Here is a 72,089-nt window from a genome sequence, read left to right as displayed (position 1 = left end):
AAAGTAGAGATATTTTTATATCTAATAAAACTATTAATTGTGTAGATAATTTATTTATAGTATCTAAGTATAATATTTGTAGTAATATGATTAAGTCAAATATATTACATTTTGGGAATTTTTAGATAACTTTGATGAATTAAAGAATTTAAAGACAAAAAAATTATTTTTTTCTTACACAAAAGGCAAAAGCATTAAATATTTTGTTGTATGGACTAGGTTTTCTAAATAGATTGTGAAAATACCCATCCAGTTAACTATTTTGGGTACTTTTCCATGTGGAAAATGTCAAGCTTGTTCATATATATATAGAACTTTCTTTAAAATTAATAACAAGAATTTTGATTTAGAGGGCTCATACAACTGTAGAACTAATAGGGTAATCTACGCCCTCAAATGTGGTTGTAATAAATTTTACATCGGTCAAACAAAAAGAATGTTTAAGGTTAGACTTCTAGAACATCTGAGGGACATAAGAAATAAAAAAATGGAGAGCCCTTTAGCCTTACATTTTTGTGAATTTCATAATGGCAGTAGTGAGAGTTTAAAAGGTACTATCTTACAACAGGTAGCTAAAATGGAACCTGATGAATTAGTTGTGGGTAGATTACTTTTAAAGAAAGAAACTACTTTTATTTTAAAATATGACACTTTAGTACCTAGAGGCTTGAATACAGAATGTAATTGGAAGAATGTTATTTAGCTTGTAGGTGCATATCAGTTTTATTGATTAATTGTTTAATTATGTAATTGAATGATTTTTGTGACTATATAAAGTGTGTTTTAGTATTGTTAGTTTACTCCTCGAAGGCTTACTGTGGCCGAGGCGCTAGAGAGAGAGACAAGAAAATAAAGCTGCTTTTGGATCCTGTGCTGACTCCTGTTGTTTTGCTGTGCTGCTTTGCTGTGTTCAACGTTGTTGCTGCTGCAGATAGATAACTTGTATTTATTCTTAACCAAAGTTTTCACATTATGTTTAATTTGGTATTATTATTTAAACTGTAGTTGTTTATTGTATTATTTTTAAAGACTGTAAAATTATTGTTCTTAAAATGTTTTCTAATACTTTGGCACTTTTCCCCCTAGACCTCTGCTGAAAATGAACTCCTACCCAGTCAGACTTTCCTGGTAATCGAATGTCAATAAATAAATACATATATATATATATATATATATATATATATATATATATATATATACACACACACACACACACACACACACACACACACACACACACACACACACACACATATACATGACTATATTGCAAAAAAAAAAGATGAAAAACTTTAATCTGGAAGAAAATAATTCTTCCAGTTTATTTATCCATAAATGTTCTTTGTTATTTAATTATTTGTGTAGAAATTGATGACAAGTTTGTTTGTCAAACACTTGATATCCCAGATAATGTAAACATGACAGTAAGGAGCTGTTCAGCATGCTTATATGATGCATTAATCAATTAGCATTAAATGATGCTCCTCGATGCTTAATCTTAGAGATCCAGATGTCTGGTCACCATAGAATGTCTCCCACAGGCAGCACATTCGATAAATTGCCCATTAGGTAGCACAAGTGATGAGTATGCATATTCAAAAATTATTTCTTCACAGATTGGAACTCTTGGACTGAATAATGTATGTACAAACATCACAATTTCAACAGAGGAAAATAATTTGCCTTGCGACGATGTATAAACTATATACTGGAAGTGACGCTGACAGAGTTTATAGTCATTTAGAAGAAAACTCAATCATGGCGATAGCACAGAAGGGTGATACAAGAAAGTCATATGGAACAAAGGATCATTTATTGTTAAATAAAGTCATAATGGAGAATTGTAAAAAGGGGAAGAAACTAAGTATGGCTGGACAGACTGCAAAATGCATTTGACAGCATTCCACATTCATGGATAAAAGAGTGCTTACAAATATACAACATACTCCCTACATTGACTTATTACATTACAGTGACCATGAAACAGTCACAAACCACTTTGCAGCTAAGCCATGATAGAGACAAATTATTACGCCAGGGATAAAAAATCAAAGGGATATTTTCCAGGGTGACTCTTTGTCACCACTGTTCTTTTGTCTTGCCCTTAACCCATTAAACGATCTACTTCACAGATTAGGTCATGGCTACAATTTGGCTCCCAGAAAACAGCTGTGTGAAGACTTCTCATATTCTTTTTGCGGATGACTTTGAACTCTACAGTTTATCAGATAAGAAACTGAAAGCACAACTGAAAGTGGTCAAAACATGCTCAGATGATATAAGAATGTCATTTGGTCTTGATAAATGTGCAAAAGCAACCTTTAAAGCAGGAAAGCTGCAGCACTAAGAAAATATCACTCTAGGACAGGATTGTGAAATGAAGTAACCTACGTAGGAGGGAATCTATAAATACTTAAGAATTGATGAAGGATTGACAATGAAACATGAACAAATGTGAACAAAACACAGCAAGGAATATTTCAGAAGACTAAAATTAATTCTGAAAACAGCCCTGACATCTAGGAAGCTATAAACCAATTTGTTCTTCATGTTCTAACTTACAGTTTTGGGGTGATTGACTGGTCCCAAAAGGCATTGCATCAACTGAACAGGAAAACAAGAAAAATGCTTTACACTTATCAAATCATTTATAAAAATCATTGTATAACAAGATTACATATTCCCCATTCTGAAGAAGGTATGGGCCTCCTCAAAATTGATTACATGTATAGATCTGCAATCGTAGGACTGCATACATTATCTGTTAACCTCACAAGATCTAAACATAGTGAAAGTTTCAAAACATGAGGAGAACAGGTCTAAGATGACTTCCCTGCTTAGTTTAGCAGAACCATATTGGTGTCAAGTGGGAATGGAAATCAAACCAAAAGTAGACAAAAATCAGGCAGCAACTGAATGTGCCAAAAAAAAAAGAATACAAGGAGAAGGATCAGATGAAAACTCAAGAAATATGGAAACAACATAAATATAGTTTCATGTTCAGAAAACTCCTGGAATAACATCATATCGATGAGGATCTAATGCAGTAATGGTTAAGGAGAGGTGAATTTAAGCCAAAAAAGGTTAATATTGGCAGCCCAGGATAATGGACTACATGCACATTGGTTTACAAAGTCCATTGAACATGTGCATAGCTGGCTTTAAGCACCAGCGAACCCTGCGGTCGCTGGGAGCCCCTTGTTCCTGGGGGGCCCCAGCCTCAGCAAGTTATTTTACCTTGATATTTTGTAACATGTCTATCAAACCAACAAAAGCTAGTACATCAATCTTGTATACTTTATAAACCAGGAGGGTAATAATGCTTATTTATATCTCCTTTAAAATTCAAAAATGCATTTGGTTGCAGTAACAATGTTTTATCAATTAAGAGCCTTCACAGTTCCATTAAATATTTTACCACTAACATAGTGCCCATGGCTTAGTTAAACCCTGCTGATGGACATTATCCACACTAAAACTAACAGCATAGCCATCTTTCAGTATCTCCAATAACTGTGGCTACAAGGGGGACCCATTAATCATCCTTCACTGTGTGGGGGCCCCACAAAAGCTGCTGCCAGTTGGGGAAAATGAGTAGAAAAAAATGCATTAATTCCCTGATTATTCTCTTTAATCCTAATAGGTCTGTTAGGATGAAGGTGATAATGAACATGAGCAGGGTAAGCTCTAGAGAGATCAGCAGCCCAGTGACCAGTGTCTGTGCCTACCTTGGATTTTAAGAACAGCTGATACTTCTGATCTTCAGGGATGGTTTTGTCTTTTAAGGAGTTTTATAAATACTCGCAGAATACCAGATACTGTAAATCTCAACTTCTTCACTGAAGAATTCAGAGCAATACCAATAATAGCAAAATAAAGGCTCAAAATCAGGAACACATTTTAAATATTATTCTGATTCAGTGAAAAAGTTAACAGAATAACACCTTTTGTAAGAACATCATGTCTCTGTCTGGATTTATTGACTGTCTGTAATCCCTAATGATTTACAAGCAAATCAAATGTGTTACAAAGGACAGAACAAAATTATGTGCAAAACCAGGGAAGGTCTGTGAAATCAGGGACAGTGAGAGGTTTGCACTATTCTTCACTGAGGTAAATAAAAGTGACCCATCCCTGCTTCTGTTTGAAGACTATTTAACAGCAGTCACGTATCTGGTGTTCTGGTACCAGTGTTGTACAATGTATTGCTGAAATAAGAACAAAATTAGTATTGCTATGGATTATGCTTGAGTTTGTGTGTGTGTGTGTGTGTGTGTGTGTGTGTGTGTGTGTGTGTGTGTGTGTGTGTGTGTGTGTGTGTGTGTGTGTGTGTGTGTGTGTGTGTGTGTGTGTGTGTGTGCGTGTGCGTGTGTGTGTGTGTGTGTAAAATTGTCAGTGGGTTTTATCTATGCACACACACAATAATGCCACGACACATGCATTATTCTTCTGAGTGTCAGTAAAACAACTGTAACCAACAAGAAATTATATTTCAAAAATAAGGCATAACATATAACCCAGAGCATTCAGACACTTAGATCTTCTAAGACTCTGGGGATCCCTACTCCCCAGACTGTATAAATGGATACAAAGGGCTCCCTTAATCATCCTTGACTGTGTGGGGGCCCCCAAATGCTGTTGTTTGAGGAAAATGAGGAGAAAAAATATGTATTAATTTTCTGATTATGCTCTTTAACCTGAACACGACTGTGATATGACTCTGTTAGGATAAAGCTGATAATGGTCTCTGGTCTCAACTGCACCCATCCTAAAACCAGCCCTGTTCAGATGGATGTGTACAGAAAGCTGTTGTAGGTTATATGGGGGGGGGGGGTTATTCCTCACAGTCAAATCTTAGAGGTGTGCACATGAGGTCATTAAAACTTGCATTTGGGCTGAGGACAGTGTGGTTATTGTTTCTTTTACTTTTCTTACATACCTCAGAGGTGTACAAAGAAGGTTACTACAACTTGTGTAGGAGCAACAAAGTAGAATTTGTTACTGTAATAATTTTTTTCACTTTCCTCAGTCACACTTAGGATGCATATACAGGTAGCTGCCTTTGACAGTTTGGAGTGAAGAGGCATACTATGTGTGCATGGGTTCCCTTCAGAAGCTTGAAATACTGAAATCTCAAATTTCAGTATCTTGAGCCCAAGAAGCTGAATCCACAGAACAGCAAAAGTTTAGAAGCGTGAAATTCAAAACCTTGAATACCAAAGGTTTTGAATTTTGCGCTTCTAAACTTCCGCTGTGGTCATGTATTCAGGTAAGTGTGTGTGTGTGTGTGTGTGTGTGTGTGTGTGTGTGTGTGTGTGTGTGTGTGTGTGTGTGTGTGTGTGTGTTAAGGGGTTTGGGTAGGGGCTGTGGTGTGTGTCAGTGTGTTTTGTTGCTGTGATGTGTGTGCGCGAGGAGAATGTAGCTTGTGTGGTAGTATTTTGTGTGTGTTTGTATGTAGTGCAACCTCAGAGTGATAATATTTAAGTAGGGGGTGTGTGCAGTAGACAGATTGTGCATGTTTGTGTGGAGGATGGTGTGTGTGTGTGTGTGTAGTAGTACCATGAAATTCAAAACCTCCGGTATTCGAGGTTTTGAATTTCACGATTTTCAGTTTTCATTGTCGTGTGGATTTAGTTTCTTGGGCTCGAGATACTGAAATTCAAGATTTCAGTATTTCAAGCTTCTGAAGTGAATCCATTTGTGTGTGTATATATACACACACACACACACACATATATATATATATATATATATATATATATATATATATGTGTGTGTGTGTGTGTGTGTGTGTGTGTGTGTGTGTGTGTGTTTATATATATATATATATATATATATATATATATATATATATATATATATATATATATATTTATATATATATATGTATATCAGCAGTCCCTTGAACTACATGACTGTGGTAATTTGAAACTCTGCCTTCATCCCAGTCTTAACACCAGAGGAATGCAAAAGCTGTCTTTTTGGGTGTATTGGGAGGAAGGCAGTTCCCAGATAGGACCTGTGTATCCAGACAACAAAGTGCTGTTAGTTTATTGTGAACTACTATTTTGTCATCTTTGAACCTGAACCTTGGGTACAACTTATGTCTTCCTTGAAAGAAAAAAAAATAAACTGAAATTCTTTTCTTATTTCCTAAATGGTTATTACTGTACTGCTTTGGTCAGGAAATGTGTGTTGAAAGGATGCAATGAAAACTAAAGCTGAACAGCAACACAGTTTCTTTACTTAATCATAATTTTTGTTCAAGCCATTACTGGATGAAAAAGTGTGTAAAAAGAAAAAAACTTTAAAATGCGCTTTAAAGCATATAGAAAGCTATAGCTTCTTGAAAAAGCTGAATAAGGCAAAATGTGAGAAAGGGAAGAAAAAAGTAATGTGCATGGTATGGGGAGCCCAAGATGGCGAGGGGGAACAGGGGAAGAGTAGAGGCTATTGTGTGTATGGGGGTGGGTCTGAAACAGTAGGTCTAGGGTGCCATTTCACCTATGTTCAGACCTTTACATAGAGTTGCTACAATATATCATTGCTGCAACTAAATGGCAGTAACTCTAAATGTCCCTTTGTGAGACAGGCCAACACAGTGTAGTACACAAGTCTTGTAATATAAGAATATTGTAGCAAAGGGTCAGTCTGTGCATACTACTCCTAAAAGTTTGCATGAACTAAAAGGTTGCTTAGGAAGCGTGGCAGTGACGAGTGATACAGTCTGGAATTCCCTAGGAGGCCCCCAGCTTGACATCTGCTGGGGGCCCCCAAAATGCTAACAAAGGCCCTGAACATGTGGGAAAAACAGACAAATGCAGGTTTTGTAAAACAGATTTGGAAACAGTCACACATCTTGTTGCTGGGTGTGATACACTAATGATAGAGGGCCTGCATGCCAAGAGGCATAATGATGTGCCAAGACTGTTGCACTGGGGATTATCCAAACATTACAATACTGAAGTAGGTAAGAAGCATTGGAAGCATGATTCATAAAGCATTATAGAGAATGATGAAGTTTGTATCTCATGGGATCATCCATTACCAACAGTTCAAAAAATAGATGCGAGAAAAACAGATGTAGTAGTCCGTGAAAAGAAGACAAAAGTAACATTGAACATTGAAATTGCTACACCCACTGATTACAGTGTCTTGCACACACAGAGACGCAAAGTCATAAAATACTAGGACCTGCAGGCAGAAACAAGGGCAATGTGGAATAAGGATACCCAGACAGTTCTAATAGTAGTAGTAGGAGAAATGGGTCTTACAAAAACAAATTTACAGTCATTAGATATGCTGCTGATGCATATAACTCCATATGAACTGCAGAAGGAGTCAGTTCTGGGCACATTATGGGTGCTGTGAAGAGCACTTTTGGCTAACATCAAGATTAAAACAATATTAATTTCATGAACTTTAATTATACTTTGATTTAGGAACGCGATCATTGCTGTCATAGTATTAAAAACCCAAAAGTCTTGGAGAAATTAAACTGAAAATATCCAGTTTGGTGTATTTGATGTCAAATTGCATGATATTGAGGGGTTACGATATTTATGTGCACCCAATAACTGATTCAGATTTTTTCCCCTATGAAAGGTAAACTTAACTATCTGTGACAAAACAGATCAAAAAATTGTCACTATGAAGTATATGTTAAAAAGATTGTATTACAGACCTAAACTGAGGGGCATTGCTCACATAGGCCATTATAAATCTAGGTATACATAAAGAATTTGTGCGGTATTGTTTAGATTTGTACTGTAAAAGGCTATGTCTGGGCATCAAGTCCACATTCATTTTGGCCATTTCTAAAATCTTCCTGTTGTGACCCCTATGACAAAATCTGTCATACTGATCTCTATATAACATCATTGGAAGAGAATGTTAGTTCTGGTGCTGCGGTGTTGGTCTGCTTTTTTTTTTCAGATGTTTGGTTTCATTTCAACCATGCACTGTGTCCAATGTTGACCACTTGCATGAGCCTGTTATTTATTACTTCTTTTTTGGTGCTAGACTGGTTATTTCTGAACAGTAGCATATATGGATTGGATTTATGGAATAGTCAACATGCAGGCTTTGGGAGTTCTTGGTAATTTTATCATGTTGGCTACACATGATCTGGATGATATTTCCTTGTAGATACTCATGGGAGTTCAACAAAAAAATCACATTCCACACCAAGTTCTTGGTTTTCAGTACAATTAGAAGAATTGATTCCATGTTTCATCATATTTCATTGTACTCCACTGTACAATAAAACCAAAAATGTATGTGCAGCTATTTACATTTAAATATCTCAAGGCATCTAATGACATGGTGCCAGGTGGTTTATTCATTTAACCGGAACCTGGCTTGAGACATGAGGATGTACTGGTTCTTAGAAAATGGACTGATATACAGCAAACAACTTATATTCTTTTTGTTGAATGCCTAAATGAGCACCAAAAATACTTGATTGATAAAACAAACAGGAAAGTAAATGAGTTACACATGGAATTTTTGTCCTTTTCTTCACATCCATCATACAAGGTCAACAACAATGAGCTCTCTAAAACATTGGATAACAGGGACGTTGAGCTACAAAATAAAAAAAAAAAATCAAACATGACCTTAATGACTACACTAACAACAGAGATTATTTATTATAGATGCCAGCAACGTTAGAAATATGAAGTCTCAAACTAAGAAAAATGATGTTTTTCCTGGGTAAATTCTAAGGTCTTTTTAACCATCATTTAACAGATACTAATCTTACTGATGATGCATCATCTACTGTTTGGCCCTGACTTTGATTCACATGATGAATCATGTTCCAATAAGAGTTCAAATATGCCTTTCTTAATTTCGATACTGATTTAGATTCACATGATGAATTACATTCTAATAAGAGTTCAAACAATGTGGTGTTTAATTTGCAAGTACACTATTTGGTACCAGATAACATAGGGGAGGATGTAAACTTTGGAAACACAAGGAAGGCTTCTCAGTCACTCATGGATGAAAAGATTTAAGTTGTTACAAATAAACATTGTGATTTGATTTGCAATATATTTGGTTTATCAATCATTGATGCACAAAGACATTTTATTATAGAAAGGTTTATCTTTTGTTTCTGCATGCATTACTTCAGTAATTCAATTGTAAAGGATTTAAAATGTTCATGTATGTTACTAAATCTTAAACTGTAGTTTGAGATAAACAAAGTGGTTGCTGGGATATATTTGATACTGCGCTGTTTAGATTTCTTGATTCAGTATTTATTCTAATTTGTCACCCTGTTGCATGGACTTCTGAAACTAGGGTAATGAAAGCAATTCATGCCAATTCCTCTTTTCTGTGAAGACCCTACAGACAGAATACTAACAAAGCATGTAGATTGGCTTTGCATCAGCTGAGGTCCAATAAAAATACTTATTTGTCAAGCAGACAAAGGTTGATGGTAACAGTTTGGTTGCTAATTTGTATAAGCAATAAATATTGGACCAACTATTAGATATCACTTAGTGTTTTAAGTTGAACTTTGACCCTAGTCCCTTATTTTCAAAGACAGATTAACAATCTTATCATATTGGGTTGATCAGGGAGTAATATCAAAGGCTCTTAGTCTTGAACTGCAAACTGTGCACCCTAAACCACAATTTTGTACATCCTTCTAAAAATATACAAATACATGGGAAGGCCTTCTGGATATACCATAGTCTCTGGTATTGGTTCATTGATGGAATCCACTGAATTGGGATGTTGTTTAAAAGCATATTCCCCTAGATTTATGAAGCTCTTTATAGCATTCAGGATTAGTTTAAGAGCAATTCTCGGCAATATGGCCAACGTGTGATCCAGGAACGAGCTCCTGGGAAATGCACATGAGCTCTTAGGCTAATCCTGCACAGACAGAGCTCCTGTATCCAAATTGCCCTCATTTGTAGGTGAAAACCATGCAAATGAGGGTAATATGTGATCCAGGAAGCCGGCAGCTGTCAGTGCAGGACGAATGCAGTCTGCAGAAATGTACTCGGTTAGTAACTGAGTACATTTCTGCAAACCACAAAACGGAGCTATGAGAGCTCCAAATAAAGGCTGCATATTACTTGAGGAAGCATGCCAATGGCCAAGTAGATGGCCATTGGCATTGCAAAATGTTTAATAAATAAAAAAAAAAACTTTTAATTTTTTTACGCTGATCTCGCCTGGTTAAGTATAGGGCAGTGACGCACAAAAGGGATCGGGAAAATCAATAAAATTAACCTAAAATAAGCATTCTAACTAAAATCAGTATTCTGCCATGCAAGTCAGTGGCAGGCAAAAGACAACCTGGCCAGTGAGTAGTGGTTGCTAAGGAGGGAGGCTCAGTGTGGGACATGTAACTATGCATTAGTAGGCAATCCTATGCAAATGAGGGAAAGGTTAGTGAATCCCAGATTTTCCCAGGGTGTGAGGCAGGTCCCAAGAGTGTCAGAGTATAAATAGCTGGGTACAAGACTAGGATATAGGTGATATCATGGGGGGGTGTCAGGCATACTGTAAGCGGATTGGAGACCTGTGGCTCGAGATTGCTCCTAGGTTAGCACAGCTAAGCCAGGGGTGTGTCTAAACCTGCCTAGCACACTTTACAAAATGTAAGCAGGTGTGCGCGCTGCACACCAGATCCTACAGGAAGAAAAAGGAAGTTAAACCAGGAAAAAGCAGCTCTGTGCACATATGAGCACTCTGTTTGCGTGGCGAGCACACGGGCTTAAAAAGGGAGGCAATGGGAAGGGAAAACAGCACTAGGAAGGTAATCAAGGAGAACTAGCTTAGTTGACAGGTGAAATGTATCAGAATCAGCCCATCCCAGCACACCATTATAAACTACGCAAACACCTTTCCCCCTTTTTTTCCCAAAAACCCTGCACTTCCGGTGTATACAGACAGGGAAATTTTACAAAACGAAAGCAAGACAAAAAATGTTAGGGGCTGCATTTGCTATCATAAACTAGCATGTGCAAGAGGCTGAGGATGGTGAGGATGTTAATGCTGCTGAGCAACCCATAGTGAGGAGATGGAGAAGAGTGTACAGACCCAGAGTAACCTACCAAGGGCTACATGAGCTGGAGATAGTGGAGCGCTATAGGGTGGACAGGGACCTCCTACAGCAAATTGTTGAGCTGTGCCATCCCAGTGGATACCAAGGTATGTGTAGGTCTAAGAATACTAGCTACAGGTACCTTCCAAAGGCCAACTGGGGATATGATGGGAATTTCACAGGCATCAGCATCCAAGGTACTCCATCAGTTCCTGGATGCCATGTCAGCACATGTTGGTGAGCATATATATTTCCCCATCACCCGTGAGGCATTGGCCAGCAATATGCGTCTCTTCCACCAGATAGCAGAATACCCTGAGGTAGTGGGTGCAATAGACTGCACACAAATATACATTAAAGTACCACCAGGTGAGCGAGGTAGGGTCTACATCAACCACAAGGGCTTCCCCTCCATCAACTGCCAGGTCATGTGCAATGCCCAGGGCATAATAATGAATGTGTGTGCTGGCTGCTCTGGAAGCTACCATGATTCCCACATCTGGCATCTGACGCAACTGTACCAGACATTTGCCAGTGGGGACATCCCACACGGTCACCTAGTGGGGGATGCTGGATATGCACTGGAGCCATGGCTGATGACACCCATCAGAAATGCACACACACCTGAACATGAACTCCATAATGACAGGCACACATAAACAAGAATCATAATAGAGCATGTGTTTGGGATGCTCAAGTCACAGTTCCACTACCTGAACACATCCGATGGAGCCTTGCAGTACTCACCACCTACATGTACCCAAATTGTCCTTGTATGTGCCATGCTACACAATATGATCCTGCAGAAACAGCTGCAGCAGAAACAGCACGGGGCAGGGCCACACAGCCCCCCACCATTGCCAAGGCCTGCACAGGTTCAGAGTGACTCAGAGGAGGAACAACCTGAGCCTGCTCCAGTAGGCAGAAGGAGGCATGCCCAGTATGCCCTGGCCTTGGCCAAGAGGCAACGCATAGCACATGCACTGACACAGTAGGGACCCAGGGAATGACATTTCTCTCTGACTCCCACATACAGTAAAAGAGATGCCAAACATGACACTACCTGTGCTCAACCATGTATAGGGAGTGTACTATGTTCATCCAACATAGGCAGCCCTGCATCACCACCCTCAGCACTGGGACACCCACAAGGTAAGTGACTCACACATGCCAGTCGGGGGGGGGCACATACCCAACAACAGTCACAGCCAGCAGGATAGGTGTAGACAAACACAAAAAAATGCTGTACTATGGCCTCTGAATGAGCCCCATGGGTAACCCCTACCCCAGCCCTACACAGACAGACTACAGCAGGCCAGCCAGTTGGATGTCATTTGTGAAGGCTAGGAAGTCAAAAACTAATATGTAGGGAGTGAAAGCTATGATCTGTAGTACACTGGTATGCCTCTAGCCAGCACGATAGGTAAGACTACAGACTGAAATGGTGTACCCGACATACCAGTACAGTCCTAGCAACTGTGTAAAAGTGTAGGGTGTGCCCCACCATCCCATGTACACTTATGGTAACAGTCAGGTGTGCCCCCCACCCCTGTGTAAAAATGTAGAAATGGTTTGGTGTCCCCCCCCACTAAGCAGAAATGTAGCAGCAGTCAATGCCAAATGACTGATGTATACCCTTCAGACACAACATGCTACTTGGTGTACAGCACAAAGGTCAGCACCACAGTACAAACCACCTGGACTTGACACACACATGCAATATAGATGGCCATACTGGGCATGCTCACGCACTTAGAGGAATGAAGGCAATGTCAGTCAACAACATACTGAAAGCCCATACTGGACATGCTCACACACTTAAACACAAGAAGGCCATGTTAGCAAACAACAGTGGACCAGACTTATCTGGCAGTTGCAGTTCTCAGTGCAGACACATGTCAGTATGCACCACTCCTGCCTTGCATACACAGTGGATAGGAATACAGACATATATGTAAGGACAACACACTATAAGCCAAAGGTAGGCTCACATAGATGTGTTGAAGAGGGTGACTGTGACAAGGAGACATCTGGGCCTATCCCACCCAGCACACAGCCAAAGGGTCCCAAACATGTGAGGTGCAGGTGTCACTCACTGCAGATACTAGCCACCAGTACCTGTCAGCATGACAGCATGTTGCTCGTGCCAGCTGCAACATGACTGTACAAGGAAGATGTCACCTAGTAGCTGTATACACGTACCTGTGGCATATGACCCTGTGTGTCCGCATGTGGCATGTCAACCCCAACATGAATGTGTTATGGCCTATGCACACAGTGCCCTCCCCATAGCAGTATCATGACAAGCCTGCTGAGGTCATCCAATGTGAAATACACCTTTGGTGGAGTTGTATCTCAGTAATCCCCATGGTGTGTCCCATAACTGTATACCGCTGTACTGATAAACTAATTAGGTAGTAGTCCTAACCCCAGACTTGCCAACTGTGTGAGCGTGTGTATGTGTGCATGTCTCGGTCTCTGGCTGTGTAGAGAGAAATGCTTTCTAGGCTGCTCACACTCAGTACAGTTCATATACACAACATTGGCAAGGCTGCAGATGTCACGCACCTAGAAATACACCTCTGGGGAAATCATAGCCCAGTAATTTCCATAGCGCATCTTGTAACTGTGTACTGCCATAATGTGATAAAATAGTTAGTTAGGTATTCTAAACCCAGACTTAGCGACTGTGTGAATGTGTGTGTATGTATTTGTGTGTGTGTGTGTGTGTGTGTGTGTGTGTGTGTGTGTGTGTGTGTGTGTGTGTGTGTGTGTGTGTGTGCCTGACTGCATAGAGAGCAATGTTTTTAGGCCACTCGCACCTTGTACAATACTTGACTTTGTCAAGGCTGCTCATGTCACTCACCTAGAAATACACCTCTGGGGAAATCATGGCCCAGTGATCTCCATAGTGCGCCTTGTAACTACGTACTGCTGTAGTGAGGTAGGTGTTCTAACCCCAGACCTGGAAAGTGTGTGTATGTGTGTGTGCGTGTGTGCGTGTGTGTGTGTGTGTGTGTGTGTGTGTGTGTGTGTGTGTGTGTGTGTGTGTGTGTGTGTGTGTGTGTGTGAGTGATGGTGTGTGAATGTGTGTGTCTGACTGAGTAGGGAGCAATGTTTTTAGGCCACTCGCACCCCGGACAATACACATACTTGACTTTGTCAAGGCTGTTGATGTCACTCACCTAGAAATATACCTCTGGGGAAATCATGACCCAGTGATCTCTGCAGCGTGCCTTGTAACTGCGTACTGCTGTAGTGAGGTAGGTGTTGTAACCCCAGACCTGGCAACTGTGTGTGTGTTTGTGTGTGATGGTGTATGAATCTGTGTGTGTCTGAGTAGGGAGCAATGTTTTTAGGCCACTCACACCCCGTACAATGCACATACTTGACTTTGTCAAGGCTGCTGATGTCACTCACCTAGAAATACACCTCTGGGGAAATCATAGCCCAGTAATCTCTGTAGAGTGCCTTGTAACTGCATACTGCTGTAGTTTGATAAAGTAGTGAGGTAGGTGTTTTAACCCCAGACCTGGCAAGTGTGTGTGTGTGTGTGTGTGTGTGTGTGTGTGTGTGTGTGTGTGTGTGTGTGTGTGTGTGTGTGTGTGTGTGTGTGTGTGAGAAATGGTGTGTGAATCTGTGTGAATCTGTGTGTGTCTGACTGAGTAGGGAGCAATGTTTTTAGGCCACTCACACCCTGTACAATACACATACTTGACTTTGTCAAGGCTGCTGATGTCACTCACCTAGAAATACACCTCTGGGGAAATCATAGCCCAGTAATCTCCATAGCGTGCCTTGTAACTGTATACTGCTATAGTGTGATAAAGTAGTGAGGAAGGTGTTCTAACCCCAGATCTGGCAACTGTGTTGGTGTGCAAATCTGTGTGTGTGTCTGACTGAGTAGAGAACAATGCTTTTTATGCCACTCACACCCCATACAATACACATAGTCGACTTTGGGCAAGGCTGCTGATGTCACACACCTAGAAATACACTTGTGGGAAAGTCATAGCCCAGTAATCTCTGTAGGGCATCCTGTAAATGCGTACTGCTGTAGTGTGGTGTAGGACTGTGGTAGGGTTCCATCTCCACCCATGGCAGTTCTGGATGTTTTGTGTGTGTTGCAATGTCTATCTATGGAGCAATGCATCATAGGCTACTCACTCGCAGTACATTTCAAATGCCCTAAATTGCCAATCCTGCTGATGTCATTCATTGTGAAGCAGCACTTTGGGGAGAAAGTTCTTTAGTAATGCCTGGGGTGCGGCCTATAACAGCTCTATGATGTGGTGTGATATAGAACTCGATCAGGGGTTCTATACCCACACATGTCAGTTGTGGATGTTATGTGTGTGTCTCACTGCCTGTGCAGGGAGCAATGCATTTTAGGCTACTTACTTGCAGTACAGTTGAAATGCCCTACTTTAGTAAACCTGCTGATGTCATTCACTGTGAAATACACCTGTAGGGAAATAGTGCTCCAGTCATGTCTGTGGCATGTACTATAACTGTGTAGTGCTGTAGTGTAATAAAATAGGTAGGTAAGGGTTCTTCTCCCAGACATGACAGGTGTGTGTGTGTGTGTGTGTGTGTGTGTGTGTGTGTGTGTGTGTGTGTGTGTGTGTGTGTGTGTGTGTGTGTGTGAACTGTGGGCATTGTGGAGGGGGGTTTGCTAGTTTATTTTATGGTGGCCCTACTATATATCACAATGTCAACCATACAGGGATAACAGATGTAAATTAGCTTGGAGGCTGGGGTGCAAAGCCATACCCATTCATGTGACATCAAGGCCAGACAATTCAAGTTAGTAACCCCACTATTACCCAGAGCACACACTCAACCCCTGTGTCATATGAACACACATGCCTAGGCAGCATGCAATACATGCATAGTACACTGCATATTGGCCACTGATAGTAGCTATGCAGTGATAGCAGTGGGCTACAGAGGGCAAGTCACCCTGCCCATCTGTCCAATATGCACGTGCATGCAGACAGTGCACCTCTACCATGTTCCCCAATGAACACCTGCACCACCTGTGGTGCCTTCACATGTGACTCACAATGGACATACCATGCCTGACAACATGTCCTTTATGGACAGATGACACTGACATCAGGGAACGCTGTTGGCATGCCATCAGTGTAGATGAAGGGTAAACCTGCTGCCCAGTACTAGTTCCTGCCACAGGTGGGCAAGACTGGCACATCTGATGATAATCTGTGTTCACAACATGGGCCAGACACCCCAGGTACAGTTCCACATGTCACTGTACATGCATGTGAGAGGTGTGCACATCCCAAACACCATCCATGTCATAGACTAATGAACACATACATGGCATGTGGTGTACAGCATTGGCCACACACATTAGTCACCCAGGTGACTGGATGGGGGGATGCAATACCCACCTGTGCAGGCAAATGCAGTAACTGCAGGCCTGAGCCACAATGCAGACAATTGTCATGTGGCCTGATGCCAAGGTATATCCATCGTCTACCCTTGTACAGCCTGCTGGCACAGTTGACCACCACACACCCATGTAGACATACACCCATGCATGTCAGAACTGGCACCCTGTGTGTTTGTGTGTATGTGTGTGTGTTGTATGGTGTATATGTCCACATCCACACTTACTACAACCCCCCAGGGTATACTGAAGCATGCTGTCTGATGTGTGACATCTCCTCTTACCCTTGGCCCATACGGCCTCCATATGATCCATGCGATGCATGTGATACCTGCACACTGATGTGTTGTGGCAATCCCACTAGTGACGAGTTGCACTCCTGGCCCTGCCAAGTGTGTCAATGTGTTTGCGTCCCTGTGTGAGTGTGCCTGTGTTGACACTGGCACCGGTACATGCAGACAGGCACGTATACGACACCTACTGTATATCTACTGTATCCCTATTGCAGATGTCACTCAACCTCACATATATGTTCTGAGTGCTCCACATCAGGTAACCCATGTGGTGCATCCAATAACTGCATTGCACTGTGATAGCACTACATAGTTGTTGGGGGGTTGATACCCTGTGCTGGCAGGTGTGTGTCATGAACATGCTTCAGTTTTACAATCCCATCCCTCCCCTGACATGTATTTGCCTCTGTCTGCCCCCCCACTCCCTCTCTGGTGGATGTGGGGACCCACACCTGCCTTGCTTAGGCAGTGGCATGTGTATTTTATGTGATGCTAATGATCAGCTGATGGTCTCTGCATGAATTGCAGCCCTCCCCTAGCTGATTGCACGTGGAACAGCTGTGGTAACAATCCCATAGCCAATTGCATGGAAACACATTCCAATACCTATGAACCTCATGTTGGTGTTGGGCCTTTTCAGCCACTGTGAGCAGGAACTAGATATGTTGTTTGGCAAATGGCATCCCAGATGGATTGTGAATTCACCTCCAACAACATACACTGTGGAAACAGGCCAACAAACAGGAGGGAGATGTACCTGATCTGACTACAGACTAAGTGCTGCTATACTGCATTTGGAGTAATGTTGGTTTAATAGTGTTTGTCTGGATATGCCTGTCGTACATGTAGTAATATCTGCCATGTCAGTTCCATGTATATGAGGAATCCCCATCGGCAGGGACATCTGCAGACTGGACAGTGTTGTGCCTATGGTTTCATGTGTTATCCACAGTGCATCCCTCTGTGGAATGCAGACAGTAGTGTGAGGATTGCAGTCTGTAGATGATGAAGGCCATGACCGTTACTGACTTCATATCCCTCATAGGACATATGTTGCAACAGACACCATTACAATGGAAAATATGCAAGGTTATCACAGTGACATGTCTATACTGGCCCTGTGTATGAGTTGTCAGCCACACCACTGTCAACGTTTGTACATATGGCATGCATGAAGTGGTGCATATGTGCTGTATGCCATAAATAGTGTCATCATATCTGATAACAAGCCAGTGATATATCAGAATGCTACACATGTCATGTACAGTAGGGGTTATATCTCATGACATAAGCTGGACATTCTGTGGATGTTTGTAGAGTACTGAGGTCTGTGTAGTGATGGTGAATGTCGCCAGTGTGTGTATTGTTAATATGTACTTTAGCCTGTGTACAGACTGTGGTAGATGTCATTGTCCTACCTCTCCATGTATCAGATGTTACATGCTGCCCCACTGTATGGTACTGTTTAGCCATACACATTTGTAGAGCCATGCACACAGATGTCCCAAACCACAGACAGCCATCAGACCAAACTGTGTAGCAGCCCATTATATGTAGGGAAATTCAGTGACTGGCACATATGAGGATGGTGTAGAACAGATAGTACATATACTGAAGTATTATGCTAGCCTACCATTTGTGGCTGTGGCTGTGTTCACATTGGTTGTGGTAATGCACTGTCACACAGGTGTATCTTACCCTGTGCTGTGACATGGCTGTTGAGCCTGCTATATATGCAAGTACATGTGCATTCCCCCATACAAGATGTAGGCCAGTGTTGAGCCAGTCTGCCTATAGCCTGCACAGTGCATTGTTACATGCCTAGCAGCATAGTGTACTCAACCAGTGGGATGTCATGTGCATATACTTGCCAGATGTACTGCTGCCGGGCCTCTCTTAAACATCAGGTATGTCAGACAGACCAGTGGGATGCTGGACAGATGTATGTCAATATCTAGTGGGTAGTATGTGTCCATGGCACCCCTGTACCAGCAGTCATTATGTGTCAGGCCAGACAGGAGTGTGTGACACCAACACCTATGGTGCCAAATGTGTACCAGTTGTTATGTGTTATACCCATCTACATGGCTGTCTACATCCATATTGTCAGGCCCGGTACACATGTGGTGCACTAAGGGAATATGTGCATACCTCCGGACTGTACAGTGTATGTCGTAAGTTCCATATAAAGTGGCCAATATCTCTACTGCACTCCAAAGGGGCATTACATGCTAGCTGCAGTACTTTACAATGATGTCCATAGGATGTCTGTCAGTAGCCAATGGCACACATGTTATAAATAGATGTCAGCATCCACACACACCATGTCTGTGAAGACAATACCAATGACAGTAGCAACAGGCTAGTAATATACCTGCTATACATACCTGACATCCCCTTGCACTACGACATTGTGCCTGTAGGGGCTGGGGAACCTCTACACTCCATGTCCAGGACATATGGTGGAAATATATTTACATATATCCATCCAGATAGCCATATATATATAATGACACATGTACTACATTGAATTACCACTGTCATGGCAAGCAACCACTATAAATCCCTACAGCGTGTGGCTGTGGTCCCTTCACATTTCCTGTGTGATGGACATTCATCCTGTGTGTGGGCATCAGTGATACAGGCAGCAGGTAGCAATACCTCTCACAGGAGAACATGCACACTCAGAGCGGACACATTTGTAGAAGGTTCAGGAACTACAGGCAGACTGTGAGTAGAGTTGTGTAATGCTTTGCATAGTACTGGTGTTACAGTGTGTGTGTGTGTGTGTGTGTGTGTGTGTGTGTACATACTAGTGTACCTTGGAATGCAGTCTGTCTGCATAGGTCACTACTGTGGGCCTACCTCTTCCTGGGCAGAGGTATGCATATCATGTGATGTCCATCCAACACACAAGCCCTGTGTCAGATATGCCACTGGCAGTGTGTGTTGTGTGCTACCGGTACATGGCTACATCCATGTCTATATCTAACCTCAATTCCCTGAATAAGGGTATGTTGCAGATTATCCTATAACACCAGCACCTTGCTTAGTGTGTGGAAATAGTGTTCCACATACATGCCTGTGTTCCAGCCTCTGTCCCCCATCTACATACCAAGCCCTGCACATTTGTCATGCTGTCTGGGGTTGTGCTGTAGTGGGCTGTGAGTATATCACACTGCCATTGCAGCCATTAGTACACTGCCGTTGTATCCCCTGCACATACATTGGGGCTGGGGGCCATATATGTGTGGGCATTACCTACATAAGACATGTGTGCCCTTGTGCACTGCAGAGGCCAGGGTATGGTCTTGTATTATTGAGTCCAGATGGGGAGCACCATAAACGACCTAGGCTGTTACAAATATGGGGGTATCAGGGGTGAGCTGCCACAATGTATGTGGATGTACAGTATCATATACTCCACCTATATTGCAACTACTAACATGACTTGGGGTACTGCAAGCCTACTGCTCCCTGCAATACAAACTGTTTTGTGCATTATGCCTTGATATGTTCCGGGTTCAACCCATTGGATCACACAACATTTTTACCTCCTACGGAGATTGTACAGAGTGTAGTTAGAGGCTGCTGAACTACACACCTGCAGTACATACTGTTGATTGCATGGTACCCTGTGGCCCAGTCTGTCAGCACTGTTGTACATTCTGAGGGGCTTGGCTTGGACTGCAACAATTGTGAACCTTTCCAGACTACTGTATAAGTGTAACTGTTTCACAGTTGCAGTACTCCGTTTATATGGCTGTCAGTATTGGAACAGCTATATGATATGGCATATAGGACCATTATGGTACACAATTAAAGAAGTCCAGTTTCTGAAAACCTGTGGGTGGTGTCTGTACTATGACCTTTCTATGGGTATATGTTGCAGGCAATGATTGACATCTGTATGTTTAGCCCATACAGTGTCCAGTTGTTCAGGTGTTAACTGAAGGCATACTGGCTGTTCTATATTGTGTGCACCTCCTATATACTTATCTGCCTGTACATATATCGGCGTGTGTATGTGTAGTCACATTTTATATATATATATATATATATATATATATATATATATATATATACACATATACAAATATATATATATATATATATATATATGTGTGTGTGTGTATACCTGTATCAGCATATATATGTATGTGTATCTGTACCCTAGGGACATCGATGGTTTTCACATATTACATGTCTTGTGGGAGGCAGACTGTACTTGGTAGTGCATTGCAGGGCGCAGGTGTTTGGCTGTTGGTGGATGCCTATCCCTACAAGACGTATAGTGTGTGGGGAATCTCAACCCCATTAACGGTGCATGTGGACATTGGTGTATTTGTTAATCTGCAATTGCTATCTACAGATGTAGAGCCATATATATACCTATATAGCTGTATTACCTTGCTAACAGATATATAGGTATATGTGCATAGATAGCGATATATAAGTATATAGAGGTAGTAAAACAACATATATATTTGAATACGTGTATCTATACATATATAGGTATGTTATATCTGTAAAGGTTGCACTATAGTTGCACACACAGACATCTAGATGTTGGTAAACATTCTCTGTACTCTTGCATGACAGGACTGGCTGATATGTTTCTGAAAGATTGAATATCTGTGTACCTGTCATGGCTTAGTGGTACATTGGTTTGCCTAGGGTGTGCAGGGTCCTTGGTTTGAGCCTTTCCAGAGTTGTTTAATTTGTTGCTGGCCAGAACACATCCTATTGGATAGAGAGTGATTAAGGCACCATAAGGCAGTTGTAAGAAGGTTTGTGTGATCTGCCCAGCAACAAAATAAATAAGTCCTGCAAGGCTCGTAACCAGGACCCTGCACATCATACACAAAGTAATTTACCACTAAGCCATGGCAGATATGCATAATCATGATGTGTCCACATACATATCATCCAGGGCAGGTATACAACACTACAGGGAATGAATGTATTCCAGCATGTAGCTGCATTTGTGTGTGTGTGTGTGCATATATATATATATATATATATATATATATATATATATATATATATATATATGTATATGTATATATATATATATATATATATATATATATATATATTCATCATTGAATGGATATAACATATCTATATATGTAGATATAGGTATAGACATATCTATATACATGTACAGACACACACACACACACACACACACACACACACACACACACACACACACACATATATATATATATATATATATATATATATATATATATATATATATATATATGCCAATGCATACCGATATACATAGATATTGAATGAAAACCAAAACAACAGCTTAAATAACGAACTGTTTAGACGGCACCCACCATCTAAATGATGCTCTAATAATGCAGTGAGTGAACCTGACTCGAACCTAATAAAACTTTTAATAACAAAGCTTTCACAATATAGTAAAACCAAAACGTAAAACTTAACATGTTAAGCGCTTTCATCTGTAATACAGACTTCATCAGAACAAGTTTAACATATAATACTCTTCCTTTTAAAACCTTTTTGGCACCAAAAATTCAATTATTTACATTTAAAGTGCCAATGCATCAATATTTCATTATATTGTTACATGTATAAATACTAATATATCCTAATATATAATTCATCTCATAACAATCTAACTCTTATACACATAATTGTTAATAAATTCTATTAACAATAAATAAATAATTCATTCTAAATAAAAAATAATTCTGAATAAAAAAATCTGACAGCTTATTTTCTTTATACTGTTAAATAAAATGTTTTTATAAAGACTGCAAAAAAGTTTTAATAGTAATATGATCATTGATCCCGGGTTTTCTAGTGGCGTTTGTTAAAATCTGTCACATACTCTCTCTTTTAGTTAAAAGTGCTTTGTAATCACCACCCGTGGGATCTGTTTCTACTTGATCTAAAACAGCAAATTTAAACTCATGTGTTACTCCCCTATTACTAATGTGTCTACACAATGCATTGTTCATATCTTTTACTCTAATTTTATATAAATGGTGATGTATACGTTTCCTGCATTGTCTCTCAGTCTTGCCTATATAAAAGGCAGTACATGACATACACTTGGCCAAATATATAATATTTTTACTATTGCAGTTCCCAGCTTTAAATTTAACATATGTCTTGTTTATATCATTCAGTCTACAACCTGTTTTTCATTAATAGCAAAACACTGCTTGCAATATCCACATTTTCTTGTATTTTTAGTATTTTTAGTAATAATCTGGTTTACATTAATTTTCATTTCTCTCTCCAAGTGTCTCTTAATGTTCATACCCATTTTGATGACAAACCTAGGTCTTCCACCTATGACTTTCCTAACCTCTTCATCGACTACTAACATACTCCAATGATTATTAATAATATTTTTAATTTCATTTATATAAGGTGAATATGTTAGAACACACACTCTAGTCTGAGCTAATTCCTCAGATTTTTCTTTAAGTACCTTGTCATTCAATTCAGTTCCCAATATGGGTAGATATATTTTACCCCATTGATTAATGACATATGTAGAAATATCATTTAATACTGGCAAAAGATACCCTCTGTTAGAAAACATAGTTCTAATAAAATTAATTTATTTTTCCATTATTTCAAAATAAGAGGACATCCTGGCAGCTCTTATGCACTGTCCTTTAAATATATTTTTTAACATTTGCTTGGGGTGGTTGCTCATATATTCCAGATACCCATTGGAGAAGGTATCTTTCCTGTATATCTCAGACTGAAACTCCATATTGGTATGTCTAATACAGGTATCTAAATATGCTATCCCTTCAGTACTAACATTGTAAGTAAATTTCAGGAAATTACTAGTATGATTTAAATATTCGATAAATTCATTAATGATTTTGATCAGTCCATTCCATAAAACAAACATATCATCTAAAAATCTAGTGTAATATGATATGTATTTGAAATAGACACTGTTGAATAAAAATTGATGTTCCCATTCAAGCATAACCAGGTTTGCAAATATCGGGGCAGAAGATGCCACCATAGCTACTCCCTTGGTTTGTTTGAAATATTCCCCCTCGAAATAAATGTAGTTATGATCCAATACTAAGCCCATCATATCAGTGATAAGATTAATTTGCTCCCAGCTCATGTTGGAATGTTTTCTCATGCTTGTACAAAAGTCTTCCAGTCCCTGTTGTTTTGGGGTACATGAGAAAAGATCAATAACATCTATAGTAATGTAAATCAAATTGCTTTTCCAAACACTAGGGGTTAAATGGGCTAAAAATCTCCAAGAGTCCTTTATAAGATGAGAAGTATTAGCATATATGGGTTTAACCCATCTATCCTTCACTACCCCTATATTAAACATCTTTGATTTACTTCCTGAAATGAATGGCCAAAACGAGGGGGGTTTCTGATGTCCTTATGTACTTTGGGGATACCTACTATCATTGCCATTAATGGATAATCACCCTTCGAATAATTATACATTTCTTCTGTAATCCTATTATCTAGTAAATATTCCTCTAAGGTTAAATCGATCTTCCGATATCCTATATTTATTTCATTTAGGGAAATAGTTTCATAATTTCCAGATTCGATTAATATGTTTTGTATCTCATTTATATAGTCCATGGTGTTATATAAGACTATTCCTCCCCCTTTATCCGGTTTCATAACACAGATGTCTTTATTCTTAGTCAGTTCCACTAGACATTTCCTTTCTTCCTTGTTTAAATTATCTGTTGTAATCTGTTTTCTATTTAGCTTATTAAATCTATATACATCATCACAGACTATTTTTTCATAATTATTAACCATATTATTTGATGGTGGTATGAATGTACTTCTTTTTTTAAAAATGTGTTTGTTACTTACTGTATGATGCGTGTTGTTTTTGAAAAAAACATGCCAAATCCAACCTTCTACAAAATAACTTGATTTCTGTAATGTTGTCAACTAAATTGAATCTAACTGTGGGTATATACTTCATTCCTTTAGCAAATAATGTGAAATGCGCATCTTGAATATTAACATCTGTATAGTTGTATACTTTTAAATCTTTAAAACTACTAACTATCTCACCATTTTCATTGCCTTCTATATTTTTGGCAGACTGTGTACTGTTTTCTATAAATATTGACTTACTGTCATCTAATACCCTGTTTTCCTTTAATAAAATGATACAATCTACTACCACTCTTGTCTGTTCCACTTGCCATAATTCCTTTTCAGTGCTGGAAAAAATCTGCCTCCTTGAAAATTCTTCCCTCTATCTCTATGTGTCTCCTCACCATGTCTTAAAACATTTCTATTATCTTCTTTCCATTCATTATACCATATGTAGGCTTTTTTATTCCTATATTGTTCCATATCCCGTTGTATCTTTTTGCATTTTCTATCAAATACCCCTTTGGCCTTACTATCGGCCATTTTATATTGCTTATCATATAGTTCTTGCCACTGTGGAAACAATAAATCATTCAAAATGTCATTATTCAATTGTTCTACTTCTCCGACCAGTTTACTTAATTCCTCATCATTCTTTTTAAACAACAAATTCATATAACTAATCCCAAAATTATTAAATAAGGTGTTAAATTCCACCATTGTATTGTCGTCTAAATGAAGGCCCATGGGCATTTAAAAAAATCTTAACCCCATTGGTACAATGCCTGATGTTATACATTTTAGTAAATATGCATTGTCTATTTTAATACTCTTAACAGCTAACAATAATTTCCCCAAATAATATATCATGTCTCTTAAAGTTTCCATGTTGCCTTCAAACTAATGCATTTATTGTCTGTTCCTTTCATATCAAACTCAAAATTACTCATAAGAAAATTATCTAATGTATGTGCTTCTCATTCATCATTCATTGCACATTGATTCTTGCTTCTAGGACTGGATGAATTAATAACAGAATCTTTTTGAATGTTAATATTTCCTTTTGTAGTTAAAGCATAAGTTTTTTGCTGGTAATTGCCGCTTGGGACGAGCTCCCATGCGTTCGATGTCATCATCCACTTGAGAAAGTGAAAAGTCAAAGGTAAACTCATTGTCTGATGCATTACTATTGTTACAATTAAGATTCCACAACTGCGGTAATTCATTCAAGGAAACCTCCACACAATTACGTTGTTCACCTTGTCCATTAGGTATTTCCACTTGAGTTGAAGCATTACTGACCAGTGTAGTGGTATTATTCTCTTCAATACCACTTTTAGAGCTCCCGATGGTATTTTGGAGCTGACCAACCACACTAATAAGCCTGGAAACTTCATCTTTTAGTGTGTTCATTTCAGATCTTAGCTGTTGAAAATCATCGCTGTTCAATGAAGTCACCGTCACTTTGCTAGCACTATCCATCATATCTGACCAACGTATTGAATGAAAACCAAAACAACACCTTAAATAACGAACTGTTTAGATGGCACCCATCGTCTAAATGATGCTCTAATAATGCAGCGAGTGAACCTGACTCAAACCTAATAAAACTTTTAATAACAAAGCTTTCACAATATAGTAAAACCAAAACGTAAAACTTAACACGTTAAGTGCTTTCATCTGTAAATACAGACTTCATCAGAACAAGTTTAACATATATAAAACCTTTTTGGCACCAAAAATTCAATTACTTACATTTAAAGTGCCAATGCATCAATATTTCATTATGTTGTTACATGTATAAATACTAATATATCCTAATATATAATTCATCTCATAACAATCTAACTCTTATACACATAATTGTTAATAAAATCTATTAACAATAAATAATTAATTCTAAATAAAAAATAATACTGAATAAAAAAATCTGACAGCTTATTTTCTTTTTACTGTTAAATAAAATGTTTTTATAACAACTGCAAAAAAGGTTTAATAGTAATATGATCATTGATCCCGGGTTTTCTAGTGGTGTTTATTAAAATCTGCCACATACTCTCTCTTTTAGTTAAAAGTGCTTTGTAATCACCACCCCTGGGATCTGTTTTTACTTGATCTAAAATAGCAAATTTAAACTCATGTGTTACTCCCCTATTACTAATGTGTCTACACAATGCATTGTTCATATCTTTCACTCTAATTTTATATAAATGGTCATATATACGTTTCCATAATTGTCTCTCAGTCTTGCCTATATAAAAGGCAGTACATGACATACACTTGGCCAAATATATAATATTTTTACTATTGCAGTTCCCAGCTTTAAATTTAACATATGTCTCGTTTATATCATTCAGTCTACAACCTGTTTTTTCATTAATAGCAAAACACTGCTAGCAACATCCACATGTTCTTGTATTTTTAGTATGAAATATTGATGCATTGGTACTTTAAATGTAAGTAAATTAATTTTTGGCACCAAAAAGGTTTTAAAAGGAAGTGTATTATATGTTAAACTTGTTCTGACAAAGTCTGTATTTACAGATGAAAGCGCTTAATGTGTTAAGTTTTACATTTTGGTTTTACTATATTGTGAAAGCTTTGTTATTAAAAGATTTATTAGGTTCAAGTCAGGTTCACTCACTGCATTATTAGAGCATCATTTAGACGGTGGGTGCCGTCTAAACAGATCGATATACATAGATACGCATACAGCCAGCGATATATCTGCATATATCCACATGTCCACAGATAGACAGCACTAGGAATGCATACATGTTAGCATATATATATTGCTCACCTTTCAAAGGGAGACGTCCATGTGTCCGGAGGCTGGTAGGCCTATAGTATGTTCCCAGCATTGCACAATCCTGCAATACATGCATAGAATGTGCAATATGCAAATGTCAGTATGCATTCGCTCATTGCAAATTAGGTAATTTGATTGCAGATGCCACTATAGTGGAGATGGGGAATAATTGCCTACCCCCACTGCAGTGCACACTAGAGGTTCATATATCAGAGTAGGGTGGTTGTGGAGGGCTCAAACCCCCAGAGGGGGGTGCAGGGAGTCATGCACTCTGTCAGTACGTTATGTATTCCAACTTGCAGTTCCAGTGTCAGTGAAGGTGCCTGTAGAACTGCAGTTTTCTCCGCTGTGGTGCAGTAAGAAATGACGGGTTAGTTCTTTCTGTTTGCAGAAAGGGCCATTCAAAGGAATGATTGTCCCCCTGTCAAAGGTGGACACATATATATCAATATAGGCATATATGGACATACATCTGTAGATGGAACTGGGAATGTAACCACAACATATATGTCTACATGCACCATTGATGAGTTTGAGAGACCCAAACAACATACATCTGGCATAGATAGGTATTCCTCCCCCAGCCAAATACGTCTGGCCTGCAATACAATACCAGCCTTAGCAGATCCCATAAGCAGGACCCTACATGACAAGGACAGTACACGTTAACAGTACTTCATCCCACCTGTAGGATGTAAAGCTGGCATTACTAGCATATCATGCAGTACAGTCAAGTGACATGTCATGGTTGGGGGAACCCCCTGGGCAGGTGGAGTAAGTAGCTGGGATCCCTAATCAAATCTAGTAGCCCTACACCTGACAATAGTTTCACCAATGTTGGAAAAGACATCCACAAACTCACCATGTCAGCTGGGAACTACCACCCGGTAGCCAGATGACCGTGGTCTGCAGGGACATGTAACATACCATCAATGAACCCATGGCCAATGTCACTGGTTATCTCAACACATGGGACCCTGCCAATTTTGGACTTGTCAAAGGCAGAGAATACAACCTGAACCCTGTACACCTCCTCAACCCAATCATGACAGGTGTAGATGAGAGTTAGGAGGTGCACAATGCCCATGTACATCATAGCAGGCTTTTGTACACCATCCCGCTTGTAGGAATATGTGTAGTTGTTACAGGATCTACCTCTGTTCACAGGATATGTTTCCACCAGGACTGCTTGGCATATGCCATCATACCACAGGCATCATCCCATGGGCATACAGTCCTTCACAGGTCATAGATGTGTCAATGCCCTCCTCCACACTGTTGAGGTGTGCAGCACTACTGGGATTGTTATAACTCACTGGGTGTGGCTGTTGTGGACACGACTGCCATAATTGCAGTTACTGTTGCATCTATCCCCCCACATAGCTGTCTATAATACTGTACAGTGTATGTAATCAGGTTGTTAGTTGTTGTCTACACCATTCACAGTAGTTGAGTGCCTCACACCCTCCTAAGGGTAGGGATATGCCACCAACATTGGCACACACATGTTACTTAGGTGAGGATCACAGTGGAGTGGGGAGAGGGACATACACCCTGCTGTTAGCATGTTCAATGCCATCCACATTGCAGACCACATATATACCACTGTGTGGTTGTGCCTATGCTGTCTTGGTGGGATTACATGTGCAAAAGATGTGCTACCTGCATGGGGACATACCTCCATGTGTACAGTCCTGTACCTGTACTGCATCCTAACCGAAGACACTGTGTGTTGTACCCAGCCATGGCATGTGTACCACCCACTACACTCACTGGTGTCCACTGTAGAAGGCCTGCTGACACCACTTCACCCATCAGCCATGTGGCACATGGACAAACAAAACACAATCCGAACAGATACTGGTGACAACACAACATTGTTGATTAAAGTTAGGATGCATCATGGCTGCACAGCTACACCTTCCAAGATATTAGCATTTCACTTTACTGTTGACAACATGCTACACATCATTCCATTGCTAGACTGTTGTGCAGTCACCCTGTGCATCAGAACCATATTAGCCTGTCCCTGCATCGATGTTATGGATGTCAGGCAGTGGCACAGGTATCATCATATGCACAGGGTGTGTTGTTGGTTTGCCAGTGGCCTAGGCTGAACCATACAATTGACAACGTGTGTGAGGGGGCTAAGTATTTTTATGGGCCACTGGTGATGTTGTGTGTGCAGGTATGTGTTTGCCCTAGGCTTGTTGTTTATGTGTGTGTGTCTGCATGTACACAGTTCCTCCATGTAGCTGCCCTATACAGGGAATTGTGGGACAGCTGCAGACTGTACCTGGCAGGGTTTGCAGTTCACCATCTCTGGCCATGGACATGGGACCTGTGCCTGGCAGGGGTGCTTCAGGCAGTATCAGGTGTAGAGCCAGACCGAGTACTATCCCCCGAGTTTGACAGACATCCACTGGATCCACGTCCCTCTTGGGACTGGCCAGGGCCACATGCACATGGTCTACTCTGACGGGTTGTGGACAGCCCCCCCCCCACAGTGCTGGGGCTGGTACTGCCACTACGGGAGTGGCTGTGACTGTTTAGATGTCCACGGTGACCTCCAGCTGCTGGTGTTGCTGGCATATGTCCACGTGGCCATCGCAACCATCCCGCCCTGTCCTGACACATGGACATTAAATATTGGATGAGTTCCAATGTCTCACCCTGCCATCTAACCATGACCTCGGTGCAATTATGGATGGCACCCACTAGGTTACGGTTGCTGTCAGTTACAGAGGTGTGATGAGCCCTCTGCGCCCTTAGACACTGCCTGGTGTACCATTCCATTCATGCCTGTGCCTCAATGACAGTCTGGAACATGCATGTGGTTGAAATAGGGGTTGCACATTTACCAGGTGCATGATGTCCAGCAGTGCCCCTACAAGCACCCCTGCACATCTGCCTATGTGATACCCCACCAGATATCTGGCTATGGCTGCTGTGTCCTGACACACATGCTATAGATACCACACTGACCTGGCACATGCCAACCTTAGGCTGTCCCTCAGCTAGGGCCAATGGTGATGAGATGTGTAGAGGCAGTGTGACTGTGTGTGTGGATGGTGTGGATACTTGTGGGTTGTGAATTGGTGGCCCAGCTGCAGCCCCTGATGACCCTTCCTGTGCCTCAACACACCTATCTCCATAGTCACTGTCTGTATCATTGACATCAGAATCCCTGCGGGGGGCCCAGCCCTACCTCACCACCTGTGAGGGGAAAACAGGGAACAGACTGTAAGACCTGTACAACACTGCTAAACAGTAAATACACACACACACACACACACACACACATACACACACACACATACACACACACACACACACACACACACACACACACACACACACACACACACACACACACACACACACACATGTGTGTGCAGACATGGCCACACAAACATGCACACATGCAGTCGACATACATGGCAACCCATACACTACACCAGACAGCATCTAAAGACAGTTCCCACAACCCCATAACACACACAATAGGAGGCGATGGTACAGTACAGTGTCAGATGCATACTTGTGAATACACACATGTCAGCATGCAAGACATGTGGGGCTGAACAGCATGCAGTGCAACTGTAGTCAATCCCTGTTACTAACATTATACATGGCTGTGATGCATGGCTTCTGTCTGTAGGTGATGGCATTCCCCCTGGAACCCAGTGCACCCATGTCCACAGCATTGCTGTGCATCCGTTCAGCACCCTGGCATGTACTGTGCACCATACCTCATGGATGTGCACACCATTGCAAGATGTATCTCTGTGTGTCAAGTGTGTTTCCATTGCTGCTCACAGCCTCTGTGTGTTCCTGGATCATGTGTGGACACGTGTTTAGTGACTGCTTGATGTGTATTCACATAAGCCATCATCAGTGGTGCATGTATGAGTAGTAGATTACCATTAGACCAACCACACAGCTATTGTACTGTACCTATGGTGAGTGTAGAGACCATTATTGACCATGATTGGGCCCTGGCTGATGTTCATAGGTTCATAGGTTCATAGGTTTATACTAGGCTATCTGCCCTAAGGCATTTATAAGCCTAGCCCAAATTTTTGTGGATTACGCCACCCCTTATATGAAAAAATACTGTGCCCATTAGTTTGTTGTGCCTCTGTCCAGCAGTGACACAGATATGATTCCCGGGGTAAACCTACGATCTCCCATCCACAGGTCTAGATTTCTCTTGAACAGAGTCAGCGAGGTGCTCTGCCTCACATGGACTGGGATTTTATTCCACAGCATAGGGAGTCTCTGAGTGATAAATCTATCCCTCCAGCACATCCTATTTATAGCCGTGCTAAGGTTTAAGTCGCTTGCTCTAGTGGTTTTGGTGGATTTGGATTTTTTGAGGTGGAGCATGTCCATTAATTCCGGGTTGGACATGGCCTTGTATGTCAGGCACATGTCACCTCTGAGCAGACGGTATGCGACTGAATAGAGCTGGAGTTTCTTCAATCTGGCAGGATATGACAGATTTTGGAGTCCCTTTATCCTTTTGGTGAGGAACTTTTGGGGTATCTCCAATTGCTGCAGATGTCGGGTGAGATACATCCCGAATGGGGCATTGTACTCGATCATTGGTCTGATAAGTGAAGAGTACAGTAGAACAATGACCTCACTAGATCTGGATGTGAATCCCTTCATGATCAGGTGGGCAATGTAGAAGGTCTTTCTAACCACTTTAGCAATGTGAGTGTCAAAAGAAAGGCCACTGTCAACCTGGGTCCCCAGATCCCTGATAACCTCTTCTGTGCTTAGTGGATTGCCACCTATATGGTAGCTTGGGGTTACCTTGTTTTTCCCGAAGGGTATGACTATACATTTTTTGGCGTTTAACTTCAGGCCATGGCTCTGGCACCAGCTATCTGTTTCCGTGAGTCCCTTCTGAAGGATATCCATGTCCGATGCACTTTCCACTATGTTGCCCAGTTTGCAGTCGTCTGCAAACTTGGTCAGCCAAAGTCCTCCCATGTTGGCCTGTACTTCTGAGAAGTAGATGCCAAACAATAGGGGCCAAGGACCGAGCCCTGTGGGACACCACTTGTGACCGGCTTGGAGTCTGACACAGCGCCAGCAACTCTAACCCTGTGGGTTCTGTCCTTAAGCCAGTTTGCAACCCATCTTGTGACATATGGGTTTACATTTAAGCTGGTAAGTTTTCTACAATACCCGAGTGGGGTATTGTGTCGAAAGCCTTTGCAAGGTCAAGGTAGGCTGTATTGACTGCCTTTCCCTCATCAATGGCCTTGGTGACTGTTTCAAGAAGTCACCAAGTTCAAAAGGCATGATCTTCCCTTGACAAAGCCAAACTGGGTCGGGTCCAATGTCTGCAAGTCCCCTATATCTTTGTTTATGAGCTCCATTATGATCCTCTCCATAGCTTTGCAGACTAGACTTGTTAAGCTTATGGGGCGGTAATTACCAGGGTCCGTGGGCGCCTTTGTGGAGTGGGACCACAGTTGCCGTACGCCACTCCTTGGGCACGTATCCTGTGGTAAGGCTGAGATTAAACAGCTGCCTTATGTGCGGGTTTAATTCCTCATTTAGCTCATGTAGCACACAGCCGGGGACACCATCCGGTCCCATTGATCCTGTGGTACACAGAGGTTTATAGGAGAGTACTGTTCTATTGGTCCTGGGGCCTACATATGCCTAGTCACAGGGGTTCCCTCCATGCACCACCCACTAATGTTATTTCCCCTGTGCCCCTGTCAGGCCGTGGCACACACATGCTACCCAGGGTGTATTCCCCATTCCCCCTCGAATTGGCAAGTGTTCCTGTCAAGATGGCCAATGAGTAGCATTGCCTGACATGTATGGGTAGTCCATTACAGAGTGTGGTGATTCCTCAGGGTAGGGCCCTATCCCTCCAGCATGTTCCGTGTAATGTGTTGATTAGGTTTAGGACCCCGGAGCGTGTGTAAGCAGAGGGAGTGGGATGTCGTTATATGTAGCATGTTCAACTGCTCTGTGTATGACATAGCTGTGTATGTTGGGCAGATATCAGCTGTGCCTGGGCAATGTGCACTGGAGTTTAGCCACAGTTGTCTGAGAGGCACTGTGTATTGCATGTGTTTGAGGCTGGTAATCCCATTAGTGAGGTGTGTGCTGTGTCAGTGCACATGTACAGCATGCATTATGGGGAGGTGTGTTAGATGTGTACATGGCCTACACCTTAGCTATGACATGCACAGTGAATTGCCAAGCATAACCTTAAACCATACTCACTGACATCCAGACGCTGCCTTGCTGGAATCCAAGAGGTACCTACAATGACATGGGATAGAGTTGATGTCAGTGGCCACAGCTGTGGCGTTGCTACAGGGTGGCTGCAATATTAAAGTACAACAACACCTGAAGGCTACAGTACTACAGTTTATGCATTACTGCTTATCAGTACTACACAGCAACATACCCCACATCTCACACATGCATGGTCTACCTGTACAGATGCATACAATACAGTAATCTACTGATATGCCCTGGAACCTTACCTGCATGCTCAATGTGTGGTGTGTGAGTTGCACCCACCTCCATGACCATATAGATTTGGAGCTCTTGTGGGTGGGCAGGTGCTACCAGGCTGATGAGCAGCTACTCCACTCTGGTGAGGGGGGCATGGATGTTATGGCCCCCCCAATGCATAGTGGTCACACCGCATGGTAGCGACACAACATCATACTTGCCAGAGCAGGTCACTACAATGGTGGCAGACCTGCTCATAGGTTCGGCTGTGCAACCCTGCAAACCACATCAGTCCACAATGGCTGTTCTCTCCTGCTGGTCCATGCTTATCCATGAGAAGAGCAGATCATAGTTGTGGAACATGCTGGTGATGATGATCTCCTCCTCAGCAGCACTGTATGCAGGGTTTCTTGGATGTGCCATACTCCCTGAAAGACATAATGATGGAAATATGTCTGAGCAACTCATATGTCAAGTTTAGCATAATACAATACACATATCAGTCTCCCGCCACCATATCAGATCCAACATAATGTTCACACTACATTACTGGTATGTGTCCGGTATGTGTACCATTGTGCCATATATTGTATTGTACAACACCTTCTGCTGTGTGGTTATAAACATGCTCCCTGTGGGGACACTAGAATTGCAGGGCTGTTACAGGGTATTTCACCTGCAAGCCATTGCCACTGCCACTATGTTTCCACATATGCATGTGGTAGGCCTGCTACATATCTGCCATTCTGTATTATTGGGGATATCTATGCATGCTGTTGGACATGTTCTGGGATTATGTGGACTCTTACAGCCCACATATGTTCCATGCCAGTTACACACCAGTATGTGTAGGGGTTATTTGCCAGCAGGAACACCACTCCAACCAAATGTGCACATATTACCAGTCCACATCACATCCATGGCCCACCATGGCACCTCATTTTCTACGGCTCCATCACTACCTTCATGTGGAACCACCTCAGAGGATTGTGTCTCCCCCCATGTATGTGTCTGTCACCCAGGTAGGTCATGGGTACTGGGCATAGGGAGGTCCACAGTGACATGGGGTATGTGATACATCACCTGGGGGCATGCAGTGCACATACACAAAGTTTGACATTCATGTCCCTCCTGCCCAGCACACAGCCCAGGCACCTTTATGTCCATGTAGTTGCTGTTGTGATTGCCCATGGGTGGCCACCATGTTCCCTTTGTTCTCATGTGGGGGCTCAATGACCTCCACATTCCAAATGCAACTACCTGTCCACAGTGTTTAACCTCCACATGTGCCATATACCAGCCCTGTATGCTGTCTTGTTTGTCACCCAACCAGACCTACATACCAATATGTGCCTAATACCCTTCACCAACATATATACCCCTCCATCCCATACAATTGCAATGTGTTCCCACCATGGATTACACACCTCACTCCACACTCCAACCTGCAGCCATGTACTGGTGTGTAGGTATGTTGTGTATTAATGTGTGATGTTCTCTCACACATATCATGGCAGGGAAATGTATTGCAATGTATATATATTTTTATATCTACACACATTATATATATATATATATATATATATATATATATATATATATATATATATATATATACATATATATATATATATATATATATATATATATATACATATATATATATATATATACATATATATATATATATATATATATATATATATGCACACACACACACACACACACACACACACACACACACACACACACACACACACACACACACACACACACACACATATATCTGTCTGTATATACACACACACACATATATATACACACACACACATATAAATATATATATATATATATATATATATATATATGCACACACACAAACACACACACACACACACACACACACACACACACACACACACATATATATATATATATATATATATACATATGTGCATATACGTGCAGATATCATAGGTTCATAGGTTCGTACTAGGCTATCTGCCCTAGGGCATTTATAAGCCTAGCCAGAGTGTGTGTGTGGCTTTCACCACCCCTTAAGATGAGAATACTATGCCCATTTAGGGTTTAGTTTACTGTGCCTCTGTCTAGTAGTGACACAGAGATGACCCCCTGGGTAAACCTACGATCTCCCATCCACTCGTCAAGATTTCTCTTGAATAGAGTTAGTGAGGGGCTCTGTCTAACATGGATTGGGATTCTGTTCAAGAGTGTAGGGAGCCTCTGGGTTATGAATCTGTCCCTCCAGCACGTCCTATTTATTTCTGTGTTGAGGTTCAAGTCTCTTGCTCTTGTGGCTCTGATGGATTTGGATTTTCTGAGGTGGAGCATGTCCATTAATTCCGGATTGGACATGGCCTTGTACGTCAGGCACAGATCACCTCTGAGTAGGCGATATGCGACTGAATAGAGCTGGAGTTTTTTCAGTCGGGCAGCATATGACATATGTTTGAGACCCTTTATCCTCTTGGTGAGGAACTTTTGGGGTCTTTCCAACTGCTGCAGGTGTCGGGTAAGATACATCCCAAATGGGGCATTGTATTCAATCATAGGCCTGATAAGAGAAGAGTATAGGGGCACAATGGCCTCTCTTGATCTAGACGTGAATCCCTTCATGATAAGGTGGGCAATATAGAAGGTCTTCCTAACCACTTTGGCAATGTGAGTGTCAAATGAGAGGTTACTGTCAACCTGGGTCCCTAGGTCCCTGATTACCTCTTCCATACTTAATGGATTACCACCTATGTGGTAATTTGTGGGTACCTTGTTTTTCCCAAAGGGCATACTTTGTCAGCCACATTCCTCCTATGTTTGCCTGCACCTCGGAAAAATAAATGCCGAACAAGAGGGGTCCCAGGACTGAGCCCTGTGGGACACCGCTTGTAACCGGCTTAGAGTCTGACATAGCTCCAGCAACTCTGACCCTGTTGGTTCTGTCATTGAGTCAGTTTGCAACCCATCTTGTGACATATGGGTTTACATTTAAGCTGGTGAGTTTGTCTATGATGCCCGAGTGGGGTATTGTGTTGAAGACTTTTCCAAGGTCAAGGTAGGCTGTGTGAACTGCCTTGCCCTCATCAATGGCCTTAGTGACTGTTTCAAAAAAGTCGACCAAGTTCAAAAGGCAGGATCTGCCCTTGACAAAGCCAAACTGGGTAGGATCCATTGTCTGTAGGTCCCCAATGTCTTTGTTTATGAGTTCCATAATGATCCTCTCCATAGCTTTGCAGACCAGGCTCGTCAAGCTTATGGGATGGTAATTTCCAGGGTCCATAGAAGCACCGCCTTTGTGGAGTGGGACCACTGATGCCGTACACCACTCTTTGGGTATGTATCCTGTAGTAAGGCTAAGATTAAACAGCAGCCTTATGTGTGGGTTTAGTTCCTCTTGGAGTTCATGTAGCACACAGCCCGGGACACCGTCCGGTCCCATTGATGCTGTGTTTTTAGCTTTAGAGAGGGCGGCTCTCACCTGGGCATCTGAGATGTTAGGGAGGCTACACTCTGCTGGGATAGATATTTCTCCTTTTAGGGGGTAGGGGGAGGAGAAATTTGCACTGAACCTGTCTGCCAGGATGTTGGCAATGTCTGTGGGTTCAGTGTATTTTGTGTCATTTTGGACTAACTCTGAGCATATCTGTGAGTTTCCACCCAGGTTTCTAACATAGCTAAAGAAGGCCTTGTGATTGTCTTTTGTGTCTTTTGTGATTTTTCTCTCAAAGTTGGCCTTGGATGATTTTATGAGTGATCGTAGTTTTTTGCTAGTACTGATCAGAGATGCCTTCCCTTTTAGGGATTTTGCTCTGTCATGTAGTAGCTTCCTCCTCCTGTTGTAAATTTTGTTTATGGCTGGGGTCCACCAGACCGGGTGCCTGCCTTTGGGGGAATGGGTCTTGGTTTTATTTGGGATTGCATGATCCATGCATTCTTGAAGATGCCCGTAGAAGGCATTTGTAAAGGATTCAGCAGTGTGGGTTGTGGTTTCCACTGGCCCAGGGGCCTTGAAGGATACCACTTCAGTCTTAAGAAGTGTGAAGTTGGCTTTTGAGAAATTCTTCACTGTGGTCTTTTGTGCAGGGGGTGGGGGCGGGATGTGGATTTCCAGTGAGATTAATTTATGGTCTGATCTCACCAATGAGGGGTATACTTCCGGTGTGGAACATTTTGTCCCCATGTTTGTGATGATCAGGTCTAGTATATTATCTCCTCTTGTGGGAATGGTGACTAGTTGTTCAATCGCATTTGAGTTTATGAATTCTAGGAACCTTTGGGCTAGGGTGTTGGGGCTTGAGTAATGTTCCCAGTCTATGTTTGCGTAGTTGAAGTCTCCCAATATGATGGTATTTGGAGAGACATTCATACTCTCCAGTGTCTTCAGGAAGGCTGTGTGGGGTTCCTGAGTTTGAGAGGGTGGTCTGTAGCATGTTACAAACTGTAGGGCAGTTTTGTCTGTGTTTAGTTGCACCTGGATGGTCTCCGATGCTTTGTGCATTGCCACTAACCTGGAGGTGTGTGTATCTTTGATGAATATGGATACTCCCCCTCCTTTTGTGGTTCGGTCCAAGTTTTGGGGCCGGAAAGCATGATATGAGGTAAAACCTGATAGTGCTGTGGTGCTCTCAGGAGCCTTGAACCAGGTTTCAGCCACTGCACAGACATCAATGTTCTCCATACTGAGGAGGGCTTCGAGAGCATGCATCTTGAGGTTTAGACTTCTGGCATTGAGCAGCATTACCCTTAGTTTTTTTCCACTTGTGTTTTCTAGAGAGGTAGGTTTGTCATTTGAGCCTTGCCTAAAAAAGGCACTACGGGGGTGGCAAGAGCCTTAGCCAATATCCGGAAGCCCAGGGGTGACAGATGCAAGCCATCCCTTGCAAAGCAGCATGGCTTGTCAAGCATGTCATCCCAAGCAGACAGACATTGGATCCCCTTAGAATTACACCAGTAATTAAGCCAATTGTTAAAACTGATCATTTTGTCTTTGTACTGTGGCATCATTCTTGGTGAGGGTAAGATGCTGCTCAGGGTCAGGGTCATACCAGCCTGGGCTACCTAATCAGAGAGCTCCTCTATGTCTCTTTTCATGTAGTCCAGGGAGGTACATCTCAGGTCGTTCACACCGGCATGGACAATGACTGAGTCATATTTGTACTTGCTGTGGAGTGACCTGAGTGCTTGTGTTATGTGGCGGATTCTAGCGCCCGACAGGCAGCTTACTGTCACCTTTTCCTTGTTCAGTCTGGTGAGCAGGACGTCAGTGTGTCTGGCTATGGAGTCACCTATTATAAGTGTGTCTGGCATGTTGTTTGGCCTTAAGGGCTGTGACTGTTTAGCACACTGACTTTGTGAACTATATGTTGCATGTGCTATGTCTTGAGGTGGCGGTTGCTTGGGTGTCTGCTTTGGAGGCCTCTGTTGTTTTGGTAGATTTTTAATCAGCACCTCCGAGTATGTTTTTGTGTGTTTATGTGTTTGGTTTGCAGTTTTGATAGTTCTATGTGAGACTGGGTTTGCGGTGTGCGTGGTTACCTTCTCCTCCTGACTGGTCTTGCCAGTACTGAGTTGAGAGAGCTCAGCCTCCAGTTTGGCTATATAGTTGCATCTCTCGCATATATTTGTATTTGTTGGGAGGAGGAGAGGGTTATCTGTGTACATGAGGCAATTGTAACATTGCCTCAAGATTCCCAGATTCACCAGCTGAACAGGAGAGGACGCCAGCAACTGACCCTTCGACATGCTAGAATAGTGAAAAAGATTGCTGTGTAACTGAGTCAGAAAGGACCTATAGGGAAATGAGTACTGAAGGGAATTTAGGTGAATGAAGTACTTTCTTTTGTTTAAGAGTGCTTTACCTGTATACAAAATGCTTTAGGAGCAATTGCTGAGCTTTTCAGATAGAGAATAGGTTGTTTAGATTGCAAGTAGATCAGTTCTAAGGGAAAAATTGAAGAGCAGACTTTACGAAGCCAGAAATAGTTTAAACTTGATTAACCGGCGCTGCCCGATGCTGCTCTATGAGCAACTTCGCGCAAAATCGCGCAAATGCACGCAAAAGCGCGCGAAAACGGGCTTTATAGCAGGGGGTTGAAAAGAGCCAGGAATTGACCCAAAATGGCCAATAAACTACAAGTTGCTGGGCTGGAACCACTACTCTAGGGATAAAAAGGTTGCTCAGTGCTCCCTACTCCCACTGGTGAACAAAGAAGCTTCCTCTTATCCAAATAAAGATATGCATAGCACAGGAACTAAGACAAAGCCCAGAGATCAGCAAAATCTGAAGACTGAACTATTCTAGTTCAGTAAAGCGGGAAAACAAGGATATTTTTTTGTTTTCTTCTTTTTTTTTACAGATTTACAGAGACAGAAGAAAAAGATACAGTAGCAAACAGTAAATGCTATAAAATGGCTAGCGCACTTGAGTGTGTTAGCCTAACAGTTAAATTAAACAAAAATAACTTTTTAAAGTGCAAACAGTTTAGAATCAACACAGGTACAGTAAAAACAATATGCAGAGCTGTTTTTTAGGTGAAATGCAGTTGTGATACAGTAATTAAAGCGAAAGCCAGAAAAAAAAATACTTAAAAATAATGGAAAGTCACTCTTTCACTCTCTGCTGCTTGTAGAACTCTGCAGGACACCACAAGGAGCTGTGATGAGTCGTATACAAGCAAAAAAGTGCGCAAAAATGGGCTTTATAGCAGGGGGTTGAAAAGAACCAGGAATTGACCCAAAATGGCCAATAAACTACAAGTTGCTGGGCTAGAACCACTCCTCTAGGGACAAAAAGGTTGCTCAGTGCTCCCCACTCCCACTGTTGAACAAAGACCCTTCCTCTTATCCAAATAAGGATATGGATAGCACAGGAACTAAGACAAAGCCCAGAGATCAGCAAAATCTGAAGACTGAACTATTCTAGTTCAGTAAAGCGGGAAAACAAGGATATTTTTTTGTTTTCTTCTTTTTTTTTACAGATTTACAGAGACAGAAGAAAAAGATACAGTAGCAAACAGTAAATGCTATAAAATGGCTAGCGCACTTGAGTGTGTTAGCCTAACAGTTAAATTAAACAAAAATAACTTTTTAAAGTGCAAACAGTTTAGAATCAACACAGGTACAGTAAAAACAATATGCAGAGCTGTTTTTTAGGTGAAATGCAGTTGTGATACAGTAATTAAAGCGAAAGCCAGAAAAAATACTTAAAAATCAAGGAAAGTCACTTTTTCACTCTCTGCTGCTTGTAGAACTCTGCAGGACACCACAAGGAGCTGTGCTGAATCGTATACAAGTGAAAAAGCACGCAAAAATGGGCTTTATAACAGGGGGTTGAAAAGAGCCAGGAATTGGCCCAAAATGGCCAATAAACTACAAGTTGCTGGGCTGGAACCACTCCTCTAGGGACAAAAAGGTTGCTCAGTGCACCCCACTCCTACTGGTGAACAAAGAAGCTTCCTCTTATCCAAATAAGGATATGGATAGCACAGGAACTAAGACAAAGCCCAGAGATCAGCAAAATCTGAAGACTGGACTATTCTAGTTCAGTAAAGCGGGAAAACAAGGATATTTTTTTTTTTCTTTTTTTTACAGAGACAGAAGAAAAAGATACAGTAGCAAACAGTAAATGCTATAAAACGGCTAGCGCACTTGAGTGTGTTAGCCTAACAGTTAAATTAAACAAAAATAACTTTTTAAAGTGCAAACAGTTTAGAATCAACATAGGTACAGTAAAAACAATATGCAGAGCTGTTTTTAGGCGAAATGCAGTCGAGATACAGTCATTAAAGTGAAAGCCAGAAAAAATACTTACAAATCAAAGGAAAGTCACTGGGCAGGATTCACGAAGCCTCTGTGTAAGAGTTATAACTCTTACACGGAGGCTGCAGTTAAACGGAGTGATGTCAGCATGCTCTGCATATTCATGAGAGCATGCTGAATCACACCTAAGTCTAACACGGTCCATGTAAGACAGTAGGGGGCGTGTCCGTAGGCTGAGCCCTGCAAGCGGACACGCCCCCAGAAGAGTAAAAGTGCCCAAAGTAAACACCCACGACAGAGTCCACGGAAATGTGAATAAACACAACACAACACATGCCCCCACATACTATGAACAGAAAATATATAAATAAACATGTTATATATTTTTTTTAAATTGTAAAGATGTTTAACCATGAGTGCGCTTGTTTGCGCTGGCGTGCCTGTAGCGCAGCTATAGTTAGCAGTCAGTGGGAAAGCATATAAGAATTAAATATGCAAAGTAAGCCAAGAAGCAATAGCGTAGCGGTAGAGATGTCAGCTGAAGAGCAGGCATTCATGGCTCGAACCCCCACACCTCCAACTTTTATTTTTAGCAAAATAAGCATGAAACAAGTCCCTGACAAACATGTACACATATAAAATCACATTTTATGTAAAATGTAGTGAAATAGTCCATTTATTTTGAAGAAATGTGAGGTAACAAAACAATAAAAAAATGCCAGATGTGCCTATAGCTGAGCTACAGTTTAACAAGGTGAGTGCATCTGCCCGTAAATGAGCAGTGGTTTAACAGGTGCAAAATGAGTGTCCGTAGCTGAGCAGTGATTTAACATGCTCAAATTGTGTGCCCCTTGCTGAGCTGAGCGTACTATGCATGCTGACAGCCAAATGAGGTGTAAGCCAGCGCACCCTGTTTGCGCGGAGCTGCGCACCGCACAAACAAGCTAACTGGTGGGCAATCTTGAGCAAGCTGTAACAAAACTGCCTTTACACAGACACACCCCCTAGCCTGTCTAGACAGTCATAAAATATAAAAATCAGTGGCTAGGTTCGAACCCAGGATACCATGCACCATAGTCAAGGTACTGAACCACTAAGCTACGACAGCTGTACTCAGAAATGCAGTAATAGCAAATATATAGGAATGAATAGAAAGTGGAGCATGACAAAGCAGGTTTTGTGTAGTGGATACAATTCCAAAATGGTCAATGACAGATAAGTGCGGGAAAAACGGCATATATAAGCCCCATAGGCGGGAATACACAGCATAAATGATTGTAGAACTGACTAGCAGCCAGAATGTCAGGTGTAGGTGAGGGTAGTTGCTTTCAAGCACAGAGGTGGGGCGTTGAGGAGTCCAGATACATGGTCTGGCGCCTAGTCCACAATCATGAGGCCCAACTCATGCAGGGCCAGGTCCTGTGGGGAGCATATAGGGCTGAGGCGTGGGACCGGTTTGCTCATGATCTCACCAGTGCCACAGGGATTCCAAGGACTGGTGAGCAGGTTCGTCACCACCATGCGGACCTGAAGAGATGCAAGCAGGACCAATTGAACTTTTGGATCCAGGAGGCCCGGCAAATGCCCAACGCCCCACTACTGAGTAAGTTACATTTAATTATGTATGTAAGAAATTAAATTAGCTGATATTATGGAGATGTGTATTCCAATATTACTTCATTTATATTACAGCTGCAGGTGTCCATTCTGCGAACCGACAAACCTATGGCGATAGACTGGTGCGGTTACGCCACCAGGCAGGTCAGTAATCCAATCCCAGTAACTGTAAAGAAATATAAAAGTATGACAGTTAGCAAAAGAGTGCAGTGTAGTCACTAAGTAATAAAATGTGCAAGTATTGCTTGATTACAAAAGTGTGTTGCAGTCTGAAATCCAAACAGAAAAATGAAAATGTCTGAAATAAATTCTGAAATAAAGATGCCCCACCTATAATATCATAGTGCACAACCTGCAGCAGGCTGAAAAGTACAGCTGCAGAAGATGAGCAACTCACATGTGTGAAATACATCCCTGTTGAAATATTGAAACATGACAGAAGTGAGACTGCTGGAAAGGATTGTAATAACTACAGGTAAAACATGTCAATAAAGCCTAGAAGTAAGTACCATCCTGAATAGTAAAATGAAAACAAGTGAGAGGGTGTGAGAAAGAGTTATGAATCCACCGATAAAGTAGTAATAACCCCTGTATAAAGTATACTGCAGTCAGTACAGAATGAAATGAATGTGACAAGTAGAACCAAACTGTGAAATGTGTCCAAAGTGTTGCTACAGCTGGAATGTGTACCCCAAAATCTGGATATATTGCTCTCAGTCTGCAATATGCAGATAGTATGATTGTCTGAAATATCAAACATCCACAGTTGTCTATAGCTATATAAAGCAAATGTAGCAGGATGATGTAGCTGAACAAAGCCAGATATGAACGTGTATGAATAACAATAAAATGTATATTGATGTAGCAGTAACAGTCCTATCACCAAGTTGAAGTAGTTATCATATAGGAAACTGTAGTTAGAACAGTAGTGTGTATATATATCTGTAGCTATTAGAAATGTACAGCATATGTATTGGTATTCAAAGGTGTTAATAATATTTTCTTCACCCCACCCTATAACCACATATAATCTAGTCCACGTGAAAATGGTATGTGCAATCACAATTAACACCCCTGGACATTTGTCCTCATGGGTCATAAATATTTGCATGTCCGTTGATGCATCTGCCCTGTTCATACATCCAGACCTGATGGCCTGTTGCCATCAATCAACCCTGCATGTTGTTGGACTGTGTATTGCTGTTCAAATTATGCATGTGTTATGCTCGCTGTTCAATGGTGTGAATATTTGGGTGTTTGGTTAATGGGAATACTAATGCATGCTTTTACAACTAATTGCGAATGGTATTATATGTTACTAACCCAAACTGTCATGACATAATGCAAAACATAGGACGACAGGGAAGGCGGGTTCCAGCAGACCCACCTCTCCCACCTCAGCTGGCGAGTGCACCTGGCACTAATGCCCAGTCTGGACCCTCCTCCGGTGGCCCTGTGCCACCTGCAGGTGGAAGCGCTGCAGGGGATGGGGCCCTTCCCCCCTCTGCAAGCGTGGCCGGAGGAGAACCACCACTCACCATCCGTAGCGTCCGGACTGTGGTGCGTAGGGAGATCCGGGACTCTGTTCTCGAGCCCCTATGCCAGCTTGAGGCACAGGTGGCACAACTTACGGGCATGCCTGTTGCCCGGCCTACACAGACCCCAGCACAGCCCCGTCCTGGGCAGTGAAGGAACAGTGGCAACTGCCCATGGGTGGGGATATCAGTTCCACTGTTGCCATCTGTGGGCTCATGGGCTCTGGATATCCAAACCTCCATCCCTGTCAATTGTGTAACCCCACCACACGTGTCATACACCGCCCCTGTATGCGTCTTGTTTGTCTTGTCTGTTGACCTACCCAACCTACCTCCCCAGCTATACCGACTTCCCTCACCTGACATACCACTCTCACCTGAAAAAAAAAAAAGGGCACTCTGTACCCACAAAAAAATTACGCCCCATACATAGCTGCCCATTCTGCACATATGTCTACCAGACATGGAAACTATCAATTACAATTGGCTGTACAACAATTATTACTGTTGTCTTTACACCTCTCTCAGGGGTGGAAGGTATCAAATGTCACACCAAATTACAAACATATGCACAGCTGTTGCTGATGAAGGAATGGGCAGCTATGGGCCTTACCTACATCCCTCCTGCAAAACCCAAGCTTGTTTCCCTACTGTCTTACCCTCTTTGTGACCCCTTTTTCACCACTTTCCTGTCTCCCCATTTTCATTTCTTTCAAAGAAAATAGCGCGGGTGTGCACCAGAGTAAGCACGTTTAAGCGGTTGTAAGCAGGTGTTCGCTTGTGTATGCAGATCTAAACGCTAGTGCGCATGCGTGAGCTCCACGCAAACCATCGCTAACCCGGTTACAACTGCTTAAACGTGCCTTAGTCACTTTGATTGACAGGTCCTGTAGTCAGTTCAGAAGCAAAATAAAATTCCACTGGCAGTCCCGAACCCAGGACCTTGGAAACAGTAGTCTGCATGACTTATCACTAAGCCATAACTCTTATACAAGAGCATTGTGCTAAAATAAATATATCATGTAATAGTAGGGATGAATGTAAAGGGAATATAGGATGTGTAGTACAGAAAGCATGTTATTTAGAATTACTGTCAAAACTAGTGGATTTCCATAATAGTAGTGTGTGAACAGAAACAGCCATGCTAGTTGGTAGCTAGTAGGTAATAATGTCACTGTAGCACCTTGCAAGCCACACACATACTCACAGCAGGATAATCACTGCCCATACCCCACAACCTCTTACAGGAACACATCCAGACCAAGTAATAAAATATGTGGAGCAAAGGCCCAAAACCAGGGACACATTACAAGTAATGTTACAACAAATGCAGACAGTTCAGAGAGTAACAGGGTCTGCATTTTGTGGGATGTTTGGAAGGGTATGAAGTCTGAAACTTGAATGTTTGTCACTATATTCTGACTTGAGCCCAGAGTGATTTGCCAGAAAAAGCTGTGCATGAGATATTGACCAAAATATGAGGCAGAAATGTGGACAACCTGCAAATATTTGTACACATGAGAGGTCTGACACCACCATATTTGAATAGTTAAGAGCCTAGACATAGCAACAGTGAATGACTTACAGGGATGCCCCACAGACTCGATGTGAAATGTATAAACAGTAGGCAGAAAGGTATAACAACACATGCAATGGTAACTATGAAGTCCTGAAAGTATTCACCACTTGCATGGCAGAATAAGTGTAGTAATACATATGCTCATGCTAACCCACAGTCACAACTGCAGCATACCAGACAATTTAATGGGTGTACCCCACTGATATGTATCATTCCATGAGGCAGATAACAGATGAACCTGAGAGTCTCTGGGGCCTGCTCAGCAGCATACTCAAATACCCTAATAGATGTCAAGGCCCACACCATGGCCAGACCACACTGCATGCTGTAACACCCTAGCAGATATAGCAAGCATTCCAAGGTGTGAATGTACATGGAAAATAGGAAAGCTACAGCAGCACACTACAGTCAGGACACCTAGCAGGCATACAAGTAGTGACTGTAAAGGGCAAATATTGAAGCCTTAGCAACAAAGTGCAAGCAAAATTGAAAGGAAAGCACAGACACACACATTAACAGTAGTAGTAGTTGTAGGTGTCAGTGTACATACACAGTTAGTACAGGAAACTGGAGAAATTAATGGAGGAATGTTAATCTACAACACAGCTGGAAATATGAGAGAGATACCAACCTTTACACTCACAGAACATTGTCCACAGCATACCAGCATGGTCCCTGTCCTTAAAATCTGAAAGGGCTACGCCTATCTCACATACCTTTTTATAGTACTGTTCTAAAATCACAGTGAGAACTGCAATCAGTACACAACTGGCTGCATGGAATTAGCAAATGCTGGCTAACAATTGGTGCAGAAGCCATCACATGGGCATATGCAGATACCTACAAAAGTATGCAGTACTCCCAGTCCACACATGCAATACTTTCATTGCACCCTGAGGAGGACGTGAGAGACAGACAGACAGACAGACAGACAGACAGAGAGAGACAGAGACAGAGACAGAGAAAATTGAAATTAGGCAGACACAAACAAAACTGTTCAGCAACAGCCACCTGAAAGCTGACAACTGGGAAGTGGAGCAGCAGGACAGAAAACCAGATGGCAACACAAGCAGCTGTGACAAACACAGGTAATGTAAAGTAATACTATAAAGGTCTACATACTGTGAACCCTCCATATGTGTCATTGGTCTGTATCCATATGTATATGAAGATGTGTAAAGGGCAGGGGACATACAGCAACTATCAGTGAAGGCTGTACATACATTTGTATGTGAGAGCATCTATATGCACATATCAATGTAGGTTGACTGTAGGTTGTAGTGCAATGTACAAAGTAGGTTTCACAGTTATGTATGTTTAGCAGTATGTTAGTGTGTGTATACAGTATGGTAGACAAACATGTTGATATACCTGTCTATCATATGGATACGTATGTATGTCAAAATATGTATGTATGTATATATATATATATATATATATATATATATATATATATATATATATATATATATATATATATATATATATATATATATATGATATGCATATATGTATACATACATAGAGAGAGATGTAGGAATACATAGACAGATGTAGATAGATAGAATATGTGCAAACATATATATGTAATGCACACATACAGATATACATATATGTAGATACATATACATAGACAGACTGATCTGACTATCTACAGGTATGACTGTATATGACGACCTCAACACCCCTGTCCCACCCCTCTGTCACTCTCACCCCCTCTGTGTCCCCCCTCTCCACATCTATAGCAATATATGTACATCAATATATATATATGTGTATATGTATACAGACATATATATATATATATATATATATATATATATATATACATATAGATATATCTATATACATATATATATATATATATATATATATATATATATATATATATATATATATGGAGAGAGGGAGAGATAGAGAGAGAGATGTATATAAATTCTGAGTGAGGCACATGTGTACAGATGTATTGCAACAGGTGCCTGGTGACAAAGGCATGGAGTGAACAGCAGTGTCAAAACCGGAGTACCATACCCCATTTCAAAACACCTACACCAGTAACCACCAGATATGTGATTGGCTTCCCACCACTGCATGTGTCAGGGGTGAACAGGGTCATAAATGTGTACAATAGTGGCCCCAATGATATTCACAGTGGCACACTATTCCTGGAATACCTGCACATGGTATGTGTCAGCAGACATGGTGTGTCAGCTATGGACATGTAGGTCCGTGTACCCCTCCACACCACATAATGGATGCCATGGTATGGACCTCACATGACAGCTACAGATATGGAGAAGGACACAGTGACATGTACAACACTGTGACAATGCACTCAAACACATTACCAATGCACAGTGACTGACAACACCACAGAGTACACACATACTACCCACATAGAGGTTTCCACTCCCGGATTTACATACGTAAGTCACACCCATGACAGATGTCCAACAACCATAGTAACACCTCACACCATCCACAACCTAAATGACTGCTGTGGGTCGTCCATGCCACTGCAATAGAGAGCACATGTGGAGGTAAAAGTTCCTACCCACAGATAAGACATACCCTGCAATAAACCACACAGTGTTAAGAAGCAAGACTCCCCATGAGTACATGTCACACATACCCCTGCTGAATGTAAGTCAGATAGGTAATATGCCATATGAGTCACCCTGTGTAACTGTGTGACAGCAGCAGGTACCATCACACCACATGTGTCACAATGGTCAGGGTAGCAGAACAGTATGCTGCTGTAGTCCCAGGGGCAATAGCATATTGTATAGTATTGCATTGTAATGTAATGTATTGTGTTGTATTGTATTGGTATGTTGAGGTGCCTCCTTCATGGAGTGGAACCACTGCTGCTGTGCGCCAGTGTACAGGTACATATCCTGTAGTCAGGCTAGTGTTACATAGCACTTCTATGTGTGTGTTTAGCTCCTGTCAGAGTTTATGTAGCATGCAACTGGGGATACCATCAGGTCCCAGTCATGTTGTGTATTCTGCTTTCATGAGGTCGGCTCTCACCTGGACATCTGTGATGACAGGGAGGTTACAGTCAGCTGGGATAACTATGTCTTATTTTGGGGGAGAGGGCGGGGTGACACCTGCACTGAACCTGTCTGCCACAGTGTTGTCAATATCTGTGGTGTCAGTGAAATATTTGTTGTTGTGTACTAATTATGGGCATAGAGGATGGATTCTGACCAGGTTGCTAACATAACTGAAGAAGGCCTTCTGGTTATCTGTAGTGTCCCTCTTGATTTCTCTTTCAAAGTTGCCCATGGATATTTGTATGATGGAAAATAGATCCTTACTAGTGCTGCTCAGACATGCCCTCCCTTTATGGAATTATGCTCTGTCTTGCAGTAGCTTCCATCTTCTGTAATACAATCTGTCTATGGCTGGGGTCCACCAGACAGGATGCTGTCCCTTTGTGGAGAGTATCTTGGTCATATATGGGATTGCATGATCCATGCATTCTCGAAGATGTCTGTAGAAAGCATTTGTGTAGGGGTCAGCATTGTGGGTTGTATCTGCCACTGGCCCAGTGGGCTGAAAGGATACCATGTCACTGTTACAAAGTGTAAAGTTTGCATCTGCAATGTTATTCACTATAGTCGTTTGTGCTGGTGGTGGAGGTGGGATATGTATATCCAGGGCAATTAGTGTGTGGTCAGCTCACAGTAGTTGATGATGTAGGCCATACAGTACCTAGATACAAACCCCAGAGTGAGGAGGTGCTCTTGACCTGAATCAGTGTTCTGACTGCTGAGGTTTGGTAGTATGTCGTATGGAGTGTGCCAGGTACTGTTGCACAGTTGCTGGCTGAGCAGTGATACCTGGCCATTTACATGTGTATCCACCAATAGACAGACAGATGCTATATATGTGAGATATGTTGTATCATAACAGTCGAGTAGCATGTGTAGTATGTGTGCCAAATTCTGCTGACATATATTGCTGATATCAGGTTATTTTCTTTTTCAGGTACATGGCTCATCCGCGGAATCCCACTTACTCCACAGCTGAGGATGAGGAGATACACCAGAGCCTGGTGCAGGATTATGCAATACTCTTTTCCCGCACCAGCCAGAATCAGCAGGAGAGGGCTGCAATGTGGCAAGACCTGGTCCGTCGGGTAAATGACATAGGCACGCATAATAGGACATATGAGCAGGTACGACATCACTGCAGTGATTTAATCAGAAATGTCCATCAGCGTGCGTTGGATATCCACAGGCAACAGGTCCCCACAGGTGGTGGGGTGGCTACACATCCCCTACTCACCAGACTGGAGGGACTACTCATGACTATAGTGGCTCCAGTCCGCCAGCAACAACAGCAGCAGACATGCATTATGATGGAGGCTGGAGCCACGCAGCAGCAAGACAGTGAACATGCAGGTAATATGCCATATGTATAGTTGACTGTTGTGTACACTGGTAGTTAATGCATGTGTGAGGTGTGTCCTTGGTTTGTAGCTGTCACCATAGTATTTAATGTGCAAGTGTGATATCCTCAATATTAGCAGCTGACCTGTGAAAGGCAACTGTTGTACTACTGACCTGTATCATACTCAGTAACAATGGCACAGTTGTGCCCACTAACATTAGTTTCTTCACGTCTGCAGGTCCCTCCGGTGTAACCGCAATGCAGCCTATCCATGCTGGTGAGTGTGTATTAACAATACCTGTAATAGTAATATTAGGCTCACTTAGTAGTGATCTTTGTATGCATGTAGGTGTGTGTGTGTCTCTGTCTGTGTGTTGATATCACGCATACTGAGTACTGTATAATTGTGTGAAACTGTGTGCATGTGTACGTGTGCATGTGTGCACCTGTGCATGTGTGCATGTGTGCATGTGCGCATGTGTGCATGTGTGCATGTGTGCATGTGTGCATGTGTGCATGTGTGCATGTGTGCATGGGTGCATGTGTGCATGTGTGCACCTGTGCATGTGTGCATGTGCACATGTGTGCATGTGTGCACCTGTGCATGTGTGCATGTGTGCATGTGTGCATGTGTGCATGTGTGCACCTGTGCATGTGTGCATGTGTGCATGTGCGCATGTGTGCATGTGTGCATGTGCGCATGTGTGCACCTGTGCATGTGTGCATGTGTGCACCTGTGCATGTGTGCATGGGTGCATGTGTGCATGTGTGCACCTGTGCATGTGTGCATGTGCGCATGTGTGCACCTGTGCATGTGTGCACCTGTGCATGTGTGCATGTGTGCATGTGCGCATGTGTGCATGTGCGCATGTGTGCACCTGTGCATGTGTGCATGTGTGCACCTGTGCATGTGTGCATGTGTGCATGTGTGCATGTGCGCATGTGTGCACCAGTGCATGTGTGCACCTGTGCATGTGTGCATGTGTGCATCACTGTAATGTGTAGACATTGTAAACTGTGTTTCCTGTTTCCCTCCCACAGGTTCTGGTGCTGCTCTGGTGACATGTAGCAGGGAACCTGAATCAGGTGCCATGGGTACTGATAATGATGACATCTGTGTAATGGCACAGGAAGGTATGCCAGGGTCCGCCATTGGTCAGCTGATTGACAGTACACAGCTGTCGACCCCATCAATGCACACAGTTATCCTGCCAATACACCCTTTGTCACCAATGTCCCTAGGTGATGGACAGCATACAGTGGGCATTGACCAGGGTAATGGGGTATCTGTGGCACATGCCTCCCCACACAGCAGCCATGGGCATGGCCCAGAGATGGTACCACACAGATAGATGTCCAGGGGTTCTCATGGGAGCATCCGTGGGTGTACTGCCCCTGTCAGACGTGCCCACAGAGGTCTTACAACCTCAGCTATGTTTCGGGTTGTCATGCAGGCACAGTCACGTATGGAACGGTACACCAGACAGGGTCTGAGGGAGCTGACAGCATGTCGCACAGCCATGACTGACAGTATGCGTGACATTGCGGCTGCCATCCGTGATTTCACCGATGTCATAGACATATTAGACTGGTTCCACAACTACATGTCCATGAGCCAGGGCGATGGTGGACGGTTGAGGCGTCAACGTGGCCATATGCCAGCAACAGCAGCAGCTGGCAGTCATTGCGGATGACAACAGGGCTGCGGCCGCCGCCGCCATAGTGCCAGCAGTAGCCCCAGCAATGCTGGGTCTGTGCTGTCATCAGACCGCCCCAGGAGACCACGTGCACGTGGCTCTGGCCAGCCCGACAGGGATCTGTGTCCAGTCAAGGAACACCTGCTTCTGATGACAGTACCCAGTCTGGGTTGGTACCGGATATGGTCCGTAGCAGCCCTGCAAGGCACAGGCACCGTGTCCTTGGCCAGAGACACTGATCTGTATGACCTGGCAGGTACAGTCTGTGGCAGTCCACAAACACCAGTATATGGCAGCCATGAGGTGGAACTGTGTGTATACATACACACATGCAAATTGACAACACCTAGGGCTACCGCATACACGCAAACACTACATCAACATTGCCTCACCTTCTACTGCTGTCCCTCACCAACACACATACACATACATGGCAATCGGTGGAATCGGTGGCCAACTCAGGCATACCAAGTTCACACCCTGTGCATATGATGAAACTGTGCCACCTCCTGCAATCTGTAACAACTGTGAAGGTACAGGTTAACATGTTGCTGATGCACAGGGTGACCACATAGACGTGTAGTAATAGTATTATGCTGTTAACAGTACTGTGTGCTGAATTAATTGTGGGTATATCACAGCATGCCTGATGCAGTAAGGGTGTGATTGTCATGTACTGTTGTCTACACCCATGGTAAGTACCATAGTGTATCATCTGCACATGTTGGCATACTGGTGGTAATGATGTCAACAGAAGGCTATATACATAGGTAGCACAGGGGATAAGGTAATGAATGTAGTAATACGCAATGATGGACATGTAAACTGCAAGTGGCATGTTGCCCACACTGGACTCTGCAATGCGGATGTTTGAGGATGTTGATATGTGTGCAGTACTACACGACTGGTACAGGACACACAGGAGCACCCTAGCACTGCAAGCTCACATCTCATACCATGCTAGACAGCCCCAAAACACAAAACTAACTGTCACAGGAGGGAGAGTCCACATATATGTCAGGGATACTGTGGTGGCAGGCCAGGTAGCATACATCCTACTAAGTATGGAACCACTGAGTGAAGGCTCAGCGTCTGTTATTTGACATGTGTATTACTGCAGGTATGAGCACATGGGTTTCCATCCAGTTATTGTACATCCTGACAGTACATGGTCTTTACACTTGTGTGCGCTGAGACTGGACCCTAGCCATCTGACCCATGTATTTCCATGTACATGTGCTTAGTGCCTGCATATTTGCAGTGTTACCTACTGGAAGTGGTACAGCTTGTTTGTTGTACAATGGACTACATGCAGCCCTGTTTACTGTAGCTTTGTTTGCATGCATATTTGCTTGCAATTACCCTGGAATACTCATCCCACCTGCAATGCATAGTTATAGAGCTTCTGTGGACTCCTAGTGCCAACTGCATAGCTTACTATATGTATGTCCATGTCTCACTTGACAGAATGTCACTGTTTGTCCTGTTCACATGTACGTTGCCTGTGACACATTGCATATGACTTACCTGGCATGTGTCCACGTGAGCAGTCATATATGCTACTGCTAACTAATCACAGGCACTACACCCTCACATATTCATCTTCTGTTGAACCACCTGCTTCGCTAGGGACGGCCTGCACCTGTCACCCCTGGGCTTTCAGATATTGGCAAAGGCTCTTGCTACCCTCATAGTGCCTATGTTAGGCAAGGCTCAAATGACAAACCCACCTTCATAGGTATCACAAGGGATAAGAAACTAAGAGTAATGCTACCCAATGCCAGAAGACTAAACCTCAAGATGCATGCACCCGAAACTCTCCTTGGCATGGAGAGCATCGATATCTGTGCAGTAGCAGATGCCTGGTTCAGGGCTACTGAGAGCACACCAGCACTACCAGGTTTAACCTCATACCATGCTTTTCAGCCCCAAAACTTGGAACGAACCAGAAATGGAGGGGGAGTATTGATATTCATCAAAGATACCCACACCTCCAGGTTGGTGGCAAAGCACCAAGCATCAGAGACTATCCATGTGCAACTAACAATGGGTGAAACTGCCTTCCAGGTTATAGCCTGCTACAGACCACCCTCCCAAACCCAAGAACTGCACTTGGCAGTCCTGTGAACAGTGGAAATATGAAGGTCTCTCCAAACACCATTATATTGGGCGACGTCAACTACCCAAACATGGACTGGGAGCATGACTCTATCTCCAACACCCTAGGCCAAAGATTCCTAGAATATATGAGCTCAAATGCTATGGAACAACTTGTTACCACTCCCACAAGAAGGGGAAACATACTGGACCTGATCATCACCAACATGGGGACTCTATGCTCCAGACCAGAAGTGTATCCCTCACTGGTAAGATCGGACCATAAACTAATCTCACTGGATATTCACATCCCGACCACACCCCCTGCTCGGAACACCACAGTGAACAACTTCTCTAAAGCAAATTCACACTCCTCAAAACTGAGGTGGAAACCTTCAAAGCCCCCGGGCCTGTGAAAACTACAGACCAGACTGCAAATTCCTCTATAAACGCATTCTATGGACACCTTCAGGAATGCATGGATCATGTGATCCCGAATAAAACCAAGACCCAATCCTCCAAAGGCAGATGTCCTGTCTGGTGGGCCCCAGCCATAAACAAACTACACAATAGAAGGAGGAAGCTACTAAATGATGCAGCAAATTCCCAAATAGGGAAGGCATCACTGATCAGTATTAGCAAATAACTACAGGCACTCATAAGATTGTCTAAGGCCAGCTTCGAGAGAAAACTTGCACAGGACACTAAGGATAATCACAAGGCTTTCTTTAGTTATGTTAGGAACCTGGGTGGTAATTCCCAGATATGCTCAGAGGTAGTCCAAAATGTCAATAGAAACACTAAATCCACAGACATTGCCAACATTCTAGCTGACAGGTTCAGTGCAAACTTCTCACCCCCCTCCACACTGAAAGGGCAAATATGTATCCCAGCAGAGTGCTGCCCCCCTGACATCTCAGATGCTCAGCTAAGAGCCGCCCTCTCCAAAGCAATGCACACTGCATCAATGGGACGAGACAGTGTCCCGGACTGTGTCCTACATGACCTCCAAGACGTGCTACTACCAAACATAAACCTACTGTTCAATCCCAGCCTTACTACAGGATATGTGTCCAAAGTGTGGCGTACAGCAACAGTGGTCCCTCTACAGAAAGGTGGTGCCTCAACGGATCCTGGACACTATCACCCCATAAGCCTCACTAGCTTGGTCTGCAGAGCTATGGAAAGGATCATCATGGACCACATAAATATAGATATTGTGGACCTACAGACACTGGTTCATACCCAGTTTGGCTTTGTTAAGGGCAGATCCTGCCTCTCAAACCTGGTTGATTTCTTTGAAACAATCACCAAGGCCATTGACGAGGGGAAGGTGGCTCACACAGCCTACCTGGATCTCACAAAAGCCTTCAAATCAATACCCCACTTGGGCATTCTAGAGAAGCTCACCAGATTAAATATAAGCCCCTATGTCACTAGATGGATTGCACACTGGCTCAAGGACAGAACCCACATGGTTAGAATTGCTGGAGCCATGCCAGACTCCAAAACAGTTACGAGTGGTGTCCCACAAGGCTCAGTCCTGGGACCTCTCTTGTTTGGCATATATTTATCGGAGGTACAGGCCAACACGGAAGGACTGTGGCTGACCAAATATGCAGATGACTGCAAACTGGCTGCCATAATCGACTCTCCAGCCGACACAAGCATCTTCCAAAGGGGCATCATAGAAACAGACAACTTGTGCCAGAGCCATGGCCTCCAGCTGAATGCAAAAGTGTGTATAGTCATCCCCTTTGGCAAAAACAAAGTGCCCACAAAGTACCATATAGGTGGTACTCCATTACGTACAGAAGAAGTAATTAGGGACCTGGGGACCCAAGTTGATAGCAATCTCTCATTTGACAACCACATGGCCAAAGTGGTTAGAAAGACATTGTATATAGCCCACCCCATCATGAAGGGATTCACATCTACATCAGGGGAGGACATCGTGCCTCTTTACTCATCCCTCATCAGGCCCATAATTGAGTACAATCCCCCTGTCGGGATGTACCTTACCAGACACCTGCAGCAACTGGAAAGACCCCACAAGTACCTCACCAAGAGGATCAAAGGGCTCAAACAGATGCCATATGCTGACCAGTTAAATAAACCCCAGCTCTACTCAGTGGCATACCGCCTGTTCAGAGGCGATCTGTGCCTAATGTATAACACCATGTCGAACCGGAATTAATGGGCATGCTGCACCTGAGAATATCCAAATCCCATCGGGATACACGCTTGAGAGACCTGAGCCTCAGCACTGAAATAAATAGGACATGCTGGAGGGACAGATTCATAACCCAGAGGCTCACTTCACTCTGGAATAAAATCCCAGTCCAGGTTAGGCAGAGTCCCTCATTGACTCTCTTCAAGAGGAATCTTGATGATTGGATGGGACATTGTAGGTTTACCCTGGGTATCACTTCTGTGTCACTGTTAGACAGAGGCACAGTATACTAACCTCGGAAAAGGGCATGGCAAGATATATTTACAATGGATGGCGACAGCCAAACACATTCTGGCTAGGTTCTTAAATGCCCTAGGGCAGATTGCCTAGTATGACACTATGAACCTATGAACCTATGTACCTTGTTCCCCATTGGCCTTATGTGCTGTTAATCACCATGGCAATCACAATACTATGGTAGCATGTTCAAAGGTCAGTTGTCAGTCACCTCTATGCTACAGTTGTGGAATATGTGGGTCATGTGGCAATGTCACAGCTGCCACATGTACACAGTCAACCCTCTCCCCTACACATGGACGTACAACACATGTATGAGATGGAACCACATAGCCAAACTGGGGACTAAGCACTCTGAACCCAGTACTGGCATAACCTCTCAGGTGGCATGCAATACTACAGTGACTACAATACCAGTCTGATGTAGACCTACACTGACAGCAATACAAGCACGTGAACACACTGGGCCATTCGTGGAGCCTTAGAATAGCATCCTGCCTGAGTGGCACACACCTCTGCAGCTGGCACACAGGCATACGTTATGCCTGAACACATCACACATAACACATAGAACACAAATCATGTGTGCCAGTCACAGCCTGTACGGCTAGACAACACACCTGCCACAGTTGTGTTAGCTACCTTTATTGTCCGGTACAGTATGGTCACACTCACCAGGCTGGACAAGATGAAGGTCACAGTGATATGCCTGTGGGGCACTATGGTCCACCACATAACACAAGCATACAGGTCAGTCAGAGGCATGGACACATATGACTCAGTCATTGTCCATACCACATACCTTCTCCTGCTGTACTTGTAGGGTGCTGACATCATCAGTGTTTAGAAAGGGGAATGTGCATCCTGTAGTGTGTTCTCCTAGTTGCCAAAAGGGACATTTCCCTCACACAAAATTGCACACACACTAACCCCCTTCATCCAAACCCACACACTTGTCATTTGCAGGATTCAAACCCCTACCTAATTATGTTATGACACTTGAGACAGACACATTAGCAGAGTGCGCTATTTGCATTACTGGGAGGTTTTCCTTCTCCTGCTGTACTTATAGGGTACTGACATCATCAGTGTTTAGAAAGGGGAATGTGCATCCTGTAGTCTGTTCTCCTAGTTTCCAAAAGGGACATTTCCCTCACACACAATTGTACGCACACTAACCCCCCTCAGCCAACCTCATACACTTGCAGGATTCAAACCCCTATCTAACTATGCTATAACAATTCAGACTGATGCATTAGTAGAGCACGCTATTTGCATTATTGGGATGTTTTTCTTCTCTTGCTGTACTTATAGGGTGCTGACATCATCAGTGTTTAGAAAGGGGAATGTGCATCCTGTAGTGTGTTCTCCTAGTTGCCAAAAGGGACATTTTCCTCACACACAATTACCCCCCCTCAACCAAACGCACACACTTGCCATTTGTAGGATTCAAACCCCTACCTAGTTATGTTATGAAACTAGAGATGGAGGCATTTGCGGAGCGCGCTATTTGCATTACTGGGAGGTTTTCCTTCTCTTGCTGTACTTATAGGGTGCTGAAGTCATCAGTGTTTAGAAAGGGGAATGTGCATCCTGTAGTGTGTTCTCCTAGTTGCCAAAAGGGACATTTCCTTCACACACAATAACCCCCCTCAGCCAAACACACACACTGGCAGGATTCAAAGCCCTACCTAACTATGTTATTACACTCAAGATGGACACATTAGCAGAGCGTGCTCTTCGCATTACTGGGAGGTTACCTTTCTCTTGCTGTACTTATAGGGTGCTGACATCATCAGTGTTTAGAAAGGAGAATGTGCATCCTGTAGTCTGTTCTCCTAGTTGCCAAAAGGGACATTTCTCTCACACACAATAACCCCCCTCAACCAAACACACACACTTGGCATTTGCAGGATTCAAACCCCTATCTAACTATGTTATGACATTTGAGACGGACACATTAGCGGAGCACGCTTTTCGCATTACTGGGAGGTTTCCCTTCTCCTGCTATACTTATAGGGTGCTGACATCATCAGTGTTTGGAAAGGGGAATGTGCATCCTGTAGTGTGTTTTCCCAGTTGCCAAAAGGGACATTTCCCTCCCACAGACTTGCACACACACCAACCATTTGCAGGATTCAAACCCCTATTTAACTATGTTATGACACTTGAGACGGACGCATTAGTGGAGCATGCTATTTGCATTACTGGGAGGTTTCTCTTCTCCTGCTGTACTTATAGGGTGCTGACATTATCGGTGTTTAGAAAGGGGAATGTGCATCCTGTGGGGAGGCAGACGCCAAGCACACTCTGGCTAAGCTGTCATTCCCTAGGGCAAACAGCCTAGTGTTGACCTCTACACCCATATGTTTAATTGTCAGATGCACATTATTTGTTGCTGATAGACTGTTTGCACGTCTTGATTGCCATAGCATTCCCTGTTTGTATGAACAACTTGTGTATCTGTGGAAGATGTTTGCATATGGGAGGGATCCACTATATCACGTATGTCTCTGTAGTCATTTAACTGTGTGCACTGGGCAGATTGCTGTAATGTGGTTGGTTCCTGGAATAACACGTAAAAATAACAGATATGTGTGGCCAACTGCTAAACTGAGATTTGGCCTAAGTGTGTGAGCATGCCCAGTTCAGCCTTCCCATGGCATGTTGTCTGACATATGTCTCATTTATCAAAGTGTGTGAGCATGCCCAGTGTGAGCATTCCATATGTTGAACTCTGCAGCCCACCACATTTGTGGATGAGTGTGAACTTCAACAAATATCTCCCGTTTATGGTTGTGTGTTGTGTGTCATGTTGTGTAGTTACTGTACAACTGCTTTGTGTGTGAACACAACAGGATTATACTGTGCCTGCAGGGTTTGCATGGGATACTTTGCATACAGTTGTCAACATCCTTTCACACTGACCTAACACTGTAGTACTGTATAGTGTACTGGTTCAGTACTTTGACTGTGGTGGACAGTATCCTGGGCTTTAGTCCTATCACTGCTTTACATTTCCATAGTGAGCACAACAGCCTGGTTAGGGGCCAGTTGTGCACATCTGACCATGTTGCATTATGTTCAGATATGAACTACTTAAACCAGGCTTGTCCAACATTGGTAGTGTATTCCACAACATAGGTGTACATTTGCAAACACTAGCGATGTGCCCTAGGCCATTTCTAATGCTAGTCAGAGAGTGTGTTTGTCCTTCGACACACATTGTAAGTGGAGTTTGCCATGACATATGTCATGGTTAGTATACTGTGCCTCTGTCTACCTGTGACATGACAGTGATACCCAGGATAAAGCTACCATCTCCCATCCACTCATCAAGATTCCTCTTGAGGAGAATCGATAAGTGACTCTATGGGTAGCCTGTACTGGGAGTTTACTCATGGGTGGGGGTGGCTTCTGTGTTATGGATCATGCAGTACAGCTTGTCCTATGTAAGTCAGTGCTGGGGTTCAGGTCTCTCATGTGCATAGCTCACTACCATTCAGATTGTACAAGGTGCAGCATGTTTATTGATACCCGCTTGGACATGGCTTTATACATCAGGCACAGCTTGCCTCTGGGCGGGCAGTATGGCAGTGTGTGTAGCTGCAGTTTGTTTAATCAGGCAACACATGGCATCTGTGCAAGCTCTTTGATACTCCTGGTGAGGTACTGTTGGGGACTTTACAGTTGATGGAGGTGTCTGCTGAGGTACATCCCACAGGGGCTATTGTAGTCAATTGTAACGCTGATGAAGGATGACTGCAGAGCCACAATGACCTCCCCTTATCTAGATCTGACAACCTTCATGATTAGGTGGGTATATGGTATGTTTCTGTAAACACTACAGCACAAGTTTGTCCAATGCAGGATATCTATCACCTTGTGTCCCCAGGTCTCTCATTACATGTTAAGTACGTAATGGGTTAACGCCTATGTGGTCATTGGTGGGCACTTACTGTATATCCACGGGGGTTGACTATACACTTTTCTGCAATTAGCTTGCTGACATGGCTATGGCACCAGTTGTCTGTTTCTATGTGGCCCTTTTGTGGGATGCTTGTGTCAGCTGGTGGATCATATATGGTGAGCAGTTTGTAGTCCTCTGCGAACATGTTCAGACACAGTCCTTCCATGCTGGCCTGTACCTATGGGACATATATACCAGACGAGGGAGATCCCAGGACAAAGCCTTGTGGGATGCCAGTTATATCTGGTTTGTAGTCTGACATGGTTGCAGCATGTCTGACCATGTCTGTTCTGTCCTTGGTCTGGTTTGCAACCCCTCTACTGACATAGGGGTTTATATTTAAGCTGGTGAGCATATCTATAATGAACACGTAGGGTATTGTATAGAAGCCTTTGCAAGGTCCAGCTACGCTGTGTGGACCACATTGCCCTCATCAATGACCTTAATGACTGTTTCAATTGAGTCAAACATGTTTAGGGGCAGGATCTGCACTTAAGAAAGCCACACTGGGTAGGGTCCGGTGTCAGTAGGTCCCCAATATCTTTATGTCTGCGGTACATGCTGATCCTTTCCATAGCTGTGCAGATCGAGCTTCTCAGGATTCTGGGGTGGTAGTTTTCAGTATCCATTCAGGCAACACCTTTGTTGAGAAGGACCACTGTTGTTGTACACTGCTCTTTGGGTACATATCCTGTGGTAAGGCTGACATTGAGCAGTAGTGTGATTTGGCATTCCATTCATCTTGGAGTCCATGTTGGACTCAGCCCAGGACACCATCTCATACCATTGCTGCTGTGTGTTTTGCTTTGTAGATGCTGGCTGTTACCTCAGCATCTGCAATGTCAGGGGGCCAGCATTCTGCTGGGATAGATATTTGGCATTCTGGGGGGGGGGGGGGGGTTGCACTGCACCTGTCAGGATGTATGTTGGCAATATGTGTGTGTGTTTGGTATGTTGTTTGTGATATTTGTGTGATTCAGAGCATATCTGTGAATTCCCAACACGGTTCCTACCATCAGTTGTGAAAGCCTTGGGATTATCCTTAGTGTCATGTACAATTTGTATCTTCATAGGTTCATAGGTTCATACTAGGCTATCCACCCTAGGGCATTTGTTAGCCTAGCCAGAGTGTGTGTGGCTTTTGCCACCCCTTGCTATGTGAATATTATGGCCATTTATGATTTGCTTTGCTGTGCCTCTGTCTGGACGTGACACAGTGAAGACCCCCAGTGTAACTCTACGATCATCCATCCACTTGGCAAGATTCCTGTTGAAGAGTGTCAGTGAGGGGCTCTGCCTAACATGGAGTGGGATTCTGGTCCAGGGTGTGGGGAGCCTCTGGATTATGTATCTGTCCCTCCAGCACATCCTATTTCATTATTTGTTGAGGATGACATCTCTCACTCTCACAGCTCCGATGGCTTTGAGTTTTCTGGGGTGGAGCATGTCCATTACTCCTGTGTTGGGCATGGCCTTGTACAACAGGCATGTAATGCCTCTGTGTAGGCAGTATGTGACTGCATTCAGCTGGGGTGTCTACAGCCAGGCAGCATATGACATATATTTGAGACCCTTTATCCTCTTGGTGAGGTACCTTTGAGGTCTTTCTAACTGCTGCAGGTGTCAGGTAAGGTACATCCCATATGAGGCATTGTACTAGATTATGGGTGTGATAAGAGAACAGTATAGGGGCACAATGACCTCTGTTGACGTAGATGTGAATCCTTTCATGATACGGTGTCCAATGTAGACAGTCTTCCTAGCCACATTGGCAATGTGAGTGTCACATAACAGGTTAATGTCCACTTGTGTCCCTAGGTCCCTGATTACTCCTTCCATACATAATGGTTTACCACCTATGTGGTAATTTGTGGTACCTTGTTTGGTATTTGGTGGGACATTCATACTGTCCAGTGTCTTCAGGATGGCTGGGTGGGGTTCCTGTGTGTGAGAGTGTGGTCTGTAGCATGCTACAGACTGTACAGCAGTCTTGCCTACAGTTAGTTGCACATGGGTAGACTCCAATGCCTTGTGCATTGTCAGTTACCTGGATGTATGGGTGTCTGTGCTGAATATGGATACTCACCCTCCTTTTATGTTTTGTTCCAGGTTTTGGGGCCATGACGCATGATATGTGGGTATAACCTGGTAGTGCTGGTGTGCTGTCGCGAGGCTTGCAGCAGGTTTCTGTCACTGCACAGACATCGATTTTCTCCATACTGGGGATGGCCTCGGGAGCATGCATATTGGGGTTTACACATCTGGCATTGGTCAGCGTTACCCTTATGTTTCTTTCCACTTATGTTTTCTAGGGTGGTGGGTTAGTCTTTTCAGCCTTGCCTACGGAAGGCTCTATGGAGGTGGTAAAAGCCTTATCCATTATCCAGACGCACAGAGGTAACAGGTGCAAGCCATCCCAGGAACAGCTGCGTGGCTTGTCAAGCATGACATCCCAAGCAGACAGACATTGGATCCCCTTGGAATGACACCAGTAAGTGTGCCACTTGCTATAACTGATCATTCCGTGTTTGTACTGTGGCATCATTCTTGGTAAGGGTAGGATGCTGCAAACGGTGAGTGTCATACCGGCCTGGACTACATAATCAGAGAGCTCATCTATGTCTCTTTTCATGTAGTCTAGGGAAGTACATCTCAGGTCATTCACACCAGCATGGACTATGACTGCATCATATTTCTACTTGCTTTGGGGTGACCTGCATACTTGTGTTATGTGGCGTATTGTGGCAGCCTACAGGCAGCTTACTGTACCTTTTCCCTTGTTCAGTCTGGTGTGCGGGACAACAGTGTGTCTCGCTATGGAGTCACCTATTACAACTGTATCAGACATGTTGTTTCTCCTTCTGGCCTGTGACTGTTTGGCACACCAGCTTTGTGTACTATGTGTTGCATGTGCTATGTTTGGAAGTTGTTTGTTTGGGTGTCTGCTTTAGAGGCCTCTGTTGGTGTGCTGTGTTTGTAATTTGTGCCTCCGGGAATGTTTTTCTGTGTTTATGTCTTTGGTTTGCAGTTGTGATAGGTATATGTGGGACTGTGTTTGTGGTGTGTGTGGTTACCTTCTCCTCCTGACTAGTTTTGGGAGTACTGAGTTGAGGGAGCTCAGCCTCCAGTTTGGATAGACGGCTGCATCTCTCACATATATTTGTATTTCTTGGGGGGAGTTGGGGGTTGTCTGTGTACTTGGGGCAGGTGTAACATTGCCTCAAGATTCACAGATTCAACTTGTTGTGGCTGGCCTTAGTGGATTGTATGTGTGGACATATTTCATAGTTTCATAGTTTCATAGTATAGTACTAGGCTATCTGCCCTGGGGCATTTGTAAGCCTAGCCATAGTGATGTGGCTTTTGCCACCCCATGAAATGGTACAAAAATGTACAGAATAAATCTAGAATACTGTGCCTCTGTCTAGTAATTGACACAATGAAGGTCCCCTTATATAATAGAATTAGTTTACTGTGCCCCTGTCTAGCAGTGACACAGATGTGACCCCTGGGGTAAACTTACGATCTCCCATCCACTCATCAAGATTTCTCTTGAAGAGAGTCAGTGAGAGGCTCTGCCTAATATGAACTGGGATCCTGTTCCAAAGCATGGGAAGCCTCTGGGTTATGAATCTATCCCTCCAGCATGTCCTATTCATACTTGTGCCGAGGTTTAAGTCTTTAGCTCTCGTGGTCCTGATGGATTTGGATTTTTTGAGGTGGAGCATGTCCATCAGATCCTGATTGGACATGGCCTTGTACGTCAGGCTGAGATCACCTCTGAGCAGGCGGTATGCTACTGAATAGAGCTGAAGTTTCTTTAGTCTGGCAGAATAAGACATATGTTGGAGACCCTTGATCCTTTTGGTGAGGTACTTTTGTGGTCTCTCCAGCTGTTGCAAATGCCGGGTGAGGTACATACCAAATGGGGCATTGTACTCAATCATGGGTCTGATGAGGGAGGAATAAAGGGGTACAATGACATCCTTGGATCTGGATGTGAATCCCTTCATGATGAGGTGTGCAAGGTAGAATGTTTTTCTAACCACTTTGGCAATGTGGGTGTCAGATGAGAGGTCGCTGTCTACTTGGGTCCCTAGGTCTCTGATTACTTTTTCTGTACTCAGTGGGTTGCTGTCTATGTGATAATTTGTGGGTACTTTGTTTTTTCCAAAAGGGATGACTATACATTTTTTGGCATTTAGTTTAAGGCCGTGACTATGGCACCTGTTATCCATTTCAGTGAGGCCTTTTTGTAGGATGTGTGTGTCTGCTGGTGTATCGACTATGGTGCCTAGTTTGCAGTCATCTGCAAACTTTGTCAGCCACAGCCCTCCCATGTTTGCTTTAACATCTGAGAAATAAATGCAGAACAAGAGGGGTCCCAGGACAGATCCCTGTGGGACACCACTTGTGACTGGCTTTGAGTCTGACATTGCTGCAGCAATTTTAACTTTATGGGTTCTGTCCTTTAGCCAGTTTGCAACCCATCTAGTGACATAAGGGTTTACTTTTAAGCTGTTTAGCTTATCTATGATGCCTGAGTGGGGTATTGTGTCGAAGGCCTTAGCCAAGTCCAGGTATGCTGTATGGACTGCTTTGCCCTCATCAATGGCTCTAGTGACTGTTTTGAAAAAGTCAACCAGGTTTAAAAGGCAGGATCTGCCCTTTACAAAGCCGAACTGGGTGGGGTCAAGTGTCTGTAGGTCCCCTATGTCTCTGTTTATGAGTTCCATAATGATTCTTTCCATAGCTTTGCAGACCAGGCTAGTTAAGCGTATGGGGTGGTAGTTTCCAGGGTCTGTAGAGGCACCCCCCTTGTGGAGTGGGACCACTGTTGCTGTACGCCAGTGTTCAGGTGCATATCCCGAAGTAAGGCTAAGGTTAAATAGCATTTTTATGTGTGGGTTTAGCTCCTCTTGGAGTTCACGTAACACGCACTCCGGGATACCGTCAGGACCCATTGATGCTGTGTTTTTTGCTTTGTTTAGGGCGGTTCTCACTTGGACATCTGAGATGACAGGGAGATTACATTCAGCTGGGATAAGTATTTCTTCTTTTGGGGGTGAAGGAGGGGAGAAATTTGCACTGAACCTGTCAGCCAGACTGTTAGCAATATTTGTGGGTTCAGTGTATTTTTTGTTGTTGTGAACCAACTCTGAGCATATCTGAGGGTTTCTGCCCAGGTTTCTAACATAGCTGAAGAAGGCTTTGTAGTTATCTTTAGTGTCCTTAGCGATTTTTCTATCAAAGTTTGCCTTGGATGTTTTTATGAGAGAACGTAGTTTTTTGCTAATGTTGATCAGAGATGTCTTCCCTTCATGGGATTTCACTCTGACGTGCAGTAGCTTCCTTCTTTTGTTATACAATTTGTTTATGGCTGAGGTCCACCAGACAGGACGCTTACATTTGGTGGAGAGGGACTTGGATTTGTTTGGGATTGCATGATCCATGCATTCTTGGAGATGTCCATAGAAAGCATTAGTGAAGGATTCAGCATTGTGGGATGTGGTATCCACTGGCATAGTGGGCTTAAAGGATACCATCTCAGTCTTAAGAAGAGTGAAGTCTGCTTTTGAGAAGTTTTTCACTGTGGTCTTTTGTGCTGGGGTTGGAGGTGGGATATGTATATCCAGGGTGATTAGTTTGTGGTCAGATCTCACTAGTGAGGGGTATACTTCCGGTGTGGAGCATTCTGTCCCCATGTTTGTGATGATCAGGTCTAGTATATTATCTCCCCTAGTGGGAGGGGTGACTAGTTGTTCCAGTGCATTTGAATTTATGAATTCCAGGAACCTTTGGGCTAGGGTATTAGGGCTAGAATAATGTACCCAATCTATGTTTGGGTAGTTGAAGTCTCCCAGTATGATGGTATTTTGTGATACATTCATATCCTCCAATGTCTTCAGGAAGGCTGAGTGGGGTTCTTGAGATTGGGAGGGTGGTCTGTAACATGCTACCAGTTGTATAGCAGTTTTGCCTATGGTTAGTTGCACCTGTATGGTCTCTGATGCTTCATGTGTTGCTACTAACCTGGAGGTGTGGGTGTCCTTTATGAATATGGGCACTCCCCCTCCCTTTGTGATTCAGCCCTAGTTTGGGGGCCGAAAAGCATGATACGAGGTATAGCCTGGTAGCGCTGGGGTGCTCTCAGGAGCCTTGAACCAGGTTTCAGTTACTGCACAGACGTCGATGTTCTCCATACTGAGGAGTGTATCAAGTGCCTGCATCTTGAGATTTAGACTTCTGGCGTTGAGCAGCATTACCCTTAATTTTTTTCAATTTTTGTTTTCTAAGGAGGTGGGTTTGTCTTTTGAGCCTTGCCTAAAAAAGGCACTATGGGGGTGGCAAGAGCCTTAGCCAATATCCGGAAGCCCAGTGGTGACAGGTGTAAGCCATCCCTTGTGAAGCAGCGTGGCTTGTCCAACATATCATCCCAGGCAGACAGACATTGGATCCCCTTAGAATGACACCAGTACTTGAGCCAATTGTTAAAGCTGATCATCTTGTCTTTGTATTGTGGTATCATTCTTGGTGAGGGCAAGAGGCTGCTCAGGGTCAGGGTCTTACCAGCCTGGGCTACATAATCGGAGAGCTCCTCTATGTCTCTTTTCATGTAGTCCAGGGAGGTACGTCTCAGGTCATTCACACCAGCATGGACAATGACGGAGTCATATTTGTACTTGCTTTGGAGTGACCTGAGTGCGTGTGTTATGTGGTGGATCCAAGCTCCCGATAGACAGCTCACAGTCACCTTCTCCTTGTTCAGCCTGGTCAGTGGGACATCAGTGTTTCTGACTATGGAGTCACCTATTACTAGTGTATCAGGGAAGGTGTTTGGCCTTAAGGGCTGCGATTGGTTGACACACTGATTTATTGAAGCATGTGTTGCATGTGTTTTGTTTTGAGGTGGTGGATTTTTGGATGTCTGCTTTGGGAGCCTCTGTTGTTTTGGTAAGTTTTTTATTACAGCCTCCGAGTATGTCTTTGTGTTTTTATGTGTTTGGTTTGTAGTTGTGGTAGGTCTATGTGGGAGTGGGATTGTTGTGTGTGTGGTTTCCATCTCCTCCTGTCTGGTCATGCCAGCCCTGAGTTGAGAGAGTTCAGCCTCCAGTTTGGCTATATAGTTGCATCTCTCACATGTATTTGTGTTTGTTGGGAGGAGGAGAGGGTTGTCTGTGTACATGAGACAATTGTAGCATTGTCTCAAGATACCCAGATTGACCAGCTGAACTGGAGACGACGCCAGTAATCTACCACTCGACGTGCTAGAACAGTATAAGGGAGTGGTATACCTTTAAGGGAAGTGGATATTCACAGGGGTGGTAAGTAGATGTAGTGCTTTACTTAGTGAGAGTGCTTACTTAGTAGAAGTATTGAGAACAAGTGCTAGGCTTATTTTATTGCCATACTACTGATCAGTGATTACTTCATTGTTTATGTTTGCTCTATCATGTAGTAGCTTCCTCATTCTCTTGCATGGTTTGGTTATGGCTGGTGTCCACCATGCCAGATGCCTGCGTGTATAGCATTGTGTCTTGTTTTAATTTAGGATTGCATAATCCAAGCATTCCTGGCAGTGTTCATGGAATGGCTGTATTACAGGTTCTGAGGTGTGGCCCATATTTTGCTAATGGATTCCACATCAGTTTGGAGGAGTGCAAATATTGCTTTACACATGTTTTCCACTGTGGTTTTCTGGCCAGGGACTGGTCAGGATTTGTATATCCAGTGTGATTACTCTATGGTCTGGTTTTACCAGTGAGCAATACACTTCTCATCTTGCCATCCAGTACCCATGTTGCTGATTATCACATCCAGTATGCTTACCCCTCTTGTGGGAGTAGTATGTTGTTCCTGAGCATTTTGGTTTATGGATTCTATGAACTTTTGTCCTACAGTGTTGGAGCTAGTATAATGCTCCCAGTCTATGTCTGGGTATTTTCAGTCACCCAATATAATGTGGTTTGGAGGACTTGATATATTCATGTATTCCAGCATAGGCCAGGTGCAGTTCCTGGTGTTGGGACGGTAGTCTGTAGCAGGCTATAAACTAGGGGGCAGTTTTAGCCACTGTTACTTGACCATGGCTAGTCCATGCTGCTTCTTGTTGTGGTACCAACATGGGGGTGTGGTTATCCTTGACAATTATTGCTAGTCACCCTCCTTTTGTAGCTTGTTCCATGTTTTGAGGCTGTACAGCACAGTATGAGGTGTAACATGGTAGTGTTAGGGTGCTGTTGTGAGCCTTGACCCAGTTTTCTGTTACAGCACAGATATCAACATTCTCCATACTGGGTGAGTTTAGACTGCATGAATCTTGGTGTTTCGACTTATCCCTTAACTTATTCTTATCCCTTCTGATACCTATGGAGGTAGGTTTGTGTTTTGAGCCTTACCTATTCAGGGCATGCTGTGGGTAACAACAGCCTTTGCCAGTATCCATACGGCCTGCACTGATAGGTGCATGCCAGTCCTAGCAGGTGGAGCATCATGTCATGCTCAGCATGTCATCCCAGGCTGGCACACATTGGATCCCCTTTGACTAACTGCGATACTTTAGTCAATTATTGCACTTGATCATCTCATTGTCATATTGTGTCATGATTCTTGGTGAGGGTAGGATGTTAGTCAGGGTCCTCAGGTGTGCATATAGTACATGGTGTTACATTACTTAACACATGGCATTCATGCCTCAGGTGGTGCTGCAGGGCTGCCTCTGTCGGATGTGCATATTACACTTCCCTGTACATGTTTGTGAGCAGGTCATGTCATTTTAGGCATCCATGTTATTATTTGAGTGAGTCAGAGGGGTATCATTCCCAGGGTTCCTACTGAACCAGTGTATGTGCTATGCGTTGTCTCTTTGCCAAGGGCAGGGCATACTGGGCACGCCTCCTTCTGCCTACTGGGGCAGGCTCAGGTTGTTCCTCCTCCGAGTCACGCTCTGCCTGTGATGGCCTTGGCAATGGTGGGGGGCTGTTTGGCCCAGCCCTATGCTGGTCCTGCTGCAGCTGTTTTCACAAGATCATATTATGTAGCATAGCACATACCATGACAATTTGGGTACATGTAGTTGGTGTGTACTGCAAGGCTCCACCAGATGTGTCCAGACACCGGAACCGTGACTTGAGCAGCCCAAACACACGCTCTATTACATTACCTGTTTGTGCGTGTGCCTCATTATGGCGTTCCTGTTCAGGTGTGTGTGCGTTTCTGATGGGTGTCATCAGCCACGGCTCCAGTGCATAACCTGCATCCCCCACTACGTGCCCGTGTGGGGTGTCCCCATTGGCAAATGTCTGGTACAGCTGCGTCAAATGCCAGATGTGGGAATCGTGGTAACTCCCAGGGCAGCCAGCACACACATTTATTATTATGCCCTGGGCATCACACACGACCTGGCAGTTCATGGAGGGGAAGCCCTTGCGGTTAATGTAGGCCCTACCCCACTCACCGGCTGGTGCTTTGATGCATATGTGCGTGCAGTCTATTGCACCCACTACCTCAGGGTATTCCGCTATTTGCTGGAAGAGACGCATATTGCTGGCCAATACCTCACGGGCATTGGGGAAATATACATGATCACCGACATGTGCTGACATGGCATCTAGGAACTGGTGCAGTACTCTGGTGGCTGATGCCTGTGATATCCCCATCATATCACCAGTTGGTCTCTGGAAGGTACCTGTTGCTAGTATTCTTAGGCCAATACATACCTTGGTTTCCACTGGGATGGGTTCCCCTCTGTTGGTTCTGTGTGTGAGGCATGGCCTGCACAGCTCCACTATTTGCTGCAGGAGGTCTCTGTCCACTCTATAGTGCTCTACTATCTCTAGCTCATGTAACCCGTGGTAGGTGACCCTGGGCCTGTACACTCTTCTCCGTCTCCTCACTGTGGGTTGTCTGGGACCATCTGCATTGTCACCACCCTCAGCAAGTCGCCTATGTCTCATTATGACAGCTATGGCAGCCTCTAACATTTCTGCTCTGAGTTCAGCTTTTTCAGTTTTCACTTCTAATAGCTTACTCCTGTCTTGCAGTGTCTCTTGAGAGAAACATCTTGCACTGCTGTTTGCAGATTTTTAAGTGTTGGGCTGAGCTACTATTCTGCCTGTGTAATTGCCTGCTTCTAATTGTTTTCACCTGCTAGCTCCAGCAGTATTCCCTGGTATCTTCCTACTAATTATGTTGCTTCCTTTTTCCTTTCTGTTTCCCCAGGGGGGGAGCAGCATGTATACCAGCAGAAACACACTCACAGTGGCTTACACGTGCGCACACATGCTTACACGGTTCAGAATCTGCTTATTCGGGTTAAAACACGCGCACACCCATGCAAACAGTGTTAAACATCTCCCAACACGCTCCCACATGCTCAGTCTGCTTTACACGCATGTAAACTGTCCTACTCACGCTTCATGGTGCGCGCACGTGCGCATGCACACCCAGCAAGAAACTTTGGTGTAGGCAACAGTGTACACCTTCCATTTCTTGACTTTCCCATACTTATGTTGTGGCACTCCTCTTTCCATGATATGTGTCTGACATCTGTCATGTAACTCTGACCTCCAATGAACAGCATTTCTTTCTGCCATTCCCTCCTGTGATGTCACCTATCTCCTACTCTGTTCCTCCCCCTTCTGTAACTCTTACACTACTCAGAATGTGCTCATTTGCTATGTGACAGTGGAATTCAGTATCCTAACACTCATTTGCATCAGATTGCCTACTAATGTTTAGTTACATCTCTTAGATTCAGCTTCCCCCCTTAGCAACCACTACACGGTGACCATGTTGTTTTTGGTCTGCTGGTCCTTGCATTGTAAATCCATGTATTGTATAAAACCCACATTTGTGGGTTTATAACCTTCGTTTTTATGTTTTATACTGCATAGCCTGTTTGTGCGGGGCTGCGCTGGGTTTAAAAAAAAATTATATTTTTATTATTTTTGCATCGGGTTACCTTGCCAATGGCAACATAT

This window comes from Protopterus annectens, chromosome 10.part0 (assembly GCF_019279795.1).
Source record: "Protopterus annectens isolate FY-2018-M chromosome 10.part0, PAN1.0, whole genome shotgun sequence".
Taxonomy (NCBI): Eukaryota; Metazoa; Chordata; order Ceratodontiformes; family Protopteridae; genus Protopterus; species Protopterus annectens.
The sequence above is the reverse complement of the archived record's forward strand: the minus strand, read 5'-3'. Positions refer to the sequence as shown.